The sequence below is a fragment of the Thamnophis sirtalis genome, unplaced genomic scaffold (genome assembly GCF_051295495.1).
Source record: "Thamnophis sirtalis isolate CommonGarterSnake01/CBP01778 unplaced genomic scaffold, rThaSir2_p1.2 scaffold_2, whole genome shotgun sequence".
Taxonomy (NCBI): Eukaryota; Metazoa; Chordata; class Lepidosauria; order Squamata; family Natricidae; genus Thamnophis; species Thamnophis sirtalis.
Genome location: NW_028261382.1, coordinates 99,575,710 through 99,643,307, shown reverse-complemented (window position 1 = coordinate 99,643,307; position 67,598 = coordinate 99,575,710). Strand labels below are relative to the sequence as shown.

General features: G+C 46.1%; 6 protein-coding genes across 9 annotated transcripts in view; 4 read left to right on the top strand and 2 right to left on the bottom strand.

Moving 5' to 3' along the window:
* LOC148049025 (interleukin-18-like) overlaps positions 1 to 2,600 on the bottom strand; it is a 6,407-nt gene extending 3,807 nt beyond the window's left edge. The window contains exons 1-3 of the mRNA XM_087706512.1: positions 2,475 to 2,600; positions 1,965 to 2,037; positions 156 to 305 (exon numbers count right to left, since the gene is read on the bottom strand). Of these exons, the coding sequence (XP_087562638.1) occupies positions 156 to 305; positions 1,965 to 2,028 (214 nt within the window). The 5' untranslated portion in view covers positions 2,029 to 2,037; positions 2,475 to 2,600. The remainder of the gene's footprint in view (positions 1 to 155; positions 306 to 1,964; positions 2,038 to 2,474) is intronic.
* Positions 2,601 to 10,337: 7,737 nt separating this feature from the next.
* Positions 10,338 to 12,043, top strand: TEX12 (testis expressed 12). The gene is made up of 4 exons (XM_087703796.1): positions 10,338 to 10,399; positions 10,570 to 10,678; positions 10,760 to 10,811; positions 11,420 to 12,043. Exons 1-4 carry the CDS (start codon positions 10,340 to 10,342, stop codon positions 11,583 to 11,585), a joined length of 387 nt encoding a protein of 128 aa, XP_087559922.1. The 5' UTR covers positions 10,338 to 10,339; the 3' UTR covers positions 11,586 to 12,043.
* A 3,334-nt stretch (positions 12,044 to 15,377) lies between these two features.
* Positions 15,378 to 27,110, top strand: LOC148049023 (carotenoid-cleaving dioxygenase, mitochondrial-like). 3 transcript variants are annotated; one of them, XM_087706510.1, is made up of 12 exons: positions 15,378 to 15,632; positions 20,105 to 20,306; positions 20,745 to 20,956; positions 21,352 to 21,467; positions 21,875 to 21,977; positions 22,524 to 22,655; positions 23,380 to 23,540; positions 23,923 to 24,090; positions 24,316 to 24,453; positions 25,604 to 25,786; positions 25,905 to 26,018; positions 26,252 to 27,110. In XM_087706510.1, the coding sequence occupies exons 1-12, from the start codon at positions 15,548 to 15,550 to the stop codon at positions 26,378 to 26,380; spliced, it is 1,743 nt and encodes a 580-aa protein (XP_087562636.1). In that variant the 5' UTR covers positions 15,378 to 15,547; the 3' UTR covers positions 26,381 to 27,110. The 3 variants fall into 3 exon arrangements, with proteins under 3 accessions (XP_087562636.1, XP_087562635.1, XP_087562634.1); XM_087706509.1 differs by lacking the exon at positions 15,378 to 15,632 and having other exon boundaries at positions 20,097 to 20,306; XM_087706508.1 differs by lacking the exon at positions 15,378 to 15,632 and having other exon boundaries at positions 20,187 to 20,306; positions 21,394 to 21,467.
* A 2,713-nt stretch (positions 27,111 to 29,823) lies between these two features.
* Positions 29,824 to 39,982, top strand: LOC148049022 (carotenoid-cleaving dioxygenase, mitochondrial-like). Its single transcript, XM_087706504.1, has 12 exons — positions 29,824 to 30,279; positions 32,946 to 33,147; positions 33,595 to 33,806; positions 34,217 to 34,332; positions 34,753 to 34,855; positions 35,401 to 35,532; positions 36,264 to 36,421; positions 36,805 to 36,972; positions 37,198 to 37,335; positions 38,473 to 38,655; positions 38,774 to 38,887; positions 39,121 to 39,982. The coding sequence occupies exons 1-12, from the start codon at positions 30,195 to 30,197 to the stop codon at positions 39,247 to 39,249; spliced, it is 1,740 nt and encodes a 579-aa protein (XP_087562630.1). The 5' UTR covers positions 29,824 to 30,194; the 3' UTR covers positions 39,250 to 39,982.
* A 2,545-nt stretch (positions 39,983 to 42,527) lies between these two features.
* On the top strand, positions 42,528 to 49,965 carry PTS (6-pyruvoyltetrahydropterin synthase). 2 transcript variants are annotated; one of them, XR_015695580.1, is made up of 7 exons: positions 42,528 to 42,636; positions 44,057 to 44,136; positions 45,318 to 45,340; positions 46,460 to 46,516; positions 47,611 to 47,681; positions 48,601 to 48,848; positions 49,732 to 49,965. XR_015695580.1 is itself a non-coding variant. In XM_087706505.1 (6 exons), exons 1-6 carry the CDS (start codon positions 42,572 to 42,574, stop codon positions 48,740 to 48,742), a joined length of 438 nt encoding a protein of 145 aa, XP_087562631.1. In that variant the 5' UTR covers positions 42,528 to 42,571; the 3' UTR covers positions 48,743 to 49,279. The 2 variants fall into 2 exon arrangements, 1 of the variants encoding a protein (XP_087562631.1); XM_087706505.1 differs by lacking the exon at positions 49,732 to 49,965 and having other exon boundaries at positions 48,601 to 49,279.
* A 5,870-nt stretch (positions 49,966 to 55,835) lies between these two features.
* LOC106547944 (6-pyruvoyl tetrahydrobiopterin synthase) lies at positions 55,836 to 66,361 on the bottom strand. Its single transcript, XM_087706506.1, has 6 exons — positions 66,218 to 66,361; positions 60,718 to 60,791; positions 60,433 to 60,455; positions 58,946 to 59,002; positions 56,711 to 56,781; positions 55,836 to 55,968 (listed from the first exon to the last, which is right to left on the bottom strand). The coding sequence occupies exons 1-6, from the start codon at positions 66,280 to 66,282 to the stop codon at positions 55,845 to 55,847; spliced, it is 414 nt and encodes a 137-aa protein (XP_087562632.1). The 5' UTR covers positions 66,283 to 66,361; the 3' UTR covers positions 55,836 to 55,844.
* Between the last annotated feature and the right edge of the window lie 1,237 nt (positions 66,362 to 67,598).

The following is a 67,598-nucleotide window of genomic DNA, read 5'->3' as shown; positions in this document are numbered from 1 at the left end:
AAGCTATTTTCAGTCCTGATTGCAGTGAGTGATCTGCAACCTGCTTCTCCTCAAGTTCTTTTCCTGGAGCATGAAATAGGAGGGGAAAAAATGAAAACGGAGCGAGACCCTTTTAATCTGTTCAGACATTCAAAGGTGCAAAACAGCTACTGTACCGTTCTGAATTTCCCCTTCTGTTCTGTGTTCAAATACTGCAGGGTAGTCTTCTTCAGGTGACCGTACTATGAGGACATGATTCTTAGGACTTCGGAAGATTTGGGCGGATTCACATTTTCCTGACTTATTCCAGCTATCTGTTTCTAAAACTTAGAAGAAGATGATAAATCTGATGTCACAACAGGGAGTACATTATCTCTTCTGGAATGTATGCGCTTCAAGGTGCTTCTTACCACCTACAAAGCCCTCCATGGTAGTGGGTCTGGGTACTTGAGAGACCGCCTTCTGCCAATTACCTCCTCGAGACCCATCAGATCGCACAGACTGGGCCTCCTCCGAGTGCCATCTGCCAGCCAGTGCCGACTGGCAACTACGCGGAGGAGAGCCTTTTCTGTTGCTGCTCTGACCCTCTGGAACAATCTCCCTGTGGAGATTCGTACCCTCACCACCCTCCAGACTTTCCGCACAGCCCTCAAGATCTGGCTATCCCGCCAGGCCTGGGGGTAAAGATTATAATTAGCCCCCACCCGAATGTTGAATGAATGTTGTTTTATTTTCATTATATGTTATTGTTATATGTCATTGTATGTTCCCCTCCCTATATAAGTTGTTAGCCGCCCTGAGTCCCCTCAGAGAAAAGGGCGGCCTATAAATAAACTTATTCCTATTCCTATTCCTATTTGCGTACTAATTTTTCAAAATATAAAAAAATTATACCGTATATATAACAATATCAGATTTAGATACCGCTTCACAGCCATCTCTAAACATTTTAGAGTTAGCATCTTGCCCCCAATATGTAATGTATATTACAACACACACACACACACAGAGAAAGAGAGAGAGAGAGAGAAAGAAAGAGAGAGAGAGCATAATTCATTTATATTTGAAAAGAATTATATTTTAAACAGGCAAAAATGCAGAGGAGGAGGAAACCAAATATCCTTTCTGTCTTTGCCCAAAATTTGGTGACCTAGTACTTTCTTTCATTTCAGTGAGTCTGTAATTTTTTTTATAGTGAAGCATTTTTTTTAATAGAGAAATGTCTCTGCAGTTCATGAACTTAACTTAAAAGATGTCCATTCAGTAAAACCATGATAGAAGCAAGCACGTAAAGTAAAAATATTATTTGGATGTACAGACTGGGCATAGAATCGGCTTGCCCTTCGTCCGTTTCTAATCATTTCTCTTGATTTTTAAGCACCCCTGATGCTCAGGTGGATAAGTGAAATGTGACTTTTAAGAGTTGCGGACTTCAACCCCTGCCTGGGGAATTCTGGAAATGGAAGTCTGCAAGTCTTAAAAGTAGCCAAGTTTGCAGATGCTCCTGCTATAAAGGCTACCTTATGAAAGCAATTAGAAAGAAAAGTGGCCCATTTTTAAAAAAAAACACAAAGCCAGCATTTCAGGTTCAGAGACGTGTGTTGCTTACCTTGTTCTTCGTTTCAGCAGCAGGAAAGAGGGAGGCAAAGAGGGAGAAAGAAAATATGAAATCATTATCTAAATTTAGGCAGAGGGTCACTCTGCCCTCCCATTCTCTGCCCAGACTAAAATGGGATCCCCAGCTGTAGGATTCCTTCTTTCTTTCCTTCCTTCCTCAGTGCCAGCTGCTCAGGCTCTAGAAAAACCCTCCCCTGGAGTTGTGATTGCAGGAGGTGGTGCCCACGGAGCTTCCTCATTCCATGGCAGCAACAAGCTCAGCGGGGGTGGGGGGGTTATTCGCCACCTCCCCCCTGGGAGGATGGAAGGGCTCCCGCAGGGCAGCCTGGTCGAGCCCCCCCCCCAGCGAAAAGCCTCCCAAGACTTACCTTCGAAATAGAGATGGCCTTGGTCCAAACCCACCGGCAGCATCTGGATCATCTCGCTGCACATCTCTGCCCTCTGGGGAGGAAGGAGGAGATTTTAATCGCCTCGTTTGAGTTACTTAATTTGAATTTAATGGGATTCCTTTGGCGCAGGAGGGGGGCAGAAGGGTGAGAGTTTCCCTGCTCAGCCGCGGGGCCAGTTTTGCCACCTCCAGGCGTGGCATCCCGCCTTCTTCCCAGCTTCGGCCGCCTGCCCAGAGGATGCTGGAAAACCGGTTCCCCGGGCAGGGTTGGCAGGGGGCGCCGCTGCCTCCTTCCAGCGGGCCCGGACGATGCTTCCCAGGCTCGCCCCGCGCCCACCCGCCGGAGACCCTCGCCGGGCTGCCTGGGAGGAGCGCCCGGGCTGCTAGGGGGTCGAGAGTGGCCGAGGGCGCCCCGCTGCCTGCCCGGGGATGGGTGGGCGCCGCAGACCCCCGCCCCGCGGCCCCTCCGCCCGCCAGCCCAGGAACCCACCTGCCTGCGCGGCGCCCGGAGCTCGGAGTGGGGCCGGCGAGCAGGGAGACAGCGGGAAGCACGGGCGCCCCGCCTCTGCCCGGCCCCCGAAGGGCGACCCGCCCCAGAGGAGGAGGCGGAGGCGGCGGCGGCGGCGGCCCGCGCCGGACTCTCCCTCCGCCTGGGATGCTCGGCAGGTGCGCACACCTTGGGCACTGGCGCCTCCTCGGGGCACACGGGGCTCTGCCGGTGCTCCCTGGGCCGAAGGTCGGGTGGCAAGTCGAGGCAGCGCCCAGAGTCGCTTCTGCACTCCGGGAAATACTCAGCCCAAAATAAGCGAGAGCCCCCGGGGGGGGGGGGATGAGGGGGTCTTGCTTTCTGCGCGTGAAAGGGGAAAAATAGGCAGCCCCATCGGAACCAGCGAGAGGGAGACGGGCAGGGAGGGAGAGCGGAGGAGGGGGAGAGAAAGGGAGGGAGGGGGAGGCAGAGAGAGAGGGAGGGAGACAGACAGAAGGATGGAGGGAGGGAGAGTGGAGGAGGGGGAGAGAAAGGGAGGGAAGGGGAGGCAGAGAGAGAGGGAGGGAGACAGACAGAGGGATGGAGGGAGGGAGAGTGGAGGAGAAGGAGAGAGAGAGAGATTAGGAGGAGGAGGGAAAGGAAAAGCGAAGGCGCACAGCGCAGCCCCTGCGCCAAAAGAACAAAGCATCCTGAGCTGGACCCCCCCTCTGCCCCTTTCTCTTGTAGAACCCTGCACCCATTCCCCGAGGTGTGTGTGTGTGTGTGTGTGGGAGGGGGGACACAGCAGAGGGACCCTGGAAACCCCGCCGGAGGGAACCACCCAGGAATGCCTTGCAGGGAACTTCGTGCACAGAAGGGGCTTCCTCCTGCTTGGGCTAGTTCCTCCACCTGGGAGGGGGTGTGTGGAAACCAAGGGAAGGTGCGACCACCAACCCAGGTTGGCAGGAGGCGCTGCTGGGCTCCTTCCTTGGCAGGAAGGAAGGGGGGGGAAGCAGGTTGGGCTGGGTACGGGGCGGGGGCGTCCGAGAGGCTTGATTCTATAGCCCGGGAGCCCATCCGCCCTCAATATACAAAAGTGGGGATGTCCATCCTTGGCATCTTTAAGACTTGTGTACCTCCGCTCCCAGAATTTCCCCTGCTTATGTGGACGGTCTTTTTATTTTCTTTAAGACAGAATATTTGTTTTTCTATTTGTTGGAAGGCTTGGGTATCTCTGAATGCATGGGTGGATTAGAACTGAGCCTGCTTAAAGCCTCCTGCGTACTACGCTTTCTTAAATCTGGTGGCAGAAAATGTGCAAGTAAATAAAGAATCTCCAAAGAAGTTTGAAATGGCAGAGATCCCCTCCCTGAATGGACTTCCGCAAGGGAGAAAACATTGTTCCTGCCTTCAAAGGCTTCTGCCTATTCCATTCCTGCAAGCCCCATCTTCTCCAGAAGTCATCTCCAGGAGTGCAAGAATCCCAGCCTATCATCTCTTGAACCCCTGGTTCTGGATTTTATAGCCTATTTTATAGCCTACTAAATCCTTTTCTCCCCTGACTCTCTGGTTGAGTAATATCAGCAGAATCCTACTTTGCTGTTTTTCTTGAAAGAATTGTGACATTTGAACCTATTTTGACTTCTGTATTTTGCTATTTCCCATTCTTCTGACACATTTCTTTCCGGCAGCAGCGTTGTTTTGCCTCTTTTCCTGAACTCTGGCCGACATGGTCACCATCTCTGTCACCAGTGTCTTTGTGAAATAATTTGGAAATCTGTCCTGGGTCTTTCCTTGCCCCCCTCCCCCACCCCCCAAGCATCTAAAAGCCAGTTGAGCTGCTTCCCTTTTCCTTGTGGCAAGGGGATGAATAAGTATGGGTCCCAGGGGCTGGTAACAGCTGCTCACAGCTTGCTGCCTTGGCGAAATGGGAGTAGGAGCTCTTGGTAGTGGCTAAGAATAGGTCTTCTTTTGGATGGGGAACTGGGGAGGAAGGAAGAGGTGTGGGAAGCAGGGAAGAAACACCTTGGTGCAACTGGTTGCCTGCTTGGATGGGTCTCCACCTCCCTTCACGTTATACAATACAGAAGTGTTGTATCTTATGATTCTTGATGAATGTATTCTACTCTATTTTTCTTCATGCACACTGAGAGCATTTGGACCAAAGACAAATTCCTTGTGTGTCCAATCACACTTGGCCAATAAAGAACCCAATTATTATTCTATTTAGACCTTGGATCATCATTAGAATTTCAGGCCCGATTTGTAGCATTTTCAGAAAGGCAATGATAAATTTTAGCCTAGCATCCATGCCTTCTTTGGAACTTTAGAAAACTGAACTTTTTTCCGTTCAGCCAAAGCCATTTTCTTTTGGTGTCCAAAAAAAACCCCCCAGCCTTTTCATAAATTAGACCTTAGGGTGGAATTCTGATGTCCTTCCGTTAAGATTGCAAGCATTAAAGGAACAGAGCCAGCTAGGGAAAGGAAGAGATGCCATGTAGGTTTAGGTTTTGTTTTATTTATATGCCGCCCTATTCCCAGCGGGACTCAAGGGGGGAAAGGGAAACACAAAAACTACAAATACAAGCATTTAAAAATAACCAACAGCCACACAAATCGAGAGGGGAGGGGAACTCATCAACCCCAGGCCTGCCGACACAGCCAGGTTTTGACGGCTTTCCGGAAGGCCTGGAGAGGGGTGAGGGTCCGAATCCCTGCGGGGAGTTTGTTCCAAAGGGCCGGAGCTGCCACAGAGAAGGCCCTCCCCCGGGTGGTAGCCAGATGGCATTGGCTGGTAGACGGAACCCGGAGGAGGCTAACTCTGTGGGATCTGATGGGTCTTTGGGAGGTGATTGGCAGCAGGCGGTCTCTCAAGTACCCAGGTCCAATACCATGAAGGGCTTTATAAGTGACGACTAGCACCTTGAAGCGTATCCGGAGACCAATTGGTAACCAGTGCAGCTCGCGGAGGATAGGTGTAACGTGGGTGTACCGAGGTGCACCCACAATCGCTCGCGCGGCTGCATTCTGGACGAGCTGAAGTCTCCGAATGCTCTTCAAGGGCTGCCCCATGTAGAGCGCATTGCATGTATTTAAAGGGTGTCTGTCCTTTCTCACACAAAGCACGTCAAGGTCTTCGATTGTTTGGTGTGTTGCTTTCTCAAAACCATCACAAAAAAGGACCCAATCTTAAACCTTCCAACCCTGGGATTTTAAAAGACTCATTTGGTGTAAGAAGCTGTGGCACCAAACACTTAATTAGGATTAAACCTGACCAAGGTCAGCCTCCATAACTGCACCTGCCCGAGGATTCCCCAGGACCAAGAGCTGTCTGGTGCATGAATTGGTGCTTCCTCACATGAGGAACCTCTCCTGCTTCTAAGATTCCTTAATTCAAAGCAGTGTTTCTCAGCCTTGGACACTCTAAAGAGGGATGTGAAGGCCACAGACTTTGTAATACTGGCTAATTAACTTGGGTTTTCTTGTATTTTAAATTTGCTTTTTCAATTGCACTGCTAATGATTTCCCAGAAACCTTAACCTTCAAGAAAAAAAAGTCTCTCTTTCAGGAACCAAGACTGGCAGGAGTGTTTCTGTGGCCTAGAGGTGGAGCTTGGCCTCAATCAGGATGGTTGTGAGTTTGATCCTAGGTAGAGGCAGATGTAGGGTCTCCTGCTTCTGCAGGGGGATAGACTAGAGCAGTGTTTTTCAACCTTTTTTGTGCAAAGGCACATTTTTTTCATGAAAAAAAATCACGAGGCACACCACCATTAGAAAATGTTAAAAAAAATTAACTCTGTGCCTATATTGACTATATATAAAGTAATTTTCCCACGGCACAATTTACACTATGTCACGGCACACTAGTGTGCCGCGGCACAGTGGTTGAAAAACACTGGACTAGAGGACCTCCAAGGTCCCTTTCAACTCTCTTAATCTGAGAGCATTCAGTACGTTTTCTTTTTTAACTGCTCTCAAGCCTCCGGAAGCAAAGAAAATAGTCAAGCCAGCACCGAGAATGTATATTACCCAAAGCCATTTAGGTGGTGTTCCTTTGCAAATGTTTCTTTTGTTGTTAGTCAGAACACAATGCTCTTTTCTATGACTTAACTGTAAATTTGTGTCCCTGCAACTGAGCAAGATGACTATTGCCAAACCAGTCCAAGTTTTGTTTTGACGTTCTTTGTTGTGCTAACTATAAAAGTAAGTGTAAACCATTTCTTGGGGTTTCCCCCCCCCCTTTCAAAGGGAGAACCGCAGTTTGTCAGCATATTCTAATATTTTGCTTTTAAATGCTCCTATTGGAAATGATAAACCGAGGTGTAACCTCGGCTGAGTAAGTCCATGAGTTTCTCTAGCAAACGAGAGTAAATTCATGAGTTGAACTGACTCTCGTCCGCCGGAGAATTGAAAGAAATCAACACTCACCAAATTCCTTTTGAATGAATTTCGTCTGGATGCATGGCTGTTCTCCCTCCTTCAGTGCCCCTATAAGGAATATTCTTCCTTTTGCATCACTGGCTGCAGATTCCTAAACCCCAGATAAAAAACAGAGTGTCAAAATAAATTATTTTGAAGCTTTTGCAATCATAGGGACTTGCAGTCCAAGAAACTCACCAGTTTTGATGGCCTAATCCTACGCTTGAGAACAGCTAAAAACAAAAGTCTTATCTGCAATGTGTTGAATTCGGCCGTGGTTCCTGAAAGAACGGCTTTTTCTTTGAAGGTTTAGGGGAAATTAGAGTTAGAATGAATGAGCTGGAAGGGACCTTGGAGGTCTTCTAGTCCAGCCCCCTGCTCAAGCAGGATCCTATACTATCTCAGACTAACTGGGCATCCAGTCTCATCTTAAAAAGCCTCCAGTAATGAAGCCCCTACAACTTCTGGTGGCAAGGAGTTCCACTGGTTAATGGTCCTCAGTGTTAGGAAGTTTCTCCTTAATTCCAGGCTGCTTCGATTAGTTTCCAACCATTGTTTCTTGTCCAGTCCTCTGGTGCTTTGGAGAATAATTTGATCCCCCCCCTCTTTAATTTAATTATCAAAATTTATATGCCCCCCAATCCCGAAGGACTATGGGGCAGCCCCTCAAATACTGGAGTGTTGCTATCTTGTAGCCCCTAATTCTTCTTTTCTTTAGATGAGCCAGAGCCAAAACCTGCAGCCGTTCTTCGTGTGTGTGTGTTTTTTTTAAATTAGCAATACAATTGAAAAAAGCAAATTTAAAACCCATGTTAATTAGCCAATGCAACCATATTAGGGCTCCCTCCTTCCGAGGTGGGTTAAAATGAGGACCCTAATAATTGTTTTGGAGGGGGTAATAGGCTGACTCTGTAAACCGCTTAAGAGAGGGCACTGTAAAAGCACTGTAAAGCGATGTATAAGTCAAAAGTGCTATTTCTATGATGAAAAACCAACTTTTGAGTATTAAAAAGTCGGGTGGACTTCAATTCCCAGAATTCTCCAGCCAGCTATGCTAGGCTGTGGAATTCTGGGAGTTGAAGTCCACCCTTCTTAAAAGTGCCCAAGATTTTCGTTAACTTAAAATGGAGGTCTTCAAACTTGCCCACTTTAAGACTTGTGGACTTCAACTCCCAGAATTCTCCAGCCAGCATAGCTGGCTGGAGAATTCTGGGACTTGAAGTCCACAAGTCTTAAAGTAGGCAAGTTTGGGGACCTCTGAGGTAATGGATGGATTTGAACGGCGCGTGAGAGTTTCCCGCCAAAACGCACCCCCCCCCTCCTCCTCACAGCGCGAGACGCTGCTTAACCGTCGCCCGGTGTGTGTGGGGCCCGGGGCGCATGCGCACTGGCGCGATCCACGGGCCTCAGGGCGTCAGCGGCCTCGGCTTGAACCGTGTGAGGCGCGTTCACACGAGGACGCGCCCGAGAGAGGCGGCTCCCCCGTCGACCCTCTTCTCCCGAAACGCGTACTGTCGCGTTCACGCGGCCGAATTTACCCCTCAGGGGGATTCCCGCAGGTCTAAAGACCGCCCCCCCCTCCCCCCCTCAACCCTTCTTGGCCCGGACTGAGCTCAGCAGATGCTACTTGGACCCCCGGGGGGGCAATTTAGGGGAAGGCCCGGATCGGGAAGCCCCCGAAAGTGGGAGGACTGGGGACTCCCATTATCCACAGCGGGGGAGATTATGAAGCTAGGATTTATTTTGGGTTGGTGGGTGGGGGAGCCCCCCCTCCCCTCCGTTTAGCCAGGGCTGGCTTGGGAATTATATATATGTACAGACCTTACATATATTTTATTATAATACATATATTTTAAATATAATACATATATTTTATTATTTTAATTTTATTAAAATTCAAAAATTATTTGAATTTTTTTTTTATTTTTTTTTATTTAAAGGTTTCTGACTCCCATAGGACAGTCTGGGCAGCCAACAGCTAGGAATCAAAAGTATATTTTAAAAAGACGTAACAGGCTCATTCAGAGGACTTCCTAAAATAAGGGTCTGGTGAACTACATGAAAGGACTGAGCCCTCCTAGGGAAGGTGGGGTTGCTCTGGGTTTATTTGTTTAAATTAAATTTATATGCCTCACATCTCACTATCTAGAGGATTGGTTCCCAACCCTTTTTTTTGGCCATGCCCCACCCAAGCATCTCTAAAATCCTGATGCCAAGTAATTCTTACTTTACTCAAAAAGTAAAAGGAGAAGACATCAAAGTATAGCCAGCTGAACAAATGGGTTTAAAGATAGTTTCTATCCTTGGGCTGTCAGACTTTTAAATACAACCACAATCACTCCATGCACACACTAGTTTTTCTTTCTTTCCTTCTTTCCTTCTTTCTTTCCTTCCTTCCTTCCTTCCTTCTGAACTGTGAGCCGCCCTGAGTCCCCCCAGGGAAAAGGGCGGCATACAAATAAAGTGAAACTAAACTTCCTTCCTTCCTTCCTTCCTTCCTTCCTTCCTTCCTTCCTTCCTTCCTTCCTTCCTTTCTTTCTTTCTTTCTTTCTTTCTTTCGTTTCTGCTATAATTTTGCACCAGTGGGGTTAAAACCAATTTCGTTGTATTTAAGTACAATGACAATAAACTTATATACTTACTTATAAACAATATACTTACTTAAGTGAACTCTACTCACAAGGAAGCCTAAAAGGCCATTAACTTGCTTTAAAGAAGCTTCAAATTGCCCCCATTAAAAATCAACCCACCCCCCCCATGGATCCCATGTTGGGAACCACTGATCTAGAGGCTCACCCTCTGCCGTGCACTTGGCTGCCAGTCTTACACAAATCTTGCCTTCTGGTTGCTTCTGCAAACCACCATTCCTGGCATTACATTAGGTCTGGGTGGAAGCCCTGCTCTGCATTTCTTGAAGGTGGGTGGGTGGGAGATGCTGCCTAGCTTCCCTTTGCTAGAGGATGGTAAACCTGCAAAGTGCATCTGTGGTGTGATCCTAAACCTGATGAGAATAATATAGCAGTAGACTTATATACCGCTTCATAGGCCTTTCAGGCCTCTCTAAGCGGTTTACAGAGAGTCAGCATATTGCCCCCAACAATCTGGGTCCAAATCACCTCTGGTGGAATTTGACAACAATGCCATTAATGCTGCATTATCTAGAGAACACAGATTCCTGACCACAAAATTAGGATTTCTCATTTAGGTTGCATAAAGTAGTGGCAAAATCAAGTTTTAACAGGCTGTCCTTAGATGCAAGATATTGTGTCATCTTTTTTCTGAGGTGTGTGTGTTTATGTGTGTTCGACTACATCAGGAGAGCCTGGTAATCTTAGGATACGCTTCACACTTGGTTTTGTGTGTACACACACACACACACACAACTAAGTGTGAAGCGTATCCTAAGATTGTTATCAGATATTCCAGAGATTTCCCACAAATAATGACCTTGTATTTTTCAATTAGATAAAAATGGCAACTACCCTGGAAAAGTCAGATGAATACAAAAATAAGCGTAAAAAGGAAGCAAAGGTGAGGAATTCAAAATAGATAGCATTAACATTGTTTAATTGCAGTAATTTCCTTTTCACTTGTGTTCTGGTATTTACAATCCTGTAAGTCAGGGATACAAAGGTATGGCATGGCTGGGGAAATCCATGGATGTTATCTTTTTTTAACTCTCCCTTTTTTACTTTTTATAGAATGAAACTTCCGGAACTGTACAATTGAGTTTTTTTGAAAAAAATGATCCAACTCCTGAAAGCTCCCAGAAATTTCATAAAAGTGATGTTTTGGAAACCATTTTAAAGGGTATTGTTTTGGAAAGAATATACGCCATTTTTGCTTACATTTACACCCAAATTTTAATTAAATAAATATTTGTATTAACAGATACAGGCAAAGAAATCAACACTCTATTATCGAAGTATGCACAAATTTTGAGGCAAGTGAATTATTTTACTTTTGACATTTTAAACTTTATTTCTGAACACATATTCAGCTGTTGATGTAACTGATATTTCCAAAATTGTGTTTTAGTCCTTTTTATTTACTAAACAAAAATAAACCAACTGTTTGTACATTGTAGCAAAATGCTTTCAGCTGGAAAAACAGATTTAAAATATATAGCGAGATCCAAAGTTATTTAGTGTCTGTCTTCTGAAGCAACTTGTACTCTTAACTGTGTACATTGCATTGGTAAAAATTGGTTAAGTTGTTTTGCTGCCTTGTCTCTGTCAGCAGTGTGTGTTTTGGGGGAATACTGTCTTGTAATAATTGTCAGTGTATCTTTCATATCGGGCAATTTGGTAGACCGTGTAGGGAGCTCCAGGAGGTGTAGGGAGCTCCAAATAACAGAGATATACCATTCGTTCAGTATCTTCTAACTAAAGAACTATATTTATAAGTGAGGAAATATTCTCCCGCAATATCTATTTAATGACTTACCTTCATTGTTTTAAAATGCTTAACAATTGAAAACATTGATACAAATTTTAGTTTTCTATGTAGCAGCTTAAATCACAGGTGTTTCTTTTCTTTTTATGAATAAAGTGAGAGAGCAGCAATGGATGCTTCATATGTAGAGGAGCTTGAAGGAATCCTGAAAGAAGCTTGCTCTATAGAACATCACTTGAAGTTGAAAAGAGAGAATCTAAGGCACAGTTTTGCAGCAATTGCAGGCCCTCTACAAAATGACGAGGGTGTATCTGGCAAATGATTTAAGGCATGCATTTACTTGTTCTATTGTATTGGGGGGGGGGGCTTTTAACTTCAATGACACTTATACTTCCTTTTTTATCGATTTGGAAAGTAGTTCACAATTTCAAAACGGTATAACTCAAAAGGAGCCTCAGTAGTTGTAATTCAATTATAAATAAGATGCTGGTTTAGAACAGTTATGTAGGACTGCTTTTCTATGGAAAGGCCTATTAACCTTTCTTTGAATGACAGAATGGAGAAAAATCTGGTGGGCTTCATCTAAAGCATGTCATTTCCAGTGACGAAAATAATACTATGACCTTGACTTATTTTGACAGATACTACATTACACTCATTGGAATTTCATTTCCATAGGAAAAAGTTATGTCGCTAAGTCACAGTGAAATCTTGGCATATAAACCTTTAATTTTGGCTGGGTTGTATACGTTATATTTTGATAAATATATATAAGACTAAATAGTTTTAGTCTAATTTAGTTTTCACTAAATAGTTTTAGAAAATGATGTTTTTCTTTCCTTATATTTTATTATTTTGTCCCTTTGGAAAAAGAATTCTATTTTATAATGTTGGTGACTTAAAATGAAAATAAAATAGAAAGGAAGAACATTGTAATAATGTTCTTATTTTGCTTGTGCATTATAGACCTTGTCCCAAAATAAAATCATGCTTTGATGTTAATCTTATGGGATAATTACTATATACATATGTATAGGTATTATGATTAAACTGTTCATTATATTTTCCACATCCAACATGGTTCCCTTATTTTTCATTGCTTTTGAACATCTAACTGCTACTTTTCTTTCCATAATCTGTTTTCATGTGTTAGTGGGTTAGGGCTGAACATTATTTAAGCCTCAACGTGCAATATCTGATCAGAATAATTTAATAATTCCTCCCATCCTATTGTTAAAGGAAAGTATCCCTAATAGATCAGAAACAGCTTTCAATTTTGTCTGGTCAGTTTCATGACCAAGCTTAAATCAGTTTCACATTGAATACTTTTGTTGTCGTGTCTGGTGCATTGGTCAGAAAATGAATATTTTAATTACTGTCCTATTTGTGAATGGTCACTAATCACATTAGTGGCTGAGAGATGACTGTAGTTCACACTTGAAATATCAGGTGAGAAATTCCCTCAGTTTCTTTTGAACAATAATCCAAGTCTCGGCTTTTGTGCACCCAGACATGGATCAAAACAAACAGAAGGTTTAATATAAACACGTCTTGCAAAGTATTGTTTAAGATTTGCCTCATCTTTATCCAAACACACACTGTTCATACTTTTGCTTGTAGGGAAATGGTTAAGTTTGAAGAAGTTGGGCTATTTTTAGGATTGTACCAGAATAATTGAAGGCATCATTTCTTTGGACCTGCAGCAAAATAGGAATAATACAAAATCATGGAAATATAATTGATGTGTTCCCAGGACATAGATCTTCACCCTAGAGCCTGTGCATAAAGACGACTATGGCTGAAACAGATTTAATTACTAGTATTTAGCAGCTGCAGCAGACAAAGCTGCTGAAAGACAGAGCCCGTAGCATGTGATGCTTTTAACTTAGTAAAATGTATGTTGCCTTGAACTTCTGAAGAAAAGGCAGATCTAGCAGCACAACTTTTGCCCTTAGTTTATTAGCGTCTCTGCTGTGGCAATACTGAGGTTTGGCTGTAATAAACATGGAGAGGAACAGTGAATATTTAGGAAACGTTTAGGCAGAATAAAAAGAAATGAAGAATTGTGGGCAAGTAGTTACTTCCTGTGGAGTCTTACTTTTTCTAAATTGATAGAAAAGTTGTAGGCAAAAGAGAGATGGAAACTGCAACCTTGTAGACCTCAAAGCAACATCTTCCTCCTCCAGGCATTGTTTTTTTACACGCTTGGCTTGCCTGGAGGAATGTGTTACCCACTTCAGAAGCAAACGACTGTAAGAAGGGTTTTGATTTCCCTGGCAGGAAAGACAGAAGTTTACGATAGTAGACAAAAATACACAGCAGGTGGCTGGCATTTTTCAGGAACTCTCGCCCACCAACTGAACTGGTTTCCCTGTGGTTTTGTTCAAAAAGGACATCAAAGTGCCATCTAGGTGACCCTGGACACACCCAGCCTGAATGGTTAATAATTGCCTGTGATATATTAATTCAATAGATCAATGATGAACTATGAAGCACGATGTCTTAATCATGTGAGGTCTTGCAATTTAGGTCTGGTACTGTATAATTATGTTAATAATTCTAAAATCTGTAATATCACAGCTCAACCATGCCTACAAAGCTGTTCGGCGCCATCTTTGTCTTTGTCTTTCTGCCACATAGTTTATCAGAAGGAATTTTTAGAAAAATGGAGTTAAAGTCTATAATACATACAATTAGAAGTTCTCCGGTATCTTTCTGCCCGTGTTGGAATCAGGTATAAATCAATCATTGAGCTGAGGGTGGACGTATACCTTCGTTCTGCAAAAAGGCAGAAAAAATCCCTGGCGCGGAGAATTCACTGAGTTATAGGGCGGCTCACACCTTCCACACCCCAGATTTATGTTCTGGGGGAGGTTGAATGGAGCACTACCCAAACTCAGTTTCTCACCTCTCACCTTCTATGCCTGAAGGAGAGGTAATCAAACTGTCAAACAGCTGATGGATGCTGTTTAGACAGCTTAACGCAGCCACGGGTCCGGAGCTGCTAAAAACGAACAGCTCCCACAGACAACACCAATCAGAAGCCCAAGAAGTCCCTTTTTTCAATGCTGTTGTAATTCCGAACAGTCACTAAATGAACTGTTGTAAGTGGAGGACAACCTGTACTGCCATCCAGAAATGACAGAGGAGGCAACACTTGGCAGGCATTGGGAATTATCACCCACAGTTTGGGGAACGTATCCCTTTTACGGGTTCAGAGCTGCTCCCTAGGGTGACCCAACAGTTTCCTCACCTTTCTTTCTAAGAGTCAGTTGCATCAGACCAGAGAGGAAGGAGGGGGCAGAACTATTAATGAGGGTTCATCAGGGGTTTGGCTGAAACAGAGAGAGCTCTGAAATAGTCATAAAACAGGCCTCTTGTTGGGCCAGGAGAGGTTGTAGCCCTGTGTACTGACTTAACCTATTTCAATGTGTGAGAGCTTAGCTATATTATTATTATTGTCATTATTATTTTTAATGGGAGAAGGGATATTTCATCATGGTAGTGATCCAAAAAGCAGTATTGAACAATGCTGGTTTAATTTTTAATTTGATTGTCAGCCTTGGCAGAGACCATTTGAACTCCTTGTGTATTTGGATCTCCAAACCAAAATATTTCTAAAAATTGTTGCATTTTCTTCTAAAGGCTGAAAGCTTACTCTGTTTTTATGACATTGGCACTTTATGGGGCAATAGTGGGCAGACAGAATTCCAGTCCCAAAAATTTCGGCTTGCCTGGAGGAATGTGTTGCCTACTTCAGAAGCAAACGACTGTAAGAAGGGTTTTGATTTCCCTGAGAGGAAAGACAGAAATTTACAATAGTAGACAAAAATACACAGCAGGTGGCTGGCGTTTTTCAGGAAGTGTCACCCACCAACTGAACTGGTTTCCCTGTGGTTTTATTCAAAAAGGACATCAAAGTGCCATCTAGGTGACCCTGGACACACCCAGCCTGCATAGTTAATAATTGCCTGTGATATATTCATTCAATAGATCAATGATGAACTATGAAGCAAACGGAGACACTGTCTTAATCATGTGAGGTCTTGTAATTTAGGTCTGGTACTGTATAATTCTGTGTCTCCTCCCCCGAAAAGTGATTTGTCCAAACTTGGCACGAGAGGTCCTCCTGTTTCTGCCAATTTAATGCCTATCCTTGTTCACTCCTGAAACGGGGAGGCAGCCTGTTATTGTGAAACCTTGTGCTAAGCCAACAAATATTCCATCGCTGCCCTGCGCCTCTATTTGCGGCTTGCTATTTTCTCCCAGCTCAGCATCGTGAAAATGCTTTTTCTCCTCGGTTCTTTCACCCGCTTCCTGCTTCAGAAGGCGATTCTCGCTCCTGTCTCTTTGCTGCAATATATCCCAGGTAAGATCATTTTTTCTTCCCATTTCCTGCTAATGGCAGTTTTGAAAAAAAAAGAAAAGCTTCGAGCCATGTAAGTCACAGAGATCCACAGAGATCTCATTGGGGTTGGCACCAGTTAGGGGGCAGATCCTGATGATTACAAGTAATAGACGGATTGTGTTTGAATTGTGATGATTCATGCAATCTTTTAGGAACAACGTGCAAATAATCAACATGCCTTCCATTTGACTGGGTTTTTTTATTTTCATTTTCCAATTGATCTGACAGTCTTGGAATTATTTTTTTCAGGATCAGCCAAGAAAGAAGGGTGTAAACCAGGAATGTTGTCTCCACAGCCAGATTGTTATGCAAGAATGATAGATTTTGTACAGAGGAAATTGTCCAAAGTATAAAGCGCTCTGATGAATATTTTATCTGCTTTTCCCAGTAGACAAATATGAGCCTATTGGGCACTCTGTCCGGATGGAGCCAAGAGTGTCTATAAATTTCTAATTGGAATTGGCCCAGGAAAGTTTGAGAAGGCTCCTAGGTTGTCCCAATATTGAAGATCCCCAGCAGAGGTGGCATTCAGCAGGTTCTGACCAGTTCTGGAGAACCACTAGCGGAAGTTTTGAGTAGTTCAGAGAACTGGTAAATACTACCTCTGGCTGGCCCTGCCCGCATCTATTCTCTGCCTCGCGAGTCCCAGCTGATCAGGAGGGAATGGGGATTTTGCAGTATCCTTCCCCATCCATACCCACAGAACCTATAGTAAAAAAATTAGAATCCCACTACTGGTCCCCAGTTATGAAAGTCAGCCAAGTAGACTTCAGTTAGAAGATGCACAGAAACTCCATGTGGACAAGATCTTTAGCAGGCAGTCCTCGACTTATGCCCACAATTGACCCCAAAATTCCTGTTGCTAAGCAAGGTTGCTAAGTGAGTTTTGCCCTGTTTTATTACCTTCCTTGCCACAGTTGTTGAGTGAATCATCACAGTTGTTAAGTTAGTAACGTGATTATTAAGTGAATCTGGCTTCCCTTTGACTTGGCTTGTCAGGTCACCAAAGGGGATCGCAGGACTCCAGGACACTGCAACCGTCATAAATAGGAGTCATTTGCCAAGCGCTTGAATTTTGATCACCTGATCCTTGGGATGCTGCATAAGGTGACAAATCCAAGAAGTCCCTTTTTTCTTTTTATTGAATTTTTTTTAAAAAAGCTTTTGCAAATATCTACCACCCCTCCCCTGCCCTCCCCACCCAAACCCACCCCCCCAACCTTCCCCCTCCCCCGACTTCCCAGAACAAATTCAAGGTATAAATCTTTAACAAAGATGTTCTAAAATAAACTCAAAAGAAAGTTAGTATCATCTTTCATTTGAGCTTTAAATCCTCTTTTGTTAGGCTAACTCTAAACAGATTATATCGTTCCTCGCTTTTTCAGTCATAAACTATCTGGAATTTCTTAGTCCCATATTTATTTTGAATATAATCAATCCATCTTCTCCACTCCAGTTTATATTTCTCATTTGACTGGTCCTTAAGATATGCTGATATTTTAGCCATCTCTGCTAAGTTTGTTACTTTTAATGTCCATTCTTGAATAGTAGGCAAATCTTCCTTCTTCCGTATAGCGCCACCGTCTTGCTGCCGTTATTAAGTACAAAATCAAGTTAGTCTCTATAGCAGTATATAGATCTATCTGTTTCAAGCTATTTAACTCTCATCAGCTAGCCATACCCTTACTGGGATTCAAACCTGGACTGTATTACATATTAGGCAGTAGTATTAGCCACTAAGCCACAGGCTTCCCTGAAGCTTTTTAAGAGCCATCTGGAAATCCTGTAGTTTGGCTTTCGGCCTGGCTCCTCCCACTGCTTCTGAGCTAAAACCTGTGAGTTCTTGAACCGTTGCATGTGTTTGTTGCAAAGCTTGTTGCTTTTTAAACTCTTGTTCCATATGCCTAGTGACCACACGGGTTTGCCTTTGCTCCTTCGCTCTTTCTAGTTCTGAGAGAGGAAGTTGGTCCAGCCTTAATGATCCTTGGATATCTTGCTGTCTGTTCTGTCCTTCTTGTTCTCTTTCTCTGGGTCCTGGAGGGGGGGGGGGATGTCCAGCCTTCAGTATATTATTATAAAAATCTTGAGCCTTCCATACTGAGTTAAGACGATATCTTTGTCCCTGGTAATTAACTGCTAACCCAGCTGGAGCTTCCCATCTGAACTGTAACTGACGGCTTTGAGCTCATCCACTAAAAAGGCATAGTCTTTCCTTGATCTCAACATTTTGGGTGGTATTTCCTTCAAAACAGTCACCTCCTGATCCCCAATTTGCAACTTAGTTTTATAAGACTCTTGCAATATCAAATTCCTTGTATCTCTCGTGGCAAAATACACCACAATGTCCCTTGGAAGTTGTTTTTGTCTGGCAAGCCAGGAATTAACACGATATATCTTGTCAATTTGCCAGTCGAAATTCCCTCTTGGCCGTTCCATCAATTGATCAAAAGCTTCTGAGAAGCTCTCCTTCAAATTTTCTTGGTTTTTCTCTTTAAGGCCCCTTATCCTTAAAGCAAATTCCATCTGTCTGTACTGCAACATTATAAAGTCATTTTCTGCATCATCAACCTTGCGTTGGACCACATCCATTTTCGTTACCAGGTTAATATTGGAATCACTAAGATCTTCCAATTTGTCCTCGATTCCTGATACATAGCCAGATAAGCATTTAAAAGCCTCTAAAATATCGTCTCTAATTTCTTGATTACGAATCTGGACCGAACTCATAACTTCTTCTGACAATTCCTTAAAAGCAACCGAGATCTTTTCCTGTATTTTAATTTTCATCGCAGCTGCATGATTTTTTAAAGCCTCACTTAATTATTTTTGCAGTATTTCTCGAGTCAAAGGTTTCCCAGCAGGAGTAGGAGGGGGTTGAGAGGGGAGGAATGACTGTAATTTAGATGCTGGAGCAGGTGAACTACCAGTGCTTTTTGAGGCGTTCGATTTTTGCTTAGAGGCCATTTCTCATTTAATCTTACCTTGCACCCAGTTACTAAATCTAGGCAAGCCGCTTTTTCCAGAAATTACTATGTAGTTTACTAATAAATCACAACTGATTTAATGATCTTTAGATGGTCTTGAACTCTATCATAGTTTGAGCTCCTTGAAAATCTGTAACATCACAGCTCAACCACGCCTACAAAGTTGTTCGGCGCCATCTTTGTCTTTGTCTTTCTGCCAGATAGTTTATCAGAAGGAATTTTTTAGAAAAATGGAGTTAAAGTCTGTAATACATACAATTAGAAGTTCTCCAGTATCTTTCTGCCCGTGTTGGAATCAGGTATAATCGTTGAGCTGAGGGTGAACGTATACCTTCGTTCTGCAAAAAGGCAGAAAAAATCTCTGGCACGGAGAATTCACTGAGTTATAGGGCGGCTCACACCTTCCACACCCCAGATTTATGTTCTGGGGGAGGTTGAATGGAGCACTTCCCAAACTCAGCTTCTCACCTCTCACCTTCTATGCCCGAAGGAGAGGTAATCAAACTGTCAAACAGCTGATGGATGCTGTTTAGACAGCTTAACGCAGCCACGGGTCCAGAGCTGCTAAAAACGAACAGCTCCCAGAGACAACGCCAATCAGAAGCCCAAGAAGTCCCTTTTTTCAATGCTGTTGTAATTCCGAACAGTCACTAAATGAACTGTTGTCAGTGTAGAAATGAAAAAGAGCTGGGCTATTGGGATCGGATCAAATTAACTTTCCAAAAGTCATTTGCTAATTTCTTCTCTCTTTTCCCTCCTGTTTCTTTTTGCACCTTTCAGTTCCCTCCTAGACATAATAAATGAATTCTGGTTGAGTTGGTGACACTCATTCTGAAAGGCAGAGACCAGCCTTGGACATCTGTCTTTCTTCTCTGGTGAACCCCCTATTTAAAAAAGAGAATGACCACGAACCCCTTCTTGGACCCACAAGGACAGGAAGGGATTTCTTGTGGCGGGTGGGTTGCAATAGGGTGGTAGACAGAAGCCCTCATGGGGAGATGATGGAACATAATGTACCACTTCCAGTACATGCATGTGTGTTTTCTAATCCATTACCGGGTACTCAATGCATAATCTCAAATCAGCATTGCAAAGACATGCACTGCCCTGTTTCCTTTCAGCTTTCCTCTTATACTGTGGCATGCTTCAATTAATACGTAAGAAGTGTAATTTTCTGATTTTGAAGCATCATTGCTTTCCCCCCCAATTGTGATAGAGTTGAGCCCAGCCCCATATCTGTTCATCAGGGCATGTTCAACCTGCAAAATGAGAATGTTGAAAATATTTCAGGAAAAATCTCAAAAACCTTGATAAGAAGCATCCTTCTTTCCTCAGCCAATTCCTAAACGTGAAGTTGACCTCTGTGCATAATATGAAGCGGTAACTTTAGGATTGCAACCAGGGTGGTAACCCCTTCCTCTCTATTAATTGTTTGGCTTGTCTTTGCAGGGATAAAATATCTAGTATCCAAGCCGAAAGCATCGGTTACTTATAGCCAGAAGAAGGGCTTAGAATGCATCTCGCCATTATTCTCCACCGTACAAGAAACACCTCAAGCAATCCCAGTAAAACTCCAAGGGCAGATTCCCAAATGGTTGAAAGGAAAGCTGCTGAGGAATGGGCCAGGAAAATTCGAATTTGGACCAGATAAGTACGCCTATTTCAATTGCTGTCTGCTCCGCTAAGTATTAAAAAGCCAGTAGATAATTTTATTCTGGTCTGCAGCCTTGATCAACTTTTTCCATTCATGTTCTTCAGTAATTCTACCAATCAATTGTGTCTTGGGAAGAAAGAATCCTTGAGTACATATTTTCTTGAATAATGACAACAAAGGATGTGGAGAAAACTGATCTAGTAATAAATTTGGGGGCGGGATGGTCTTTAAAAAGACTTTTTTTAACAATTCAAAAATAATACCTTTGCAAGAATTACAGTCTTTAAAATGGGAGCTACACTTTGTGTGCACTTGTATACTGAAAGGGACATATTTTGTCATCTAATAAACAGAGTGGATGGTTGGAACAGGCAGGGTAAGCTTTGCACATGGCTTTCTCCTCTTTTAATCTGGATTTTTCTTCTCCAAATGAAGGTACAACCACTGGTTTGATGGCATGGCACTCATGCATAAGTTTGAAATTGGGAATGGGGTGGTGAAATACAGCAGCAAGTTTCTCCGGAGTGATAATTACCTGACCAACAGCAAGAACAATCGAATCATGCTCTCTGAATTTGGCACCTTGGCTATGCCAGATCCTTGCAAGAACATTTTTGAGCGCTTCATGTCAAAGTTTGAGTTGCCAAGTAAGTATCAGTTTCACTTATATTCTGCATCTAAAGTTAGTGCTTTCCAAAAAGGAAATGCTGAAAGACACTCCATTTTTTTTTTTGTAAGAAGTGGGGAGAGGGGAAAGTGGGGAAACCTCTGGACAAAGTTGGAGATGATACTCATTTTGTCTTCCGAGTCTGTCCCTGGCAATTTCACAGAAATTAGCTTCAAGAGAAGGAGTGGCAGAACAGACTAAGTCCACTTGTGACTATGTAGAGGTTGTAGGCTGATTCCTCTTTTGTCTCTGCCCCCAATTCTGCCACTCCTCCTCCTACACTTTCAGTCTTTTCATCCTGGAAACTTGGTGACAATGGAAATGTTTTCTGTACTGAATTTATGACACTACAATGAGGTGAATTTTATACTGCAGAAGAGACAGACAACTGTGTTGTGAATTTTGTGATCATCAAAGGTGACTATTTTGTCAGCACGGAGAGCAGTCAAATGCACAAGGTGGATCTGGACACACTTGAATCAAAGGAGAAGGTAAAGAAATGGAGCAGACTACCTGGAATTGGGTTAGCTTACTACCTAAATCTGGATTGACTGGCAGTTTTCCAGGAGCTCTGGAAATGCTGCAGATTCAATTTGAATCTCCCTCAAATGTTCCAATGTTCTCTCCAGGTTCAGGAGTAGATACGCCTTTGTGGAACAGTGGCTGAGAAACCTAAGTGGGAGAGAGTAGTTGCCCTCATTCTACTAGTCATGGCCATCCCACAAAACAGCTTTTAGGCTCAGAAAGAGGATCATAATGTTTCACAATGAGTTGTTGAGATCAGCTTCCCCTACCCTGGTCCTGTCCAGATGCAATGATGACCATCTCTCAGCTGATGTGGGAATTCTGAGGGCCTCAGTTCTTTAGGTAAGATGACCTGCCATCTTTGTCCTTGCAGGTGAACTGGAAAAAGTATGTTGCAGTGAGTGGAGCCACAGCCCACCCACACTATGATCCAGATGGAACAGTCTACAACATGGGCAACTCTTATGGGACGAATGGTAAGCCCAGATTCTCAGAGACAAACAGAAGTATCTGACTAGCATTTTAATGTTTGGAATTAGATACTAACCTCAGGATATGGTTTTGACTTCATTGGCGAGTACTGTCTCCCTTTCTACCAACCCAGGCCCTTCTTGGCTTTTCACACCAAACTGACAGTCTTCAGACACATCAAAAAACTTCAGTCAATTCAAAGATTATATAAGTATTTTTCCAATGAGTAGACACATAGGTTTTGATTCAGATTCTACAGCCCTTTTAATTGGATCAGAGGACCTAGAAAATGTGAAGCTGCACCCGAGGTATCATTTGTCTTAATTTTACATGGAGTGAAGATGAAGTGGCTGTGGATTTCTCTTACAATGCATCATCTCGGTGACCAAACCTTTGATGGGTGCTGCCCATACCTCAATTCCAAATTCAGTTATTCTTCATAGGAAGCATTGCTTACAGCATACCAGCTCTGCTGAACTCAGTCCCCCAATCCATCTGCAGCTGATTAGCCAGAGTCGCACTTCCAAAGAGCTGGGCTTTCTTTCTTACAGGCTCCAACTATAACATCATCCGTGTTCCTCCTCAGAAGTCTCAGCCTAGTGACTCCAGCCTGCAAGGCGCAGAGGTCTTGTGCACCATTCAACCCGAGAACAGAATGAAGCCAGCCTATTATCACAGTTTTGGTGAGAGGACCTTCCTTCTTTTAAGTAGGCCATCGCCATCTTTACTGGAAATGCCAGAAAAAGGCAGCTGGAGTTGCAAAAGTGAAATATGGAAAGTGGGCTGATAATTTGGAATGCCACTGAAGTGATCTATCACGCTGCCGGAATAAAATCAAGTAGAATAGGAAATGTAATAGGAAAGATTAAATTAATGAAATTCATTGCTCCAAGCCATGAATGATCCACCAGAGCAGTTCATATAAAACAATGTAACATCTTTTGTTAGCTGGTGGCCATAATAAATTGAAATTGAAATCATGCCCTGAGAGATGGTTTAAAAACAATGTCAGTATAACTATGAAGCTGAACAAAAATTGTTGGCTCCTGGCTATACCCCAATCACTGGCCTTCCATTGGAAGGGTTTTTTTTTTGCGTAAATGAAGTCTGGCAATTCCTTTTTAAAAAAATTGTTGATTAAAAAAAGCGTGGCAATTCCTAAGTAGGTGATGTAGCGGCACCCTAAGGCATTAACATTTGATTCACAGAATGTTAAATTGGATAATTTGAAATTACTGGCCGTTATGGTGAATAACCTGAAATAGTTTTGGCAACAAAGGATGAAGCCAGCAGGTAGAAAGATAAGGCAACCTCGTTGTTGGAAAAGTCCCCGTAATTAGATGGAAGAATCGGAATCAGCTCTTCATGAAAAGAAGTGTCCCAACCCTTTTCTTCTTCTGTTTCTAGGAATGAGTGAAAACTACCTGATTTTTATTGAGCAACCTTCCCTTATAAAGTTGCGGGAGATCATTACAGCCAATTTGTCTGGGAAATCCATTCTGGATGCACTGAGTTGGGAGCCTCAGCTAAACTCCCGCTTTCATGTTGTGAACAAGCACACGGGGCAGGTGGGTCCCCTGTTTGGCTGGACCTGATGACTTCCTGATACGTCTTCTCCGGAGTCTGCAGGGCCGGGCAGAAAAGACTGTTGCTCTTCTCTTCCTGGGTATCAATGAACAAAGTTTTCCCCAGATTATTTTGGGATGGGAGCTCCCAGATGCCTTGTGCTATTGGCCAGAGTGGCTGAGATTGGTGGGTGAATTGAGGTCCTGAGATCTTTGGAGAGCATCATATTTGGAAAGATCACTTCTAAACCTCTTTGCTTTGCCCATATGTTAAAATCCTTTCAAGCATCACACTGATATATAAGTGATTTTGTGCCCAGGACCAATTGTTTGGGTGTCCCTGAAAGGCAGGAATTCACCCCCATGTCTTCCACTCCTGTTGTAGATCTTACCCTTGCAGTATCATAGCAAGGCCTTCTGCTTTTTCCACCAAATCAACGCCTTTGAGGACCAGGGGTGCATCGTCCTGGATCTCTGCTGCTTCGATGATGGGAAAATTTTTGACATTTACCGACTGCAGAACCTCCACAAGGCTGGAGAAGCCCTTGACCAGGTACCGTTGCTCTGCCCTCCACATTGTGGTCACCGAAAGGGAGCTTCATCTCGTAGACCAGCTTGGTATGTCCCCGGGGTGTTGCACAGTGGTGCTCCAGTCCTAGTCAAGGGTGGGATTTGAAGGTGAAGTTCTCTTCCTTCTTGGCCCACTCATCCTTGTGGCGTGATCACCGAGTGTGGATCTGTTTCTCTGTGAAATGGCTTTTTTTTTTGGTCTTGGCAGACCTACAACATGCTCTCGAAGCCATTTCCACGGCGTTTTGTTCTTCCCATCACGGTGAGCTCCAAGGCATCTGTGGGGCAGAATGTTAACCCTTTGTCCTACACGTTGGCAGAAGCTGTGAAGGAGGCGGATGGGAAGGTAGGTAATTTGTATCCGTGTCCGTGTAATCTAGAAAGAATGAAAGCATTTGGTTTTTCTTGTCATCCTTTGGAAATCTCACCATCCTGCAAATAGCAGCTACACTCGGGGGAAAAATAGTGGGAGTTACATAAATGGGATCATTTTTTCCCCAAAGACTCACTAAGTTAAACTGTGGAGAACCTGGATTGAAGGTATCGTGAGTTGAAATTTAAACTCATCCAAAGGAGGCTCTTGGGACGTTTAAGAGCCTCGTGCCAAGGTAGAGCTCATTTGATACTCATGAGAAAGTTAAGAACTGTCAGCCGGAATTTGGAAGTCGATCCCTCCCCCCCTCCCTCCTCATGATAAATTTGCTTGCCTCCAAGAGACTCCCCTCCCCCCTTTATCAATTGCTCTTCAACCTGAGATTTTAAGGTTGCTCGGAGGGGTGGTGGTGGGTTAGGTATCTTCATGCAAAAACAAGACAGCCATCGGGTGTGCTTAGATTGCAGAACTGAGCAGGGGGTTGGATCAAGGGCTTTGCCATCGCCCAGGTTTTGTGCCAGCCCTGCAAGGAACACTCAGAGGTGCAAGGAGGAGGAGGAGGAGGCACTTCCTAATTGAAAGAGAGAGGAAAACACACGTCTCTTTGCAAGTTGTTGTTATTCCCAAGGAGGAGGGGATGGAACTGAAAGCCTCAAGGCCATTCATTTATTGGCTGCTCAAGGTTACAACGACATGACCAGTCCTTGCAATTATGACCATTCCAGCAATCCACACAGTCACGTGACCAAAATTTGGATGCTTTAGGGCAATTGCAACATCTCGGGGTCATGTGATTGCTATTTGTGACCCTCCCAGCTATTTTCCAACAAGGAGTGTCCGTATGGAAAGCAGGGCTTACTTAACCATGGAATTCACTTAACAACTGTAGTTAAGGGCCGGAAAAGGTCGTAATATTGGGTATGACCTAGTTAACAACCGCCTTGCTTAGCGATGGGAATTCTGGTTGTAAGATGATGACTACCTGCACTCTTCAAGTGGAAGGGTCCAAAAACATAAAGCATTGGGTGCCAGGAAAGCCTCCTGGAGAAGCTCAGAAACCATCTCCAAATAATAGATGGATAAGGATTCTACGATGTAATTGATTCCGCGCTGACTCTTCTAGATCTGGTGCACACCTGAAAGTCTACACAAGGAGGACCTCAAAGAAGCAGGAGGAGTGGAAATGCCTCACATCAACTATGCACATTACTCTGGGAAAAAATATCGTTATTTCTACGGCTGCGGCCTCGGTCATGTCGTTGGAGACTCCTTGATCAAGGTTGATACAGAAACCAAGGAGATGAAGGTGAGGAGACAGGGACCAACGATGTTCTTCTGTTGTTACTGGTATGGTGGGGATGGAGTTCCACCTCGAAAGCTCCTGAGAAAAATAACCCTTCTGTGACGTTTGCTTTGCCCACTAGATTTGGCGTGAGAAAGGGATGTATCCTTCTGAGCCCATATTTGTGCCAGAACCTGATTCTTCAGGGGCAGAAGACAAGGGAGTGATCCTCTCAGTGGTGCTCACCCCCAAGCAGGTAATTTAGGCTTCCCGGCAGAGGCCATGGTCTACTTTTTGAATTTCTCCTATCTTCTAGTGAAGGCTGCAGGGCATCCGGGGTTTTCAAATGCTGGGAGTTTTTGGAGCTCCTCTGTGTCTTTATGGTTTCCTTTCCTTCTCTAAGACCCCTAGAGGAGCAGAGGAAACAAGTTGCTTTGCACGGGGAGGCAGCGCTGAGGAACTGTTATCACATACCCCTCTTTATTTCAGAATGAAGGCAGCTTCCTTCTTGTTCTGGATGCGGAGAATTTCACTGAACTGGGCCGCACCGAAATCCCCGTCAAGCTCCCCTATGGCTTCCACGGGAGCTTTGTCCCCAACAAAAATGCCACCTGTTGAGACAACAGAGATTCGGGGATCTCCTCCACGATGTCCAAAACAAATGACTTCCTCTAGATGTGCCTTAATTTCCTAGGCTACCCCATCGGGCTCTGCTTTGATTCACAGAGAGCCATTTTTCTCATCTAAGTCAAGGTTTGTAATTCAAAGCAAGATGTTCATTATTATGATGCATATTGATCAGTGGGAAGCGAGAATCAATCAGAGTAGAACTGGAAGGGACCTTGGAGGCCTTCTAGCCCAACCCCCTGTGCAATTTCAGAGAAGTGGCTGTCCAGTCTCTTCCTCAAAACCTCCAGTGATGAAGCACCCACAACTGCTGAAGGCAAGCTGGTTAATTGTCCTCCCTGTTAGGAAGTTTCTCCTTAATTCCAGGTTGCTCCTCTCCTTGATTAGTTTCCATCCGTGGTTTCTTCTCTTGCCTTCCGGTGCTTATTACCCACATACACGAGCTTTTTTAATTTTAAAAGAGGCTTTGCTAAACATAGTATAGAATACATTCTTAATTTTTCTGTTAATTGGCTTGACGTATGATGGGGATGTAGTCTGGATTCCCAGAAGGGAGAGACAATCCCAGATGGCCAAGAGACGGTAGAGCTTGGAACGTTTGGTGCAGGGTTGAAATGGCTCTCTCCTGACGATTTCCATAATTTATCTGTAGTTATGCAGATTTAGTCTGGCAAGAGTCTGTCTGTTAAGTGAATAATAATAAAAGAAATCTATCCTGAGTAACTCCACGTGCCATTCTTCGTCCTTGTCGCGTCACTATCATGCAAAGTTCAAACCTGACTCAGAGCCCTTCAGGTATACTGTTGAGAAATCGAGTTTCAAGTTTCGAGTTTCATTTTATTTATATGCCGCCCTATTCCCAGCGGGACTCAGGGTGGCGCACAAACCCAAGGAGGGGAAGGGAAACACAAAAACTACACAAAAAATACAGGGCATGTAAAACAACCAACAGTCACACAATTCGAGAGGGGAAGGGAACTCATCAACCCCAGGCCTGCCGACACAGCCAGATTTTAACGGCTTTTCGGAAAGCCTGGAGAGAGGTGAGGGTTCGAATCTCTGCGGGGAGTTCGTTCCAAAGGGCCGGAGCCGCCACAGAGAAGGCCCTCCCCCGGGTAGTGGCCAGATGACATTGGCTAGTAGACGGAACCCGGAGGAGGCCTAATCTCTGTGATCTAATGGGTCTTTGGGAGGTAATTGGCAGCAGGCGGTCTTGGCAGTCATATCAAAAACATTTTTTGTACCCAAGGAATCTCAGTCCACTAACCCTTGACTCAATTCAAGCTGTAGCCGACTCACCCTCGAGGTCCCACCTTCTCAAAGTTCTTTGAACTCATCTCTCTGCAAGTGTGGCCGTTCTTCATTTGGGGAGAATTCCCACCCCCCTTTCTCAATCTCCACTCTTGGGCTGGGCATCTAAGGGGCAGAGAGCCCCCTTCACGTGTCAAGGCTTCCCTGGGTCTGCCCACTACAGATAGGCAGACTTCTGATGTAGGTTACAAAGAACTTGATCCCAACCAACGATACCTATTCCTCCCCCCCCCCCAGATGTCACAAATAAGCACCTTGGCTTCATCTTCTCCCTTAGCTGCCCAAGCTTCTGCGATGTACCAAAACAGCTGCTTATTTTCTTAACCAAGACTGGGCTCAGGATAAGCAATAGATAGTCCCAGCCACTTTCACAACCCATCCAGAACTACTGATGGCAAAGGCAAGACAGCAAGATGAGAAATTGAAAAGTTGGGAAGTAGTTGCCAACTAGCACATAGGAATCCCAAAAGGGGATCATTGAGGCTTTCCAACAGCATCAAACCCTCTGGTCAGAAATGGCCTTGAAGAATATAAATGAATCACAACGTTATGAGGACACCGGGAAGTTCTAAAGATGTTCTGATTGATAATTAAGTTTAATTCCTCGGAACAAGGCCCAATTAAACGCAGTTTGCCCTACAACTCTGTTCCTCCCCCAGCCACTGCGTCCATCCAACGAGGGCTTGGAAGGAAACCCTTCGGTGCGGAAAAAATCTCCAGGGCCAAGAATGTGCTGGCACAGGCCAGGAATTCACTCTTAAACTGAGCAGCGCTTCAGAGTTTGATACACTCAGGGGCGGAGGGCATTTCCTGGGCCAAGGTCTTCGGAGGCCGACTCTGATTTCGTGAGAAGCTCAAGGAGGGGACAAAGAGCACTCAAACCTTGCCAAGTTTACGGATTGTGAACTTCAAGTCCCAGAATTCCTCAGCTAGCATGGGAATTGAAGCCTATAAGTTGAAGAGACCCCTGATCTATGGGGCATTTTGGAAGCTTTCCAGTCAGGTGGGGCAGCAGGCTCCAGTTCCAAGGGGGAGCTTCCCAGGGGTCTCCCAAAAACAAGGGAATAATGCAGTTCACCAGCAGATGCCTTTGTGATTCATGAGGCATTTGAGATGTCCAGGCAGGAGACCGAAGGGGGGAGATCACAAGACACCAGAATTCCAGATGCCCACGAAGGAGGTCAGGAATTGTATTTCATAAAGCAGGAGCAGAACCAACTGGTGTTAATTACAGCTGCCACGTTTTCATTTAAATATAAATGATAGGGAGATCTGTTGAACTGCCTAGAGCAGCGTTTCTCAACCGTGGCAACTTGAAGATGTCCGGACTTCAACTCCCAGAATTCCCCAGCCAGCATTTGCACCTGTTGTTAACCATAACCAAGTTTGTTCACTGTCCACTTTATCTTTTATTTTTTCCAGAAATTGGCCACGCAGTACTTTGTTCTGCCAACTCTCCATTCTTGATTTTATCACATGTTTTCTGTATTCTTGTTTCGTCTGTTGGGCCTTCAGTAGATTTTTGTTCTTTATTTCGATTAATAGATATACTTGACTTTCTTTTAAATAATCAGCCAGTGCATGTTTTTCTTCTTCAACTGTTTGCTTCACTTGTAAAGTTGTTGTTGTTGTTGTTGTTGTTGTTATTATTATTATTATTATTATTATTATTATTATTTTTAATGGGAGAAGGGATATTTCATCATGGTAGTGATCCAAAAAGCAGTATTGAACAATGCTGGTTTAATTTTTAATTTGATTGTCAGCCTTGGCAGAGACTTACCATTTGAACTCCTTGTGTATTTGGATCTCCAAACCAAAATATTTCTAAAAATTGTTGCATTTTCTTCTAAAGGCTGAAAGCTTACTCTGTTTTTATGACATTGGCACTTTATGCGGCAATAGTGGGCAGACAGAATTCCACTCCCAAAAATTTCGGCTTGCCTGGAGGAATGTGTTGCCCACTTCAGAAGCAAACGACTGTAAAAAGGGTTTTGATTTCCCTGGGAGGAAAGACAGAAGTTTACGATAGTAGACAAAAATACACAGCAGGTGGCTGGCCTTTTTCAGGAACTGTCACCCACCAACTGAACTGGTTTCCCTGTGGTTTTGTTCAAAAAGGACATCAAAGTGCCATCTAGGTGACCCTGGACACACCCAGCCTGCATGGTTAATAATTGCCTGTGATATAGTCATTCAATAGATCAATGATAAACTATGAAGCAAACAGAGACAATGTCTTAATCATGTGAGGTCTTGCAATTTAGGTCTGGTACTGTATAATTCTGTTTCTCCTCCCCCGACAAGTGATTTGTCCAAACTTGGCACGAGAGGTCCTCCTGTTTCTGCCAATTTAATGCCTATCCTTGTTCAGTCCTGAAATGGGGAGGCAGCCTGTTATTGTGAAACCTTGTGCTAAGCCAACAAATACTCCATCGCTGCCCTGCGCCTCTATTTGCGGCTTGCTATTTTCTCCCAGCTCAGCATCGTGAAAATGCTTTTTCTCCTCGGTTCTTTCACCCGCTTCCTGCTTCAGAAGGCGATTCTCGCTCTTGCGTCTTTGCTGCAATATATCCCAGGTAAGATCATTTTTTCTTCCCATTTCCTGCTAATGGCAGTTTTGAAGAAAAAAAAAAAAGCTTCGAGCCATGTAAATCCCAGAGAGCCACAGAGATCTCATTGGGGTTGGCACCAGTTAGGGGGCAGATCCTGATGATTACAAGCAATAGACGGATTGTGTTTGAATTGTGATGATTCATGCAATCTTTTAGGAACAACGTGCAAATAATCAACATGCCTTCCGTTTGCCTGGGTTTTTTTATTTTCATTTTTCCAATTGATCTGACAGTCTTGGAATTATTTTTTTCAGGATCAGCCAAGAAAGAAGGGTGTAAACCAGGAATGTTGTCCCCACAGCCAGATTGTTATGCAAGAACGATAGATTTTGTACAGAGGAAATTGTCCAAAGTATAAAGCGATCTGATGAATATTTTATCTGCTTTTCCCAGTAGACAAATATGAGCCTATTGGCCAATCTGTCTGGATGGAGCCAAGAGTGTCTATAAATTTCCAATTGGAATTGGCCCAAGAAAGTTTGAGAAGGTTCCTAGGTTGTCCCAATATTGAAGGTCCCCAGCAGAGGTGACATTCAGCAGGTTCTGACCAGTTCTGAAGAACCGATAGCGGAAATTTTGAGTAGTTCGGAGAACCGGTAAATACCACCTCTGGCTGGCCCCGCCCCCATCTATTCTCTGCCTCCCGAGTCCCAGCTGATCGGGAGGGAATGGGGATTTTGCAGTATCCTTCCCCATCCATACCCACAGAACCTATAGTAAAAAAATTAGAATCCCACTACTGGTCCCCAGTTATGAAAGTCAGCCAAGTAGACTTCAATTAGAAAATGCACAGAAACTCCGTGTGGACAAGATCTTTAGCAGGCAGTCCTCGACTTACGCCCACAATTTGAGCCCAAAATTTTTGTTGCTAAGCAAGATAGTTGCTAAGTGAGTTTTTATTACCTTCCTTGCCACAGTTGTTAAGTGAATCATCACAGTTGTTAAATTGGTAACGTGATTATTAAGTGAATCTGGCTTCCCCTTGACTTGTCTTGTCAGAAGGTCACCAAAGGGGATCACAGGAACCCAGGACACTGCAACCGTCATAAATAGGAGTCATTTGCCAAGTGCTTGAATTTTGATTACCTGATCCTTGCTGCATAAGTGTGACAAATCCAAGAAGTCCCTTTTTTCAATTGTGTTGTAATTCCGAACAGTCACTAAATGAACTGTTGTAAGTGGAAGACAACCTGCACTGCCATCTAGAAATGACAGAGGAGGCAACACTTGGCAGGCATTGGGAATTATCACCCACAGTTTGGAGAACGTATCCCTTTTAGGGGTTCAGAGCTAGAGTGACCCAACAGTTTCCTCCACCTTTCTTTCTAAGAGTCAGTTGCATCAGACCAGAGAGGAAGGAGGGGGCAGAACTATTAATGAGGGTTCATCAGGGGTTTGGCTGAAACAGAGAGAGCTCTGAAGTAGTCATAAAACAGGGCTCTTGTGGGCCAGGGCAGGTTGTAGCCCTGTGTACTGACTTAACCTATTTCAATGTGTGAGAGCTTAGCTATATTATTATTATTGTCATTATTATTTTTAATGGGAGAAGGGATATTTCATCATGGTAGTGATCCAAAAAGCAGTATTGAACAATGCTGGTTTAATTTTTAATTTGATTGTCAGCCTTGGCAGAGACTTACCATTTGAACTCCTTGTGTATTTGGATCTCCAAACCAAAATATTTCTAAAAATTGTTGCATTTTCTTCTAAAGGCTGAAAGCTTACTCTGTTTTTATGACATTGGCACTTTATGGGGCAATAATGGGCAGACAGAATTCCACTCCCAAAAATTTCAGCTATTAAATCAATATCTGGACACATCAATTCAGATTCAATTAAGATCTTCCTGTGTAGAAATGAAAAAGAGCTGGGCTATTGGGATCGGATCAAATTAACTTTCCAAAAGTCATTTGCTAATTTCTTCTCTCTTTTCCCTCCTGTTTCTTTTTGCAACTTTCGGTTCCCTCCTAGACATAATAAATGAATTCTGGTTGAGTTGGTGACACTCATTCTGAAAGGCAGAGACCAGCCTTGGACATCTGTCTTTCTTCTCTGGTGAACCCCCTATTTAAAAAAGAGAAAGACCACGAACCCCTTCTTGGACCCACAAGGACAGGAAGGGATTTCTTATGGCGGGTGGGTTGCAATAGGGCGGTAGACAGAAGCCCTCATGGGGAGATGATGGAACATAATGTACCACTTCCAGTACATGCATGTGTGTTTTCTAATCCATTACCGGGTACTCAATGCATAATCTCAAATCAGCATTGCAAAGACATGCACTGTCCTGTTTCCTTTCAGCTTTCCTCTTGTATTGTGGCATGCTTCAATTAATACGTAAGAAGTGTAATTTTCTGATTTTGAAGCATCATTGCTTCCCCCCCCCCCCAATTGTGATAGAGTTGAGCCCAAATCTGTTCATCAGGGCATGTTCAACCTGCAAAATGAGAATTTTGAAAATATTTCAGGAAAATTTATCTCAAAAACCTTCATAAGAAGCATCCTTCTTTCCTCAGCCAATTCCTAAATGTGAAGTTGACTTCTGTGCATAATATGAAGCGGTAATTTTAGGATTGCAACCAGGGTGGTAACCCCTTCCTCTCTATTAATTGTTTGGTTTGTCTTTGCAGGGATAAAAAATTTGGTATCCAAGCCGAAAGCGTCGATTACTTATAGCCAGAAGAAGGGCTTAGAATGCATCTCGCCATTATTCTCCACCGTACAAGAAACACCTCAAGCAATCCCAGTAAAACTCCAAGGGCAGATTCCCAAATGGTTGAAAGGAAAGCTGCTGAGGAATGGGCCAGGAAAATTCGAATTTGGACCAGATAAGTACGCCTATTTCAATTGCTATGGATGTTGCTCTCTGCTCCGCTAAGTATTAAAAAGCCAGTAGATAATTTTATTCTGGTCTGCAGCCTTGATCACCTTTCTCCATTCATGTTCTTCAGTAATTCTACCAATCAATTGTGTCTTGGGAAGAAAGAATCTTTGAGTACATATTTTGGTGAATAATGACAACAAAGGATGTGGAGAAAACTGATCGTAATAAATTTGGGGCGGGATGGTCTTTAAAAAGACTTTTTTTAACAATTCAAAAATAATACCTTTGCAAGAATTACAGTCTTTCAAATGGGAGCCACACTTTGTGTGCACTTGTATACTGAAAGGGACATTTTTTGTCATCTAATAAACAGAGTGGATGGTTGGAACAGGTAGGGTAAGCTTTGCACATGGCTTTCTCCTCTTTTAATCTGGATTTGTCTTCTCCAAATGAAGGTACAACCACTGGTTTGATGGCATGGCACTCATGCATAAGTTTGAAATTGGGGATGGGGTGGTGAAATACAGCAGCAAGTTTCTACGGAGTGATAGTTACTTGACCAACAGCAAGAACAATCGAATCATGATCTCTGAATTTGGCACCTTGGCTATGCCAGATCCTTGCAAGAATATTTTTGAGCGCTTCATGTCAAAGTTTGACTTGTCAAGTAAGTATCAGTTTTGGATCAGCTTCACTTATATTCTGCATATGAAGTTAGTGCTTTCCATTAGGGAAATGCTGAAAGACACTCCATCGTTATGTTTTTTTGTAAGAAGTGGGGAGAGGGGAGAGTGGGAAAACCTCTGGACAAAGTTGGAGGTGATACTCATTTTGTCTTCCGAGTCTGTCCCTGGCAATTTCACAGAAATTGGCTTTAAGAGAAGGAGTGGCAGAACAGACTAAGTCCACTTGTGACTATGTAGAGGTTGTAGGCTGATTCCTCTTTTGACTCTGCCCCCAATTCTGCCACTCCTTCTCCTACACTTTCAGTCTTTTCATCCTGGAAACTTGGTGACAATGGAAATGTTTTCTGTACTGAATTTATGACACTACAATGAGGTGAATTTTATACTGCAGAACAGACAGACAACTGTCTTGTGAATTTTGCGGTCATCAAAGGTGACTATTTTGTCAGCACGGAGACCAGTCAAATGCACAAGGTGGATCTGGACACACTTGAATCAAAGGAGAAGGTAAAGAAATGGAGCAGACTACCTGGAATTGGGTTAGCTTACTACCTAAATCTGGATTGACAGGCAGTTTTCCAGGAGCTCTGGAAATGCTGCAGATTCAATTTGAATCTCCCTCAAATGTTCCAATGTTCTCTCCAGGTTCAGGAGTAGATACGCCTTTGTGGAACAGTTGCTGAGAAACCTAAGTGGGAGAGAGTAGTTGCCCTCATTCTACTAGTCATGGCCATCCCACAAAACAGCTTTTAGGCTCAGAAAGAGGATCATAATGTTTCACAATGAGTTGTTGAGATCAGCTTTCCCTACCCTGGTCCTGATGCGATGATGACCATCTCTCAGCTGATGTGGGAATTCTGAGGGCCTCAGTTCCATCTGGAAGGTGTCAAATTCAGGTAAGATGACCTGCCATCTTTGTCCTTGCAGGTGAACTGGAATAAGTATGTTGCAGTGAATGGAGCCACAGCCCACCCACACTATGATCCAGATGGAACAGTCTACAACATGGGCAGCTCTTATGGGATGCATGGTAAGCCCAGATTCTCAGAGACAAACAGAAGTATCTGACTAGCATTTTAATGTCTGGAATTAGATACTAACCTCAGGATATGGTTTTGACTTCATTGGCGAGTACTGCCTCCCTTTCTACCAACCCAGGCCCTTCTTGGCTTTTCACACCAAACTGACAGTCTTCAGACACATCAAAAAACCTCAGTCAATTCAAAGATTATGTAAGTATTTTTCCAATGAGTAGACACATAGGTTTTGATTCAGATTCTATAGCCCTTTTAATTGGATCAGAGGACCTAGAAAATGTGAAGCTGCACCCGAGGTATCATTTGTCTTAATTTTACGTGGAGTGAAGATGAAGTGGCTGTGGATTTCTCTTACAATGCATCGTCTCGGTGACCAAACCTTTGATGGGTGCTGCCCATACCTCAATTCCAAATTCAGTTATTCTTCTAGGAAGCATTGTTTACAGCATACCAGCTCTGCTGAACTCAGTCCCCCAATCCATCTGCAGCTGAATAGCCAGAGTCGCACTTCCAAAGAGCTGGTTTTTCTTTCTTACAGGCTCCAACTATAACATCATCCGTGTTCCTCCTCAGAAGTCTCAGCCTAGTGACTCCAGCCTGCAAGGCGCAGAGGTCTTGTGCACCATTCAACCCGAGGACAGAATGAAGTCAGCCTATTATCACAGTTTTGGTGAGAGGACCTTCCTTCTTTTAAGTAGGCCATCGCCATCTTTACTGGAAATGCCAGAAAAAGGCAGCTGGAGTTGCAAAAGTGAAATATGGAAAGTGGGCCGATAATTTGGAATGCCACTGAAGTGATCTATCACGCTGCCGGAATAAAATCAAGTAGAATAGGAAATGTAATAGGAAAGATTAAATTAATGAAATTCATTGCTCCAAGCCATGAATGATCCACCAGAGCAGTTCATATAAAACAATGTAACATCTTTTGTTAGCTGGTGGCCATAATAAATTGAAATTGAAATCATGCCCTGAGAGATGGTTTAAAAACAATGTCAGTATAACTATGAAGCTGAACAAAAATTGTTGACTCCTGGCTATACCCCAGTCGCTGGCCTTCCATTGGAAGTTGGAAGGGTTTTTTTTTTGCGTAAATGAAGTCTGGCAATTCCTTTTTTAAAAAATTGTTGATTAAAAAAAGCATGGCAATTCCTAAGTAGGTGATGTAGCAGCACCCTAAGGCATTAACATTTGATTCACAGAATGTTAAATTGGATAATTTGAAATTACTGGCCGTTATGGTGAATAACCTGAAATTGTTTTGGCAATAAAGGATGAAGCCAGCAGGTAGAAAGATAAGGCAACCTCGTTGTTGGAAAAGTCCCCGTAATTAGATGGAAGAATCGGAATCAGCTCTTCATGAAAAGAAGTGTCCCAACCCTTTTCTTCTTCTGTTTCTAGGAATGAGTGAAAACTACCTGATTTTTATTGAGCAGCCTTTACTTATAAAGTGGTGGGAGATGATTACATCCAATTCTGGGAAATTCGTTCTGGATGCACTGAGTTGGGAGCCTCAGCTAAACTCCCGCTTTCATGTTGTGAACAAGCACACGGGGCAGGTGCGTCACCTGTTTGGCTGGACCTGATGACTTCCTGATACGTCTTCTCCGGAGTCTGCAGGGCCGGGCAAAAAAGACTGTTGCTCTTCTCTTCCTGGGTATCAATGAACAAAGTTTTCCCCAGATTATTTTGGGATGGGAGCTCCCAGATGCCTCTGTGCTATTGGCCAGAGTGGCTGAGATTGGTGGGTGAATTGAGGTCCTGAGATCTTTGGAGAGCATCAGATTTGGAAAGATCACTTCTAAACCTCTTTGCTTTGCCCATATGTTAAAATCCTTTCAAGCATCACACTGATATATAAGTGATTTTGTGCCCAGGACCAATTGTTTGGGTGTCCCTGAAAGGCAGGAATTCACCCCCATGTCTTCCACTCCTGTTGTAGATCTTACCCTTGCAGTATCATAGCAAGGCCTTCAGCTTTTTCCACCAAATCAACGCCTTTGAGGACCAGGGGTGCATCGTCCTGGATCTCTGCTGCTTCGATGATGCGAAAATTTTTGACATTTACCGACTGCAGAACCTCCACAAGGCTGGAGAAGCCCTTGACCAGGTACCGTTGCTCTGCCCTCCACATTGTGGTCACCGAAAGGGAGCTTCATCTCGTAGACCAGCTTGGTATGTCCCCGGGGTGTTGCACAGTGGCGCTCCAGTCCTAGACAAGGGTGGGATTTCAAGGTGAAGTTCTCTTCCTTCTTGGCCCACTCATCCTTGTGGCGTGATCACCGAGTGTGGATCTGTTTCTCTGTGAAATGGCTTTTTTTTTTGGTCTTGGCAGACCTACAACATGCTCTCGAAGCCATTTCCACGGCGTTTTGTTCTTCCCATCACGGTGAGCTCCAAGGCATCTGTGGGGCAGAATGTTAACCCTTTGTCCTACACGTTGGCAGAAGCTGTGAAGGAGGCGGATGGGAAGGTAGGTAATTTGTATCCGTGTAATCTAGAAAGAATGAAAGCATTTGGTTTTTCTTGTCAGCCTTTGGAAATCTCACCATCCTGCAAATAGCAGTTACACTCAGGGGGATCATTTTTTCCCCAAAGACTCACTAAGTTAAACTGTGGAGAACTTGGATTGAAGGTATTGTGAGTTGAAATTTAAACTCATCCAAAGGAGGCTCTTGGGACGTTTAAGAGCCTCCTCGTGCCAAGGTAGAGCTCATTTGATACTCATGAGAAAGTTAAGAACTGTCAGCCGGAATTTGGAAGTCGATCCCTCCCCCCCTCCCTCCTCATGATAAATTTGCTTGCCTCCAAGAGACTCCCCTCCCCCCTTTATCAATTGCTCTTCAACCTGAGATTTTAAGGTTGCTCGGAGGGGTGGTGGTGGGCTAGGTATCTTCATGCAAAAGCAAGACAGCCATCTGGTGTGCTTAGATTGCAGAACTGAGCAGGGGGTTGGATCAAGGGCTTTGCCATCGCCCAGGTTTTGTGCCAGCCCTGCAAGGAACACCCAGAGCTGCAAGGAGGAGGAGGAGGGGGGGCACTTCCTAATTGAAAGAGAGAGAAAAACACACGGCTCTTTGCAAGTTGTTGTTATTCCCAAGGAGGTGGGGATGGAACTGAAAGCCTCAAGGCCATTCATTTATTGGCTGCTCAAGGTTACAACGACATGACCAGTCCTTGCAATTATGACCATTCCAGCAATCCTCACAGTCACGTGACCAAAATTTGGATGCTTTAGGGCAATTGCAACATCTCGGGGTCATGTGATTGCTATTTGTGACCCTCCCAACTAGTTTCCAACAAGCAGTGTCCGTATGGAAAGCAGGGCTTACTTAACCATGTGATTCACTTAACAACTGTAGTTATTTGCTTAAGAACAGGGGCCAGAAAAGGTCGTAATATTGGGTATGACTTAGTTAACAACCGCCTTGCTTAGCGATGGGAATTCTGGTTGTAAGTTGATGACTACCTGCACTCTTCAAGTGGAAGGGTCCAAAAACATAAAGCATTGGGTGCCAGGAAAGCCTCCTGGAGAAGCTCAGAAACCATCTCCAAATAATAGATGGATAAAGATTCTACGATGTAATTGATTCCGCGCTGACTCTTCTAGGTCTGGTGCACACCTGAAAGTCTACACAAGGAGGACCTCAAAGAAGCAGGAGGAGTGGAAATGCCTCACATCAACTATGCACATTACTCTGGGAAAAAATATCGTTATTTCTACGGCTGCGGCTTCGGTCATGTCGTTGGAGACTCCTTGATCAAGGTTGATACAGAAACCAAGGAGATGAAGGTGAGGAGACAGGGACCAACGATGTTCTTCTGTTGTTACGGGTGTGGTGGGGATGGAGTTCCACCTCGAAAGCTCCTGAGAAAAATAACCCTTCTGTGACCTTTGCTTTGCCCACTAGATTTGGCGTGAGAAAGGGATGTATCCTTCTGAGCCCATATTTGTGCCAGAACCTGAGTCTTCAGGGGCAGAAGACAAGGGAGTGATCCTCTCAGTGGTGCTCACCCCCAAGCAGGTAATTTAGGCTTCCTGGCAGAGGCCAAGGTCTACTCTTTGAATTTCTCCTGTCTTCTAGGGAACGCTGCAGGGCATCCGGGGGTTTCAAATGCTGGGACTTTTTGGAGCTCCTCTGTGTCTTTATGGTTTACTTTCCTTCTCTAAGACCCCTAGAGGAGCAGAGGAAACAAGATGCTTTGCATGGGGAGGCAGCACTGAGGAACTGTTATCACATACCCCTCTTTATTTCAGAATGAAGGCAGCTTCCTTCTTGTTCTGGATGCGGAGAATTTCACTGAACTGGGCCGCACCGAAATCCCCGTCAAGATCCCCTGTGGCTTCCATGGGAGCTTTGTCCCCAACAAAAATGCCACCTGTTGAGACAACAGAGATTCGGGGATCTCCTCCATGATGTCCAAAACAAATGACTTCCTCTAGAGGTGCCTTAATTTCCTAGGCTACCCTATCGGGCTCTGCTTTGATTCACAGAGAGCCATTTTTCTCATCTAAGTCAAGGTTTGTAATTCAAAGCAAGATGTTCATTATTATGATGCATATTGATCAGTGGGAAGCGAGAATCAATCAGATTATAGCTGGAAGGGACCTTGGAGGCCTTCTAGCCCAACCCCCTGTGCAATTTCAGAGAAGTGGCTGTCCAGTCTCTTCCTCAAAACCTCCAGTGATGGAAGCACCCACAACTGCTGAAGGCAAGCTGGTTAATTGTCCTCCCTGTTAGGAAGTTTCTCCTTAATTCCAGGTTGCTTCTCTCCTTGATTAGTTTCCATCCGTGGTTTCTTCTCTTGCCTTCCGGTGCTTATTACCCACATACACGAGCTTTTTTAATTTTAAAAGAGGCTTTGCTAAACATAGTATAGAATACATTCTTAATTTTTCTGTTAATTGGCTTGACGTATGATGGGGATGTAGTCTGGATTCCCAGAAGGGAGAGACAATCCCAGATGGCCAAGAGACGGTAGAGCTTGGAACGTTTGGTGCAGGGTTGAAATGGCTCTTTCCTGACGATTTCCATAATTTATCTGTAGTTATGCAGATTTAGTCTGGCAAGAGTCTGTCTGTTAAGTGAATAACAATAAAAGAAATCTATCCTGAGTAACTCCACGTGCCATTCTTCGTCCTTTTCGCGTCACTATCATGCAAAGTTCAAACCTGACTCAGAGCCCTTCAGGTGTACTGTTGAGAAGTCTTGGCAGTCATATCAAAAACATTTTTTTGTACCCAGGGAATCTCGGTCCACTAACCCTTGACTCAATTCAAGCTGTAGCTGACTCACCCTCGAGGTCCCACCTTCTCAAAGTTCTTTGAACTCATTTCTCTGCAAGTGTGGCCGTTCTTCATTTGGGGAGAATTCCCACCCCCCTTTCTCAATCTCCACTCTTGGGCTGGGCATCTAAGGGGCAGAGAGCCCCCTTCACGTGTCAAGGCTTCCCTGGGTCTGCCCACTACAGATAGGCAGACTTCTGATGTAGGTTACAAAGAACTTGAACTTAATCCCAACCAATGATACCTATTCCTCCCCCCCCCAGATGTCACAAATAAGCACCTTGACTTCATCTTCTCCCTTAGCTGCCCAAGCTTTTGAGATGTGCCAAAACAGCTGCTTATTTTCTTAACCAAGACTGGGCTCAGGATAAGCAAGAGATAGTCCCAGCCACTTTCACAACCCATCCAGAACTACTGATGGCAAAGGCAAGACAGCAAGATGAGAAATTGAAAGGTTGGGAAGTAGTTGGGATCATTGAGGCTTTCCAACAGCATCAAACCCTCTGGTCAGAAATGGCCTTGAAGAATATAAATGAATCACAACAGGACCATGAGGACACCGGGAAGTTCTAAAGATGTTCTGATTGATAATTAAGTTTAATTCCTCGGAACAAGGCCCAATTAAACGCAGTTTGCCCTACAACTCTGTTCCTCCCCCAGCCACTGCGTCCATCCAACGAGGGCTTGGAAGGAAACCCTTCAGTGCGGGAAAAACTTCCTCCAGTGCCAAGAATGTGCTGGCACAGGCCAGGAATTCACTCTTAAACTGAGCAGACCTTCAGAGTTTGATACACTCAGGGGCGGAGGGCATTTCCTGGGCCAAGGTCTTCGGAGGCCGACTCTGATTTCGTGAGAAGCTCGAGGAGGGGACAAAGAGCACTCAAACCTTGCCAAGTTTACGGATTGTGAACTTCAAGTCCCAGAATTCCTCAGCTAGCATGGGAATTGAAGCCTATAAGTTGAAGAGACCCCTGATCTATGGGGCATTTTGGAAGCTTTCCAGTCAGGTGGGGCAGCAGGCTCCAGTTCCAAGGGGGAGCTTCCCAGGGGTCTCCCAAAAACAAGGGAATAATGCAGTTCACCAGCAGATGCCTTTGTGATTCATGAGGCATTTGAGATGTCCAGGCAGGAGACTGAAGGGGGGAGATGACAAGACACCAGAATTCCAGACGCCCACGAAGGAGGTCAGGAATTGTATTTTATAAAGCAGGAGCAGAACCAACTGGTGTTAATTACAGCTGCCACATTTTCATTTAAATATAAGCGAAGACTTCCTGATAGGGAGATCTGTTGGAACTGCCTAGAGCAGTGTTTCTCAACCTTGTCAACTTGAAGATGTCCGGACTTCAACTCCCAGAATTCCCCAGCCAGCATTCGCTGGCTGGGGAATTCTGGGAGTTGAAGTCCAGACATCTTCAAGTTGACAAGGTTGAGAAACACTGGCCTAGAGTAATATTTCTCCCTGTAGGCAAGCTGAAGATAGGTTGCCTGGATCCTGGAATTCTGGGCGGCTCCCAATCGAAAGTTAACACAGCACACAAAACTCTTATTAAAAACGATTTGATAACCCGCTAACCACATTAAAATAACAGGTCAAATGTGCCAGGGCAATCTCATGCAGTGCCGTGTTTACGTTTAAACTAATGGTAGAGGAGGGAATTCCCGAGGAAGCAAAGAGGAGCCCTTCCGGGGGAGGAAGATGCCAAGGAGGGAAAGGGGAAGGTCAAAAGCAGTGGTGGGATTCACAATTTTTTTTATTACCGGTTCTGTGGGCGTGGCTTGGTGGGCGTGGCAGGGGAAAGGATGCTGCAAAATCCCCATTTCCTCCCAAACAGCTGGGACTCAGGAGCCAGAGGTGGTATTTGCCAGTTCTCCCAACTACTCAAAATTTCCGCTACTGGTCAGAACCTGCTGAATATACCACCTCTGCCTATAAACTGATTATGCTCGTGTCAGTTTCAGGCACTGCTTGTTAACTTTGAGTGAGTCTTTGCAGGGAAGCTCAGTTAGAGGCAGTATACTCCAAAGCCCAGACAAGATTTGACTTTAAGGCCAGGGGGCAAAAAAAAAGAGGGCATGTCCTCCTTTGGACGGGACACCTGGTTATTCTAGCCAGCTCAGTCCGGCCCCTTTGGGCAACTGGCCTCTTGCCCAGGGCTGGAGAGGGCCTGCGGGTGGCATGGAAGCTCGCTGCCAACTCCCCAGGGACGGAGCAGCCATGCCAGCTGCAGGGCCAACTTCTGCACCGGCTTCCCCCCTCCCCTCCCCTCCCCTCCCCTGCAGGCTCGTGCCAGCGCCCAGGCACTCCCCCGCCACGTGCTCGGGCCCCGCCTCCTTTTCCCCCAAGCCCGGGCAGAGGGGCGGGGCCGGAGCTCCCTCCCCGCGCACGCGCACGAGAGAGAGGGAGAGGGGAGCCGTTGCCATGGCGCCGCCGCGGGCCCGGGTCTCGCGCTGCGCGGCTTTCAGCGCTTCCCACCGGCTGCACAGGTGACGGCGGTGGTGGGGGGGCGTTTTGGTGGGAGGGGGGGGTGGGCGAGAGAGGAGGAAGAAAGGGCTCCTGAGCGCTTGCAGAGCGCCGGAGGGGAAAGGGCGCCTCCCGGGGCTGCCTCTGGGGTGTGTTTGTGGGTGGGTGGGTGGGCGCAGGGGGCTAAGCGGGCTGCATGGAGCTTTCCCCCCCCTCCCCAAGGTGTGGCTGTTCGTATGCATGCTTTTAAAGAATGGGGAGCCCCCCCGCCCTCCTTCCCCCAGGCGGCTCAGCCTCTGAAAACCCTTAAAGGCAGCCCTGCCCACTAGGCGCCCCGACCCCATGCTTGCCCCCCTTCCCCCCCCCAACCCCAGGCTGTCCCAGCCCCCATGCTCGGAGGAAGACGGTGCTGCCCCTGTCCAGGTTTCTTTATGCAATCTGAAGGGACCTTGGAGGTCATCTAGTCTGGCCTCCCCGCCAGGGCAGGATCCCTCTGAGCATTCCAGGTCAATGGCTGGGCCACCTGGGCTTCCACCCCCCTCCCCTCTGCCCCTCTCCCCTCCCCACCAGCAGTCTCCCCCCCCATCCCCCCCAAAGAGGCAGGGTGGCCCCCTCCTTCGTAGGTCTCCAGGTTGGGAAATCCCTCCTTCTCCGGCCGTGGGATCTCCCAGGACAAAGCTTCCTCATGCAGGGATCTGGTCCTCCCTTCAGACCCTCTGGAAAGCCAGCCCCAGCTGCCTCTTCGCCCCTCTGGCTTGTTTTGGACCCCTCTGTTGGGCCTCTGGGTTGGGGGGGGGGTCCCAGCTGATGAAACCCATCTGGTCCGATGAAGCTCAGTCGTTCCGGCGGATGAAGTCCGGCCAGGGACTCTGTGTCCACCTTTCAAGGCGATTCACACAATTAATAGCAATAGCAATTAGACTTATATACCGCTTCATAGGGCTTTCAGCCCTCTCTAAGCAGTTTACAGAGTCAGCATGTTTAAGAGCCAAGGTGGCGCAGTGGTTAAATGCAGCACTGCAGGCTACTGCTAGATCAGCAGTTCAGCGGTTCAAATCTCACCGGCTCAGGGTTGACTCAGCCTTCCATCCTTCTGAGGTGGGTAAAATGAGGACCCAGATTGTTGGGGGCAATATGCTGACTCTCTGTGAACCGCTTAGAGAGGCCTGAAAGGTCTATGAAGCGGTATATAAGTCTATTGCTATAGCATATCGCCCCCAACAACAATCTGGGTCCTCATTTTACCCATCTCGGAAGGATGGAAGGCTGAGTCAACCCTGAGCCGGTGAGATTTGAACCGCCGAACTGCAGAACTGCAGTCAGCTGAAGTAGCCTGTAGTGCTGCATTTAACCACTGCACCACCTCGGCTCACAATTGCACCAGACGTGACCACTAACACTGCCTTTATTGTTAAGACCACAATCCTTCCGTCTTCTCTGCAGCCCGTCGTTGAGCGATGAAGAAAACCGGAAACTTTTTGGGAAATGTAACAACCCCAACGGCCACGGCCACAACTACAAAGGTGAGAAGTGGGGATGGCCTCCATCTCTGAAACCAAGAGAAACTGGGAAAAGGGTGTGTGTGTGGAATCTGATGCCCCATCATCCACAGAGCGATGAGCCTTTGAGATTGAAGCTCACCTCTCGTGGGTCCCTCATCCTATGAAAACCGCAATGTGACTTCACATGTATACTGTTTTTCTCTTAATTTTTCTCTTTAAAAATAGGATAAGCCAAATACATTAACATATAGTGGAAATACACCGAGGGGAGGAGGAGTAGGAAAGAAGAAAGATGGGTAGAGAGGGATGGGAGAGAGGGTGGTGGGGGGGAAGGCGAAAGGGAAGGGGGGGAGCGGATCTGGAGAGAGGAGAGGGGAAGTAGGGTAGAGGGGGATGATGGAGGGAAGATAGAAAGTTGGAGGGTGGGGGAAGAAAGAGGTGTATGGAGAACGAGAAAGAGGTATATTGGGCTTTTATTTTCTGGGGCATTGTCGACAAGAGGAATTGATGCAATTACTGTTTAATACTGTATGGGGTATACATGTGAGTGTATGAAAATAAAATATACTAAAACAATTGATTTAAAAACAAAACAAAACAGAAAACCGCACTCCTGGGACAGATGTGATACGTGCATAAGTGTGCAGTTATTCCTTTTGCACACCTGCTGAAACCCACTAGATTTATACATTGCTCCCAAAACACCATCAGTAATGAACAGCATATGGCAACGTCACTTAGGCGGCCAGAGTTGCCTATGTCCGGTTACTTTTATGAGTCATTTATCCTGTTTTCCACATCCCATGCGCTTTCACTGTTTCGTGTGCTCTATGGGACATCCTGTGGGAGCATTTCTCTGCAATTATTCCCACAATGTGATCACCTTCAATGGAGAAGCCGGATTCATTTTACAGCCGTGCCACTAACTTAACAACTGCGACGATTCACTTAACAACTCTGGCAAGAAGGGGCGTAAAACGAGGCAAAACCCACTTGACTTGCTTAGCAACAGAAATTTTGGGCTCAGCTGTGGTCGTAAGTCGAGGGCTACCTGTATAATGGAAAGCTGGAAGCTTTCTTAAACTCCCGACGGAAGTTATTCGTGTGGTTTGTTGTTAATATATTTGTCTGCTGATTATCTTCCTGTGAAATCAAAACCACAACCTGATAATTTCCTTCTTCTTCCTTTTCATTTCTTCCAGTGGAAGTGACTGTGCAAGGAGAGGTACGTGAAATGTTTTCAGATTTTAAACATTTGTGTTTTCTTTCTGTTCTCCTCCCCCCCCACTAAGTTCATTAAAGATTGTATTATACAAGTGAAATGTATACCACATTTACAGAATAAAGCAATAGCATTTTAATTTTTTAAAATTAAAGTGCAGAAAAAGAAACAAGCAGAAAAACAAAACTGCCCCCTTCACCTCCAGCAAGTATAATTAATAATAACAACACTAGCTTTTCAAATATATTATTATTATTTTATTATTATTTATTATATTTATAGGTTGCCCAATCCCGGAGGACACCAAATATAGCCAAACATCTCTTTATGTTTGGTAGGCTGGAGTACTGCAATGTGCTCTACATGGGGCTGCCCTTGAAGAGTATTCGGCGACTTCAGCTGGTCCAGAATGCGGCCGCGCGAGCGATCGTGGGTGCACCCCGTTTCACCCACGTAACACCTATCCTCCGCGAGCTGCACTGGCTGCCTGTTGATCTCCGGGTGCGCTTCAAGGTGCTACTTGTCACCTACAAAGCCCTGCATGGTATTGGATCTGGGTACTTGAGAGACCGCCTGCTGCCAATTACCTCCACTAGGCCGATACGATCCCATAGATTAGGCCTCCTCCGAATCCCATCCGCCGGCCAGTGTCGACTGCCGACTACCCGGAGGAGAGCCTTCTCTGTGGCTGCTCCGACCCTCTGGAACGAACTCCCCGTGGAGATTCGTACCCTCACCACCCTCCAGACCTTCCGCAAAGCCCTTAAAACCTGGCTGTCCCGACAGGCCTGGGGCTAAAGACTTCAACCCCACTCGAATAGTACGACTGTTGCGCTTTTTAACGATGTATTGTCTTCATGTATGTAACTTGTTTTGTCCTTCCCTCCCCCTGAATTGTGAGCCGCCCTGAGTCCCCTCAGGGAAAAGGGTGGCATACAAATAAAGTATTCTAATTCTAATTCTAATTCTAATTTATTCCATATCTTACTCCAGTTTCTATAAACCCAGCTCTGGAACCTTGTCTTTCTCTGCTAAACAGCAAAAGGGGTTATCACATAAAAATTACAAGTTTTATTTATTACACCCATTCTGAATCTTTCCTTTTTGTATTTTCCTTTCTAGATCAATCCTCTTACAGGGATGGTGATCAACCTGACGGATCTCAAAGCCTACATGGAGGTAAGGAAGCTCTTTTGATCCCAGAGGTTGCCAGCAGAGATGAGCCACATGGGTGGACTTCCTGGGTCTTGACCAGGCAGTTGGGGATCCACTGTGGGAATCAAGGCACACCAGGAAGTGCAGAGTGCAGCTTGACAACTTCAGCTTCTTCATGTGTGTGGGTGGAGGATAAGAAGGGGAAGTCATAACCCTCCAAGGGGAAGTCGTGTCTGACCCATCGTGGCCCCATGGACAACGTTCCTCCAGGCCTTCCTGTCCTCTACCATCCTCTGGAGTCCATTGAAGCTCACACTGGCTGCTTCGGTGACTCCATCCAGCCACCTCATTCTCTGTCATCCCCTTCTTATTTTGCCCTCCATCGTTCCCAGCATGAGGCTCTTCTCCAGGGAGTCCTTCTTCCTTCTCATTAGGTGGCCAAAGTATCTTCTTCAAGATCTGGCCTTCTAAAGAGCAGTCAGGGTGGATCTCCTCTAGGACTGACCGGTTGGATGGCCTTGCAGTCCAAGGGACTCAATGCAGGCGTCTTCTTCTCCAGCACCAGAGTTCAAAGGCCTCCATTCTTTGGCGCTCAGCCTTCCTTATGGTCCAACCTTCACAGCCATCCATTGCAACTGGGGAAACCATAGTTGTGACTAGACACCCTTTTGTTGGCAGGGTGATGCCTCTGTTTTTTAGTATTCTATCTAAATTTGCCATCGCTTTCCTTTCCAGGAGCAAGCGTCTCTTAATTTCTTGGCTGCAGCCCCCATCTGCGGTGATCTTGGAGCCCAGGAAAATAAAATTTGTCCCTACCTCCATTTCTTCCCCATCGATTTGGCAGGAATTGAGACAGCCAGATGGCAGGGGATAGATAGACTGTTTCCTTATCTCCTGAGATCTCACTGATAGGTGGAGAGGGGGGAATTTTTTACCCAAGTAGAAAACACTCAAGAGAAGGCTACAGGTTGATTTCACTTCTCTGTAAAAATGCCAGAGGAGCTCTTGACTCATGCCATCAAATATTTACTTGCCGCGTGAGGTTGGTCTCCCAACGAGTCTGATTAACTTTGGAGTGTCTTTCAAGGAGCTGAACGCCTCACATCTCTGCTTTCTAGGAAGCCATAATGGAACCACTCGATCACAAGAATCTGGATAAAGACGTCCCCTATTTTGCAGAAGTGGTTAGGTAGGTGACTTTATTCCTGGCCTGTTTTCTAATCCTGAACTTGGGGTAAAAGGTAAAGATTCCCCTCACACATATGTGCTAGTCGTTCCTGACTCTAGGGGGCGGTGCTCATCTCTGTTTCAAAGCCGAAGAGCCAGCGCTGTCCAAAGACATCTCCGTGGTCATGTGGCTGGCATGACTAAAGGCTCATGCATCGCTGTTAACCTTCCCACCAAAGTGGTTCCTCTTTTTCTACTTGCATTTTTTACGTGCTTTCGAACTGCTAGGTTGGCAGAAGCTGGGACAAGTCACGGGAGCTCGCTTTGTTACGCAGCACTAGGGATTCGAACCATGAACTGCCGACCTTTCTGATCGACAAGCTCAGCGTTTTAGCCACTGAGCTTCTGCATGCCCAGAACTTGGAGTAGTGAGAGTGCTTTTGAGGGTTTTTCTCCCTCTTACAGGAGTCTGAATTGCCTAAATTAAGACATTTAATTCAGGAGGAAAAGAAAGCTTGTAAAGGATTGCTCTGATTTTTTTTCCCCCCTGGAAAAACTGCCTGCTGGGTAAGGGGGTTTCCCCTGCCAGTGGCAAGGAGGTCTAGAAACTTGGGTTTTCAACAGCAACGTTCTGCACTGTTGGGGAAATCAAGACTTGATTGTGTTTCGCTGGTCCAGGCCATCCCAACCTGGTGGGCTTTAAGGTGTTTGGGAGCTGGGATTTAGAATTCCAGGCCAACACAAACCAGCAAGGAAGGAAGGAAGGAATCCTTCCTTGCTGGTTTGTGTTGGCCTGGAATTGCAGGAATCTGCGGAAGGAAGCACCGTAGCTGCAGAAGGAGGTTTTGTTCCCTCCTCTGGTGTCGCCACTGTGCAAGTGATTAAAAATATCACTAGCAAGGCAGCGTAATTCTCAAGGGTTTTTTTTCCCCTCCCTCCAGTACGACTGAAAATGTGGCTGTGTTCATCTGGGACAATCTCCAGAAGCGCCTTCCTACCGGAGCCCTTCATAAAATCAAAGTATACGAAACGGAGAAGAACGTGGTGGTTTACAAGGGGGAGGGGGCGCTTTCCGAGAAGTGAAGACGCTTGTGGTTGCCTTTGGGCCGTTATTGTCGCCGAACAGCTCTTAACTCAGCCAGTCTGTTGATCGTCCGTCCGTCCACCCATCCAACGCATTGTTAGACTTGTGAGTGTCAATGTTGATCTCTTTGTTAAAAGAATCATAGAATAGAATAGCAGAGTTGGAAGGGACCTTGGAGGTCTTCTAGTCCAAGATGTAGACCCTACATCTGGCGGGCTGGCGACCCCTCGGGGGAGGGCCTTCTCTGTAGCTGCTCCGGCACTATAGAACGATCTACCCGTAGAGATCCGGACCCTTCCCACTCTCTCGGCCTTCTGAAAAGCCACTAAAACCTGGCTGTTCCGGCAGGCCTGGGGCCGTTGAACAAGGTCCAGCCCCACTTAAGACGGATTGTATGAGAGTGTTGTTTTAAAATTGTACTTTTTTCAATTGTATCTTTCTACTTTTAATTTTTACCTTGTTCTTGTAAGCCGCCCAGAGTCCTACGGGATTCGGCGGCATACGAATCTTATTAAATTTCAATTTCAAAATTTCAATTTCAATTACATCTGCCTCTACCTAGGATCAAACCATCCTGATTGAGGCCCTATACCAGTTCAGACAAACGGTTATTCCAACTCATGTGAAGGACTTGATATAGGTGGCGCAGTGGGTAGAGTGCAGTACTGCAGGCCACTTCAGCTGACTGTTATCTGCAGTTCGGCTGTTCAAATCTCACCGGCTCAGGGTTGACTCAGCCTTCCATCCTTCCGAGGTGGGTAAAATGAGGACCCGGATTGTTGTTGGGGGTGATATGCTGACTCTGTAAAGCGCTTAGAGAGGGCTGAAAGCCCTATGAAGCGGTATATAAGTTTAACTGCTATTGCTATTGCTATATATGAAGCAGGTGTTTTATGCAGCTGGGTGATGCCTCTTGCTGTGCAAGCATTCACTTCGACCCGAGTCAAGAAGTGTAGCAATTCTTTCTTCGTTCCTGTTCCTGTTTCAGGAGAAAGTCGCTGCTTTTTCAAATCCTGAGTGTAAATCCCAAGATCCAGGGCTCATTCGACCGCAGGAGGGAGTTTTCCTGGTCCCAAGCAGCATACAGGTAGTCCTCGAATTACGACCACGACGGAGTCCAACATTTCTGTCGTTAAGTGAGTTTTGCCCTGTTTTACAAACCTTTCTTGCCGCAGTTGTTACATTAGTACAGTGTTTCTCAACCTTGGCGACTTTAAGTCCTGTGGACTTCAACTCCCAGCCAGCACAGCTGACTGGGGGATTCTGGGAGTTGAAGTCCACAGGACTTAAAGTCACCAAGGTTGAGAAACACTGCATTAGTAAGATGGTTGTTTAAGTGAATCTTGGTTCCCCGTTGACTTTGCTTGTCGCAAAAAGGGGGTCACGTGACTCCCTGGACACTGCAGCGGTCATAAATATCGCATAAATGAATAGGGTTTTAGGGTTTTATTAACATTTATAGGCCGCCCTTTTCCCTGAGGGGACTCAGGGCGGCTTACATAAAATCAAGGGAGGGATATACAAACAATAGCACAGACAAAACATAGAATAAAAGTAATAAGCAACATTCATTCATCATTCGGGTGGGGGCAATTATCTTTGTCCCCAGGCCTGACGGGCTAGCCAGGTCTTAAGGGCTATGCGGAAGGTCTGGACGGTGGTGAGGGTACGAATCTCCATGGGGAGATCGTTCCAAAGGGTCGGAGCTACTACTGAGAAGGCTCTCCTCCTTGTAGTTGCCAGCCGGCACTGGCTGGCAGATGGAACTCGGAGGAGGCCTAGTCTATGAGATCTAAATATCCGACCCCATGGCTCAGAGGCCAAGCGTCTGGATTTTGATCGCGTGATCGTGGAGATGCCATAAGTGTGAAAAACGGTCGCAACTCACATTTTTGCCAGCGCCGTCGTAACTTTCAACGGTCGCTAAATGGGCTGTTGTAAGTCGAGGACTTCCTGTATTTTCCTTTCTTGACCACCTGTTGTTTTTTTTTTAAATGCTGGAGAGGCGGGAGAATGGATTTACTGTGTAATTAAGCCAAATTGCTCTAATTGAGCTCATTCTCATATTCTTTTATGCAAGTTGCGATGGTTGTTTAGTGGCTAAGTTGTGCTCCGTTCTTGGTGACCTCAAGCACCACAGCACACCGTCCTCCCCCTGCCCCCGTTCTCCACTCTTTCCTGGAATTTGTCTACATTAGCAGTTAGCAATAGCAGTTAGACTTATATACCGCTTCATAGGGCTTTCAGCCCTCTCTAAGCAGTTTACAGAGTCAGCATATCGCCCCCAACAACAATCCGGGTCCTCATTTTACCCACCTCGGAAGGATGGAAGGCTGAGTCAACCTTGAGCCGGTGAGATTTGAACCGCCGAACTGCAGTCAGCTGAAGTAGCCTGCAGTGCTGCATTTAACCACTGCGCCACCTCGGCTCTGGTCACCTGATCATCGTGTCGATGACGCTTATCTACCCTTCTCATGCTCTCTCGTCCCATTTCTCCTTGTGACTTCCATCTTTCCCAACATCTGCGTCCTCTTTCATGCAAGAATATTAGTTTAAAAGCTCCAGCTCTCGGTTCTCGCACAAACTCAATAAACATTCCTTTTTCCATTTCATCTTGGGCTGGATGTGACGATTTTACCCCGTTTTTAAAAAGGACATTCTCAACTGCTTGAGATAAATCCAGGTTATTATTATTATTATTATTATTTTTGGAAGCAATACGAAGATGTCTCTGCCTTCTGGATGTTTTCTTTTTTCTTTTTTATACTTCTAATCTAGCCAACCATTCTTGGGTTTCCCGTCAGTCTCTCATCAATGTGCCAGCTGACTAATTTTGGGAGGAAGGGGTGGCAGAGAGTCCCCATCGACCTGACGCAGCCCCCTTCTGAAGATTCACCCAGCCTTACAGTATTATCCAATATGTAATCTCTCCCTAATCAAGTGTTGTATAAACATTGTGGAGGAATGCGATTTCCACTGAGAGTTAATCTCCCTTGGTCCGTTGTCATTAAATGCCGTGTTTGTACCTGAACTTTGAATTGTTTTCTTTTAGAGAAAGCAGGAGTAGCTAGTTACAGGTGACAGGCAGGATTTTAGGTCCATCGTCCTCCAAACCCATCACTCCGTTAGCCAATATGGATGGGAGGATTATCTGTATTGTTACATGCATTGCTCCATCATGAAACATTCTGTTTTGAGTGTTGGGATCATTAACAGCAATAGCACTTAGACTTATATACCGCTTCACAGTGCTTTACAGCCCTCTCTAAGCGGTTTACAGAGTCAGCTTTTTGCCCCCAATAATCTGGCTCCTCATTTAACCCACCTGGAAAGGATGGAAGGCTGCGTCAGCCTTGAACCTGGTGGGGTTTGAACTGCCAAACTGCAGGCAGCCGGCTGTCAGCAGAAGCAGCTTGCAGTGCTGCACTCTAACCACTGCACCACCGCTGCTCTTAGGAGTCCTGGCCCCAATTGCTCCTGCGATCCCTGGGTCCATTTGGTCTTTTACTTTGGGAAGAGCCGAGGTGGCGCAGTGGTTAGGGTGCAGCACTGCAGGCCAATTCAGCTGACTGTTATCTGCAGTTCGGCGGTTCAAATCTCACCGGCTCAAGGTTGACTCAGCCTTCCATCCTTCTGAGGTGGGTGAAATGAGGACCCAGACTGTGGGGGCGATATGCTGACTCTGTAAACCGCTTAGAGAGGGCTGAAAGCCCTATGAAGCGGTATATAAGTCTAACTGCTATTGCTATTGCTACTTTCAGCATTGTCTCTAGTTCCTCCTTCAGGCCCTGGTGCTGCCCCAGCTTCTCACCCTCCTCCTTCCTTAAGTTGCTGTCAATCACCACCACTACATCTATCCCCACCGCTGTCTTCTGGTTCTTGTCTATCAATCAACAACTGGTTGATTGGCCAGTATCATTATCCTGGATATCTGGATCTGGGAGTCCTACTGGACCCGAATCCTCTTATTCTCCGCAATATTCTGTGGGGTTCGAGACTTAAGAGACTCTGAGCTCATATGTCGTGCAGGTACCCATGTCCTCACAAAAGCATCACGGAGGACCAGCTCTCTCCCATTACACTGGGCAGTTATGGGGGTTCTCTGCCTGTCACAAGCCAGGACAAAGGGTGAGTGATGGAGGAGTAACACCTCCTTAAAGAAACTTGGTCCAGCTGGCCCGTCTGGAAGCACCTCGTAAGGGTCCCTTCCCAGGGTTACGGGAGGAGACGGTCAACGGTTTTGAAGGCGGAAGAGGGCTCTACGCCCCAACGGCCGATAAAGCACCAGAAACCATCGTCTAGGAGAAGGGAAACTCTGATTACAAACCTCCACTGCCTTGTGGTTCTGTCCACTCCTGGAAAAGGCTTCAGGAGTCAACCTCCAGGCAAGATCCAGAGCCGGAGTCCCGGAAGCAGTTCGTGACTCTGTACAACCACGTTCTGGTAACTCCTGTGACGCAGCTGGAACCCATCGTATCAGCTCTGCCTTTCCACTGGACTATTTCAGCGACGTTGAGAGGGGGATCTGCTGCTTGGGTAACGGTCTATCCTCCATATTCATCTACCCAGGCCTCGTGCTCTGGAGAGGACCCTCCCAAGTTTGACATCTTTCCAGAGCACGAGACCATCGTCTTTTGAGGCTGAAGGATGCCAATGCATGTATGGGGGATTCTTAGAGTGGTCAAGGTGGCAGCATTTCAATTGGTCCAGAATGCAGCCGCGTGAGCGATACTGGGTGTACCTAGATACACCCATGTTACACCTATCCTTTGTGAGCTGCACTGGCTCCCTATTGGTCTCCGAACACACTTCAAGGTGCTGGTTTAAAGCCCTACATGGCCTAGGACCCAGATATCTGTAAGACCGCCTCCTGCCACATACCTCCCAGCGCCCAATAAGATCGCACAGGGTGGGCCTTCTCCGGGTGCCATCGACTGCACAATGTCGTCTGGCGGCTCCTCGGAGGAGAGCCTTCTCTGTAGGTGCCCCGGCCCTCTGGAACGAACTGCCCCCTGAAATCCGGACCCTCCCCACTCTCTCGGCCTTCCGAAAGTCTGTTAAGACCTGGCTGTTCCGGCAGGCCTGGGGGCTGCTGATCTTGACTGACCTTCAGCCCCATTAAGATCGAGTGCGTGTTGTGTCCTGTTTTAATACGTTCCGTCTTATATTTTAAATCTTTTAATATCTTCTTTTTTTAAACTGTCTTTTATGTAAGCCTCCCGGAGGTCCTCCGAGATTGGGCGGCATACAAATCTATTAAAATTGACAAAAATTGAGAAGCCCAGTCCTGCGCTGTTCACGGATGGCTTCGGAGCGGCCTTTCAATAAAGGCTTTCTGCCAAAGGCCGCTTTGGTGGGGTTGGCAGAGTAATTTCCCTCGCCAAGAGGAGTGACATTGCAAACCGAGAGACGATGGGAACATTGCTTTTTTATGGGCGGATAAGCAACCGGGCGCCAATTTGCTTTGTAAAATCGTTTTATTGTGTATGCTTTGCATGGTGGCGTGGGGGGGCGGGGAAGGGACCCTTCACTGCGTTCCATTTAGGCTGAGATGGAACAAAATCTCATTGGCATGGTAGAAAGAAGGAGCTGGTCAGCCCCCTAGCATTGGACAACAGTTATCCACATGAAAGGAAGGCAGGACATGCTCTGTGAGTGTGAGAGTGTGAGCATGGCTCTCCGTGCGTAATAAGGCAGAGCAGTGTGGCTAAACCAGTGTTTCTCAACCTTGGCCACTTGAAGATGTCTGGACTTCAACTCCCAGAATTCCCCAGCCAGCGAATGCTGGCTGGGGAATTCTGGGAGTTGAAGTCCAGACATCTTCAAGTGGCCAAGGTTGAGAAACACTGGGCTAAACAATGCATTATGGGAGTGAATCTGCAGAAACGCTGGGGAGGTGGTCTTTTGGACTTAAGCCCAGTAGGATTCTCCCACCCACCCAGTCTAAAGAAAAGAAGTACTAGGGGTAACATGATAGCAGTATTCCAATATTTGAGGGCCTGCCAAAAAAAAAAGAGGAGGTCGACTTATTTTCCAAGTCAGGACAAAGGATGGGAAATAATCCAGGAGCAAAGCAACCTGGGATTTAAGGAGAAACTTCCTAACAGTGAGGGACAATCAACCAGTGGAGGAGAACTTGCCTTCAGAAGATGTGGGTGCTCCCTCATTGGAGGTTTTTAAGAAGAAACTAGACAGCCACTTGTCTCAAATGGTATCGGGTCCCCTGCTTGAGTAAGGGGTTGGACTAGAAGACCTCCAAGGCCCCTTCCAGCTCTATTCCGATTGACCGACCGATTGACTGCCCAGCTCCTTTGGAATTCATAAGTTCCATTGCCCTTAACACGATTTGTGTTCAGTTTTGTTTATCCGATTGCCCCCTCAGCAAAAACTCTGGCCCATCAAGCTTATATCATGCTAATAATCCTGACGTCGTAACACTCTCCAATTAAATGTACGGGACGGGTGTCTTAAGGAGGATTCGTGGCAGAACCTTACAAAGATGAGGGATGTTTCTCCTGACCTCGCCCCATGCTTTGCAGCCTTCTAGGCCCCAATGCTCTGCACCTAGCCATCGAGCAGGAAACATACATGTACAGATGCGCCTTAGCAAAAGTGACTATTGAAGTTCCTTGAAGCGGTTAGGTTGAACTTGACGGGGTCGTCTTGGGGCTGCCAGACTGTCAGACAGAAAAGACGTCATCAGTGATTATAATAGACACATAGAGATAAAGCACATTTACACCCCATTCAAAAGAGACAGTGAAAAAGCTGAGAAAGAAACAGACAAGATCACATCCTCTCCGGCAACCAACAGCTAGATAAGCGGGAATTAACTCCAGACAAATGGAAAGATACCATATGCAAAGAACCACCGAGGAGAAAAGCCAACATCTACCAAAACTGGCAGGGTAAGTTACTGCATATAAACAGAGCAAACCCCACACTCCCTTGCACTGATGATGCTACCTAGTCAGGTAATTAAACATCTGCAAGAACGCAAACCAGACAGCGTCAAGAACTCCCAAAGAATGCTTATAAATAGTCCTGTATATTCTCACCTGTGCTCCCCGTCTTTCATTCGCGAAAGGGAGCGGGGGGGGGTTAGTTGCCCTTAAAAACAACAAAGTTTTTGTCCGATTCATAGATCTTCACTTTGTAGAGGCACCCCGAGGGAAGGATTTTTTCCAGGCTGTTCCAGATGTACATGGCCAGATTCTCCGTCGAGCTGAAGAAGGGCAGAAGGACGGTGGAGAAAAGGGGGCTCAGAAGCTGTTCCAGAGAAGCGGTTTTCAACTCTCAGTTGCTCTATGTCCCTCCTGTTGCTTTTGGCTTTTCCCTCCCAAGGACCAGCCCATAGATTTCCCCTGCTCTCCTCTCTTTGCTACTCCTTGGCCACGGGCATCAGGTCCGTTATTGGTGGCACCCCGTGGGTGTGTAAGTGGCTTGCAGCTGCTTGTTGTGGCCTGTTGCCTGCCGGCCCCTCCAGCAGCCAAATCGGAGGAGGCGGCGTAGGAGTTAGGCCCAGCATCTAAAAATGGGGTGGGGGGTGGGGGGGGGAGAGGGAATGGATCTGGCAGAGAGAGGCAAAGGCAGAGCCTGGGGCGTCCATCAGCCCTCAGATGGAGAGTCAACATGATGAGGAAGAGGAGGAACAGCTGGTTCCAATGCCTCACATGTGCCTTTGCAGAAAGGAGAGGAGAGCAGGGGGAAATCTATGGGCTGGTCCTTGGGAGGGAAAAGCCACTTCTGCTAGGGAAGCTCTGGGGATAAACGGCAGCGGGTGGAGATGAATACGTGGAGACCACTAATTCATCTTCTGGCCGGACGGACTTGTTAGCCGGCGTTGAAACTTTTTGCCGCGGCTGCTGGGGCTCCTAGTAAAGGAATCTTTTGAGTTAACTTCAGAGGATTTGTGGTGTTTGGGGAGCTGGGTCAGAACACCGCTCCATTCTTTTCCCGGCTATTACCTTGTAACATTGGCAAAATAATCCACGTCGTTGTCCAGGTCCTTGTGGTCAAGAGGCTCGATGATGGCCATCTGAGGACAAAAGCATAAAAAAGGTGTTTTGTTTCCCCCCAAGATGGACATTTTCTACGTTCAGGGGCATTAGGTCTTAAAAATAATAGATGTGGGATAAAAATAAAGAAATTACGGCCCGGGATATTAATACAGATAGTCCCCGACTTACGACCACAATGGAGGCAAAAAAAAATCCTGTTGTGAAGTGAGACGTTTGTTAAGTGAGTTTCCCCTCCCCCCCATTTTACAACCTTCCTTGTCACAATTGTCAAGTGAATCCCTGCAGTTAATAAATTAGTAACCCGGTCGTTAAGTGAATCAGGCTTCCCCATGGACTTGGCTTGTCGGAAAAAATGAACCCATGGCGTTGCAGAGACACAGCAACGGTCGTAACTACGAAACAGCGGCCACGCATCTTGAGTTTTGTTGACGTGGTCGTTGGGGGTCGTAACCGTTGAAAAACGGCCGCAAATCACTTTTTCCCGGTGCCGTCGCTTTGAACGGTTAAAAGTGTTGTAATTCGAGGACTAGCCGTAGAGGGGGAAAAGGAGAAAAACGGAAGCCTGGCTGTCGGATTCATGTTTTGCTCGTTGATTTCCCAAAGAACCCCCAATTCTTTTTAAAAGCTGTTTTTTTCCCCAGGAAGTGAACGGGATGAACGCCCTGCGCCCAGGTATCCCCTCCTTTGCCCCCCTTTGCAAACGCTTTTGACAGAAGCATGCAAAGAAGAGTCCATTCCGGCGTAGGAACATTTTAGCATAGTGGTTAAAGCACCAGGCTAGAAAGTGGGAGATCCCAAGTTCAAATCCTGCCCCAGCGCAGAAATCCAGCTGGTGTCAAGCCTGCAGCTGGTTCCTTTTAGGACGGTTTCTCAACCTTGGCAACTTGAAGCGAATGCTGGCTGGGGAATTCTGGGACTTGAAGTCCAGACATCTTCAAGTTGCCAAGGTTGAGAAACACTCTGGCTGGGGAATTCTGGGACTTGAAGTCCAGACATCTTCAAGTTGCCAAGGTTGAGAAACACTGTTTTTAGGATCTTTGGCCTGCCACACTAATATTCTTTTTTACTATGTTGTTTCATTAGCGGGGAATTGGGAGGAGGAATAGTAAGGAGTAGAACGTATTGTCAAAATAAAATTCCTTTCTAGAAAGCCAAGGTCATCCTTTGTCTCTGCACCTGACTGGAACTGGATGGGTGGAAATGCCAGTGTGGCAGTGAGAGATTGGACCATGTGATGGACTTGTGGGTGGGTGGGTGGGGGGAGATCTTGAACTTTCAACTGGGTGGGAAAACCCGGGAAATTTTCAGATTCGGGTTTCCACAGATGTGCCAACATATGTCTCTCTCAATAAATTGGAACTTTGAGGAATCCTATGCCTTGGACTCTGATTTAATTTTGGATGATATTTGGAATGCTGACAGTTGGCTTGATTTCAGGCCAGTCCCTCCCTCTCCCCCCTCCCTCCCTCCCACCCCCCTCTCTCTCCCCAACCCACCTCACAAGGTGGTTGTTGTGGGAAAAACAGGAGAAAGATGCGTCGGATATGTTCGCCGAGTTATTTGTGAAAATAATGAATGCGGGACACAAATGAAAGTACCTGTTCTGACCTTAAAAAGCATGAAGAAGAGTCAAAATCCCTTTTATTTACACGACGGTGAATTCCTTTCATTCACAGTCCGCAAGGCTTAGCAAACACTCTTTCAGAGGAGTGTTTATCCACACGAACCTTATCTCATTTGGACAGCTGCCAGATAGTTAGTTTCCATACACAGGGCCAGGCAACACTTGGCAGAGAGTCTTTTATAGTCACAAACAGAACTTTCCTCTCTTGAAACGATCGAAAGAACAAATTGTTTCCTGCAAAATCCCCCTCCCCATTCGCTCCCCTTTTGTTTCCTATGGGGAGGGGCCAATCACCTCCAAGGTGTGGCTTTACTCCCAAGTCGACCCTGCTTTCTTAGTTGTTCTTGTCTTCTGGCAGCTCTGCGCATGCGCACACTGGGAACAGGCTCCAACTGTTCTTCTGCCTCACTGCTGTCTAACTCCCTCTCTCCCTCCAACGCAGAGCCCTCGTCTGAGCGTCCCTCAGCCCCCAGGACTGACCCATGCTCCTCCCCCACCTCCTCACTGTCCGACTCTGGTGCCAGCTCCGCTGACCACTGGCAGGCCACAACACCCACCTCCATGTATTCATGCAGCTTGCAAACGTTCATCAGCATTCCACTGATGGGGTCAATCTGCAATGGGGAAAACGTTCTTTTATTTTTTTTAATTTAAAAAAAAAATCAATTTCATATATACATTCACAATTATATGATCTCATAACTGTTATTAATAATATGTATTTATAACAATTTTTCCTTACTGTTGAAGAATATACTTGAAGATTGCTTTTTTAACATCCCATAGATCCATCTTATCTTACAACGGTCCTACTTCTCCCTCCCTCTTTCCTTCCCTCGTTTCTTCTCTCCTACTCCCCTTCCTTCCCTCCCTCCTTCCCCTTCCCTCCTTCTCTCCTTCCCTCCTTCCTTCCCTCCTTTCTTTTCTCCTTCTCTCCTTCCTTTCCCCCTTCCTTTCCTCCTTCCCCCTTCCTTCTCTCCTACATTCCCTCCTTCCTTCCCTCCTTTCTTCTCTCCTTCTCTCCTTCCTTCCCTCCTTGCTTCCCTCCCTCCTTCCCTCCCTCCTTCCTACCCCCTTTCTTCTCTTTCTTCTCTCCTTCCTTCCTTCCTCCTCTCCTTTCCCTTCTCTCCTTCCCCTTCCTCCCCTTTACCCTTCCCCTCTTCTTCCCATTCCTCCCCTCTTTCCTACTCTTACATTCCCTCCCATTCTTCCTCTGCCTTTCCCTTTCTCCTATTCCTCTCCTTTCTCCTCTCCTTCCTATCTTTCCTTCTACTCCTCTCTCCATCCACTCTATCCGGGAAAAACGTTCTTTTAATAGACGGGGAAAGATCTACGGGGAAACCAAAATGTACAACCGCCCCCCCCTAAAACGAACAGGAAGGGCAGCGTCTCTCAGAGACCGTGAGCCACCCCACAGGGACTGCGCCTTGCCCACGCAGCTGGCTGTGTGCCTTCTCCCTTGCTCTTTCGTTTTTATTCCCACTTCCCTTGTTATTCTTCCATCAGCCAGCACGGGTGGAGCATTTAAAGTCCTCACTTATGTGTGTGTGGGGGAACCCCTTCATTTCTCCCACTTTGGCTGGCTCTCCCCCAATGGAAAAAGTAGAGGAACCCCGTGGTCCTTCAGGCCTCCTTCCTCTGCTGTGATGGTGATGATGATGCCACCCCAGGGAGCATCCCAAAAAAGAGGGTGTGGCAGAACCGCCGTAGGCTGGTGCCACCTACACCGGGCGCCAGTTCTTGGTGGTGGTGAGGAGTAATGCAAATTTCCTCGGTGCCTGGCATGGTTGAGGAAAGGCATCTGACGGCTGAAAGGCCGCGGCTGGGAAATCGAATTAAAGGGTGGAAGTTCTAATCGGAGACAGCTGAAGGTTGCAGAATAACAAGAGTTGGAAGGGACCTTGGAGGTCTTCCAGTCCAACCCTCTGGTCAGCCAGGAAGCCCCTGCCCAAAAGGGCCGATCCAATGAGAGATGCCCAGCTGCTGCCCGCCACTTAAGCCTCGCGCTCCCAAAGGATGGAGAAACCTAAAAACCGCTACTCACCTTTCCACGTATAGTGACCGTCACTGTGTGCCAGAGAAGGAAGAAGAGAAAAGAAAATACGTCTCAGTCTTTGGCTGCAACCCTCCTTCTCCACCTCAAGGGGGAAGCAAAACGTTGAAGAAGCAGGCGGCGGCAAGAGATTAGCCGATTCCGCTTTCCCAAGCCTTACTTGTCTGCCTCCCACCCACCCCCTCCCACCTCCCCACCAGGGAAACGGGTTCAGGGATGCGTGCCCTCAAAAGGCCGAGCTCTCCTCTGCCCCGGGTCCTCAACCAGGCCCAGCACCTTGATAGTTGTGTCCGTGGGTGTGGTTGCATTTCCCAAAGATGTCCATGTTTTCATCTTTGCTCAGATGTTTGCTGAAAGACAGTGGAGAGGAGGAGAAATATTCGTATCGTATCGTATCGTATTTTATTATTTGTATGCCGCCCTTCTCCGGGAGGACTCAGGGCGGCGAACAATTCAAGGAAAAAAAAAAGGGGGAACATAAAAGACAAAATACAAATAATAAAAGTGGACAACAGTCGCACAACCATACATGTCGAGAGGGGAGGGAACTCATCACCCCCAGGCCTGCCGACAAAGCCAGGTTTTGACAGCTTTTCGGAAGGCCTGGAGAGAGGTGAGGGTCTGAATCCCTGCGGGGAGCTCGTTCCATATTGCTTGCAACAGAATCCCTTCTGCCACCAGGCTTGAAATTTTGGAACTGGGGGCACCCTGGAACTACGCTGCCTGACTTTAAGTGTAGTACGCAAAATTGTCTGCTACAGCATCCTACCTGCCAACGGCCACTTCAGCTTCAGCCACAACAATACTCGGGCACACAATCGATACAAACTCAACCTGGAATGCTCTACCTGACTCCGTTGTGACATCCTCAAGCCCCCAAAACTTTTAACCTCAAAAGTGTCCACCGTGGACCTCGCCCCATTCCTAAGAGGTCCGTAAAGGGGGCGTGCATAAGCGCACCAGCGTGCCTTCTGTCCTCTGTCCCACTGTCCCCATTGATTTGTACTCATTTCGTATGTATATACGCATACCTGCTTATTACTTACATGTTTATATGTTATATTCATACTTGTTTTCTCATACATGCTTGACAAACCAAAATAAAATAAAATAAAGAAATAGGAAGAATAAAGTGAGGAAGTGAGGTCAAACCAAGTTTCAGTAGAAAGAGAGAAGCCAAGAAGTGCACGGAGATTCTCCGTCCTCCAGGTTGTCCCAAAAGCGGCTTTTTTTCCAAGTAGCAACTGGACTTCCTTGTTTTTTCTTCTTTTGAAGACGTTTCTCTTCTCATCCAAGAAGCTTCTTCAGCTCTGACTGGATGGAGGGGAATGGAAGGATTTAGACTCCTTGCAGACAAGCTGGTCACTTGCATTAAAAAAAAAAAAAATCTTTCCATTCTCCACCATCCTCTCGGAGCTGAAGAAGCTTCTTGGATGAGAAGGGAAACGTCTTCAAAACAAAAGAAGGAACTCCAGTTGCTTCTTGAGAAGAGTTCCTTTGGGACAACCGTGACCTGGAGGACTGAGAAGCCTCCATAGACATTTAGAAAGAGGGAAGGTGTTTTTGCAGCGAGAGATCGAATCCTATCAGCTGACCCCACAGCCAATCCAGGAGACCTTTAAGGACTGAAGACCGTCAGTTTCTGGAAATGTCATTGATGGGCAGGGTGGATAGAAGGTGGAATTTCAGATTCACCCGGTGTTTTTTTCCCCAGGATTCCCTGGCCAGTTGAAGCCCACACATCTTAAAATTGCTCAGCTGGAGAAACACTGACCTAGTTAGCTACTTGCAGATGTCAGGGGGGTCTCCAGGGACTTTTGACATGGGGAAAAAAAAGATTTGGAACTGAGGGGGGGATAAGGAAGTCACCTGAGATACCTTCTTGGAAGTGAAGTCCTGTATTAAGTCAAGTTTCCCTTAGCTTGTTTGCGTTCAGGCGTTCGGGATCTCCTTACGTAGTTTTTAGCAGTAGCAATAGCAGTTAGACTTATATACCGCTTCGTAGGGCTTTCAGCCCTCTCTAAGCGGTTTACAGAGTCAGCATATTGCCCCCAACAACAATCCGGGTCCTCATTTTACCCACCTCGGAAGGATGGAAGGCTGAGTCAGCCTTTCAGCCGGTGAGATTGAACCGCTGAACTGCAGATAGCAGTCAGCTGAAGTGGCTGCAGTACAGCACTCTAGCAATAGCAATAGCAGTTAGACTTATATACCGCTTCATAGGGATTTCAGCCCTCTCTAAGTGGTTTACAGAGTCAGCATATTGCCCCCAACAACAATCCGGGTCCTCATTTTACCCACCTCGGAAGGATGGAAGGCTGAGTCAACCCTGAGCCGGTGAGATTTGAACCGCCGAACTGCAGATAGCAGTCAGCTGAAGTGGCCTGCAGTACTGCACCCTAACCACTGCGCCACCTCGGCTCTTTTATTAATCTGAATGCTCCTACTTTGCAAATCATTTATCTTCTTCCCTACTCTAGGTGAGAACTGCTGGGTAACCATTACTGCAAAACCGGATCTCGCCACCTACCTGTGTCCGCATGAGGAATGTTTTATACATCTAGCTGATTCTAATCTAGAAGAGATTCTGGTCAAGCTTGTTCATCTGAAGTCCTTTTCTGCTGAGGAGTTGCCTTCTGGATAGGGTGAGTCTCTCTCCGGGTTAAACTTTAGTTGGGATTGTCTTGCATTTTCCTTCGTTGGACAAATGTTCCTTATTTCTCCCCAGCAAGAGGCTAATAATATCTTTTTATTACTGGTCCCAGCTCCTGTGCCCTTAATAGCCAGCACGAACCAGTGAACACATATATTTCCTTGCCCTTCCTTTACAAATACAGTCCTTTGGCAAGCTCTCCTCCGTTTCATGCTGATTTAGAGTTAGCTCTTCCTTCCTTTGGCCTTCTTCCTGCTTTTCCGTAAAGCCTCTCTCTACACCTAGTAGTGTTCCATTCAAGGAAGAGGGGGCTTCAACAATTTTAGCTCTCTGCCCAGTGGCTGGGTGGGCGTGGGCATGGTAGGTGTGCCCTGCACCGAGGGGAGAGGGGGCTTTTTGTCCTCCCCGGGCTCCGGAGACTTTTCTTGGGCCTCCGGGAGGGTTAAAAATGCCCTCCCCGAGCTTCCGCCTGCATTCTGCACTTCCTTGCATCCAGAATGGGCTGCGTGGCGACTCCTGGGAGGGGTGGGGCAGGGTGGGCAGGGCCAGCCAGGAGTGGGATTTGGGGTTGCACAGAATCTTAGCTAGAGGTTCTCCCGAACCCCTGCAAACCCCCCCCCCCTTGGCCCACCCCTGCGGAGATATTTTATAATGACTCTAATCCTCCAGAACCATTGAACATTGGCCACAATGTCAAGACATGGACTTGAAGTCCACTTTAAGCCACAAGTCAAGACATGGACTTGAAGTCCACTTTAAGACTGTGGACTTCAACTCCCAGAATTCCCCAGCCAGCATGGCTGGCTGGGGAATTCTGGGAGTTGAAGTCCACAGGTCTTAAAGTGACCGAGGTTGGACACTCCTGCCATAATACATTCTGGCTGGGGAATTCTGGGAGTTGAAGTCCACAGGTCTTGAACTTCAATGCTAGACATCCCTGCCCGAGAGAATTTATTCCTATCGTTGACATAGCTTCCTCCGTCTTGACTCTACTCGTTGACCATATCAATCAGTGTATTCGGTCCTAATTTGATTGTTTCTCCTTTAGTGACTAAGTCACTCTTGGGTGGGTCAGAAGCCCTCATTTACCAATCCCAACATCTAGGCTTGCATAACCTTGTCAGCCACATCTCAACGAGCACACACTGGTTTAATGTTCTGCCCCAATTGGAAAACCACCAATTTCGTCCAGGGAGCTAACCGCTGATGATAGAAGCGTGACTCTTAAACATGTAGACAAAGCGGGGTGGATGGAAGGAAATAAATGGATTATTTTTCTTTTGAATGTACACGGGATCCCATCTCAAATACGAGACTCCGGGCAGTTTAAAAAGAGAATAACAAACCCTGCATGGCTTAGGACCAGGATATCTGCGAGACCGCCTTCTGCCACATACCTCCCAACGGCCGGTGAGATCCCACAGGGTGGGCCTCCTTCAGATGCCGTCAACCAGACAATGTCGGCTGGCGGCTCCCCGGAAGAAGAGCCTTCTCTGTGGCTGCTCTGACCCTTTGGAACGAGCTACCCCCAGAAATCCGGACCTTGCCCACTCTCATGGCCTTCAGGAAAGCTGTTAAAACCTGGCTATTCTGGCGGGCCTGGGGCTGTTGACCTCATTGTTGAGGTCCAGCCCCCATCAGATTGAGTGCATGTGTGATGTTTTAAATTTTTTTCCCTTTATTTTTTTTATTAATTACTCTTCTTTTCGCTTTGTAAGCCGCCCAGAGTCCTCCGGGATTGGGCGGCCTATAAATCTACTAAATAAATAAATAATAAATAAACGACAACACAACAGAATCACAAGTAGCATAAATAGCAGATGTGAAAAACAACTAAGAGCACACTCGCAGCAAACAATGGCATCCCACCTACACTATCAAGATCCCCATCAGCCTTGACTACAAAACCAGATTGTTAGCTTGGTTAACTTCATTACTCCGAACCCACGTATCTCGTGTCCCTTTGAAGACTAAGTCACAACTTAAGGACTGAAATGAACTGAGTTTGGCGTACACTGGAATACACCACAATCCATCGAACATCCTGCACTTCCTTGCATCCAAAGCGGGCTAAAGTAGCAGGAGACCCTGCTTTCATGTAGAGGTGCTGTAGCCCTCACAGGAATTGGAGGAGAATAGCAATAGCAATAGCAGTTAGACTTATATACCGCTTCATAGGGCTCTCAGCCCTCTCTAAGCGGTTTACAGAGTCAGCATATTGCTCCCACAGTCTGGGTCCTCATTTTACCCACCTCGGAAGGATGGAAGGCTGAGTCAACCTTGAGCCGGTGAGATTTGAACAGCCGAACTGCAGGACTGCAGTCAGCTGAAGTAGCCTGCAGTGCTGCACTCTAACCACTGTGCCACCTCGGAGAAAAGCAAGGGGGATGTGAAACCCCCATGTTAGCTTTTATGGAATGAATGTTACAAGTGAACCGCTGATATTTGCGAAGGAGGTATTTAAATATAAGCGCTGTAGAATCTCCTGCCACAGGCAGGGGGTTGGACTAGAAGACCTCCAATATCCCCTCCAGCCCTACTCTTCCAGGTTCTAAATAGTTGGACATTCCCGTGACCCGACAAATGCGCGCCCGACAAAAGTGCGCCGACAAAACCGTGGCGAGAAAACTGCGCCGACAAAATCGCGCCCACAAAAACGAGATTACGGTTAAGGTAAGGGTTAGGGTTAGGGTTAGGGTTAGGGATAGGGATAGGGATAGGGTTAGGGTTAGGGTTAGGGTTAGGGATAGGGATAGGGTTAGGGTTAGGGTTAGGATTAGGGTTAGGTCTAGGGTTAGGGATAGGGTTATTACGTTGTTTTCGCGTTGTTTGTTGATGGCGCGCTTTTGTCGGCACGCTGTTGTGGGCGCGATTTCAACATCATGGTTTTCTCGCCGCGGTTTTGTCGGCGCGCATTTGTTGTGCGCGCATTTGTCGGTGAACCGGACATTCCTACTCTTTGATACAAGGTTTGCCTTTCATCTCTGTGGTGGTTCTTCTCCCAACTCCTGCGTTGGGAAAGTTTGGATGACGGCTGAGAAATCATCCCAGAAGTGGCCTTCGTGCCATCATCTCAAGGTTCGGTTCCCCACCCCGTGTGGGGGTCCTCTTGGCAACCCTTACCTGTCCAGTTTGTGGGCAGCTGCAAAAGTTATCGTGCGGGACAGGAAAATAATCTTGTCCTCCATGTTCCTTTCGGGAGCTCAGCAGATCGGAGAATCTCTGCCCGAGGGCTGGTTAAATAACCCCACCAGCCCTCATGTGACCAAGATCTGAATGCAAAAAAGAACTGGTCCAGAGGAGCGTGATTCCTGCTTATGCCTTCCCCACATCCTGCAGTTAATTCAGCATGTCTCCTCCTGGCCGAATGCAAGGCGAGATATGTCTCTTATCTTCAGTTTGGGAATTACCGAAGAGTCGCCAAAGGCAAGGCGAATTTGGCCGAATTCCTGCCGCATACCAAGTGCTCGTAGGGTCGGTTCAAGTCTCAAGCATTTTAAGATGCCCCTTGGCTTGGCTCATCTTCGGGCTGAAAGGGTTGAAAAAGGAGGAAGGGTTTTCTGGATGAAGTCAAGGGCAGGATAGGATTGCGCGCCTTAGTGCTCTCGGAGCATTCTGCGTGTGCCTTGATGCACAGAGAGGACGTTTATTACACTAGTAATGCCAACAGACCATGCTAGAATGCCAATCAATTTAAGAAAGGACTCCTTGGAGAAGAGCCACATGCTGGGAACGATGGAGGGCAAAAGAAGAAGAAGGGGACGGCAGAGAATGAAGTGGCTGGATAGAGTCACTGAAGCAGTCGGTGTGAGCTTCAATGGACACCAAAGGATGGTAGAGGACAGGAAGGCCTGGAGGAATGTTGTCCATGGGGTCGCGATGTGTCGGACACAACTTCACAACTCACAACATCTGTCTGTCTGTCTGTCTCTCTGTCTGTCTGTCTGTCTCTCTCTCTCTCTCGTATTTTGGCCACCTAATGAGAAGGAAGGACTCCCTGGAGAAGAGCCAAATGCTGGGAACGATGGAGGGCAAAAGAAGAAGAAGGGGACGGCAGAGAAGGAGGGGGCTGGATGGAATCACCGAAGCAATCAGCGTGAGCTTCAATGGACTCCAGAGGATGGGAGAGGACAGGAAGGCCTGGAGGAACGTTGTCCATGGGGGTCGTGATGGGTCGGACACAACTCACAACATCTATCTGTCTGTCTGTCTGTCTATCTGTCTAAGAGCCAAGGTGGCGCAGTGGTTAAATGCAGCACTGCAGGCTACTGCTAGATCAGCAGGTCAGCGGTTCAAATCTCACCGGCTCAGGGTTGACTCAGCCTTCCATCCTTCCGAGGTGGGTAAAATGAGGACCCAGATTGTTGGGGGCAATATGCTGACTCTCTGTAAACCGCTTAGAGAGGCCTGAAAGGCCTATGAAGCGGTATATAAGTCTACTGCTATTGCTATTGCTATATCATCTATCTATCTATCTATCTATCTATCTATCTATCTATCTATC

Bases quoted from the DNA above. Each gene is read 5' to 3' on its own strand.
- LOC148049023 (XM_087706510.1), top strand. From the start codon at position 15,548: ATGCTTTTTCTCCTCGGTTCTTTCACCCGCTTCCTGCTTCAGAAGGCG. The intron at 21,468-21,874 runs GTAAAGAAATGG...TTGTCCTTGCAG, and splicing joins CACTTGAATCAAAGGAGAAG to GTGAACTGGAAAAAGTATGT. The intron at 24,454-25,603 runs GTAGGTAATTTG...TGACTCTTCTAG, and splicing joins TGAAGGAGGCGGATGGGAAG to ATCTGGTGCACACCTGAAAG.
- LOC106547944 (XM_087706506.1), bottom strand. From the start codon at position 66,282: ATGGAGGACAAGATTATTTTCCTGTCCCGCACGATAACTTTTGCAGCT. The intron at 60,792-66,217 runs GTAAGGGTTGCC...ACTGTCTTTCAG, and splicing joins GCTGCCCACAAACTGGACAG to CAAACATCTGAGCAAAGATG. The intron at 56,782-58,945 runs GTGGGTGTTGTG...TTTTGTCCTCAG, and splicing joins AGCTGCATGAATACATGGAG to ATGGCCATCATCGAGCCTCT.
- PTS (XM_087706505.1), top strand. From the start codon at position 42,572: ATGGCGCCGCCGCGGGCCCGGGTCTCGCGCTGCGCGGCTTTCAGCGCT. The intron at 42,637-44,056 runs GTGACGGCGGTG...TCTTCTCTGCAG, and splicing joins GCTTCCCACCGGCTGCACAG to CCCGTCGTTGAGCGATGAAG. The intron at 46,517-47,610 runs GTAAGGAAGCTC...TCTGCTTTCTAG, and splicing joins ATCTCAAAGCCTACATGGAG to GAAGCCATAATGGAACCACT.
- LOC148049022 (XM_087706504.1), top strand. From the start codon at position 30,195: ATGCTTTTTCTCCTCGGTTCTTTCACCCGCTTCCTGCTTCAGAAGGCG. The intron at 35,533-36,263 runs GTGAGAGGACCT...TTCTGTTTCTAG, and splicing joins AGCCTATTATCACAGTTTTG to GAATGAGTGAAAACTACCTG. The intron at 37,336-38,472 runs GTAGGTAATTTG...TGACTCTTCTAG, and splicing joins TGAAGGAGGCGGATGGGAAG to GTCTGGTGCACACCTGAAAG.
- TEX12 (XM_087703796.1), top strand. From the start codon at position 10,340: ATGGCAACTACCCTGGAAAAGTCAGATGAATACAAAAATAAGCGTAAA. The intron at 10,679-10,759 runs GTATTGTTTTGG...TTGTATTAACAG, and splicing joins TTTGGAAACCATTTTAAAGG to ATACAGGCAAAGAAATCAAC. The intron at 10,812-11,419 runs GCAAGTGAATTA...TTATGAATAAAG, and splicing joins AAGTATGCACAAATTTTGAG to TGAGAGAGCAGCAATGGATG.